This window comes from Helianthus annuus, chromosome 5, assembly GCF_002127325.2.
Source record: "Helianthus annuus cultivar XRQ/B chromosome 5, HanXRQr2.0-SUNRISE, whole genome shotgun sequence".
NCBI lineage: Eukaryota > Viridiplantae > Streptophyta > Magnoliopsida > Asterales > Asteraceae > Helianthus > Helianthus annuus.
The window spans coordinates 135,911,550-135,972,904 of record NC_035437.2 but is presented as its reverse complement, the minus strand read 5'-3'; the positions used below and the strand labels follow the sequence as shown (position 1 = coordinate 135,972,904).

The 61,355-nt window shown below is 37.4% G+C and overlaps 3 protein-coding genes, 4 long non-coding RNA genes and 1 other non-coding gene across 8 annotated transcripts; 4 read left to right on the top strand and 4 right to left on the bottom strand.

Annotated features, from left to right (window-relative positions):
- Positions 1–8,582: 8,582 nt before the first annotated feature.
- LOC110939211 lies at positions 8,583–10,725 on the bottom strand. The gene is made up of 3 exons (XR_002592072.2): positions 10,599–10,725; positions 10,038–10,104; positions 8,583–8,610 (listed from the first exon to the last, which is right to left on the bottom strand). It is a non-coding gene; the product is annotated as an uncharacterized LOC110939211 (long non-coding RNA).
- Positions 10,726–14,113: 3,388 nt separating this feature from the next.
- Positions 14,114–16,403, bottom strand: LOC110939212. The gene is made up of 3 exons (XR_002592073.1): positions 16,277–16,403; positions 15,716–15,782; positions 14,114–14,288 (listed from the first exon to the last, which is right to left on the bottom strand). It is a non-coding gene; the product is annotated as an uncharacterized LOC110939212 (long non-coding RNA).
- An 18,323-nt stretch (positions 16,404–34,726) lies between these two features.
- On the bottom strand, positions 34,727–34,833 carry LOC118492611. The gene has a single exon (XR_004894617.1). It is a non-coding gene; the product is annotated as a small nucleolar RNA R71 (small nucleolar RNA).
- Positions 34,834–35,475: 642 nt separating this feature from the next.
- Positions 35,476–36,928, top strand: LOC110939213. Its single transcript, XR_002592074.2, has 3 exons — positions 35,476–35,694; positions 36,162–36,215; positions 36,708–36,928. It is a non-coding gene; the product is annotated as an uncharacterized LOC110939213 (long non-coding RNA).
- Positions 36,929–37,776: 848 nt separating this feature from the next.
- On the top strand, positions 37,777–39,462 carry LOC110943672. Its single transcript, XM_022185405.1, has one exon. It carries the CDS (start codon positions 37,777–37,779, stop codon positions 39,460–39,462), a length of 1,686 nt encoding a protein of 561 aa, XP_022041097.1.
- A 2,129-nt stretch (positions 39,463–41,591) lies between these two features.
- Positions 41,592–42,380, top strand: LOC110943673. The gene is made up of 2 exons (XM_022185406.1): positions 41,592–42,207; positions 42,364–42,380. Exons 1-2 carry the CDS (start codon positions 41,592–41,594, stop codon positions 42,378–42,380), a joined length of 633 nt encoding a protein of 210 aa, XP_022041098.1.
- A 105-nt stretch (positions 42,381–42,485) lies between these two features.
- LOC110939214 lies at positions 42,486–43,820 on the top strand. Its single transcript, XR_002592075.2, has 3 exons — positions 42,486–42,582; positions 43,050–43,103; positions 43,596–43,820. It is a non-coding gene; the product is annotated as an uncharacterized LOC110939214 (long non-coding RNA).
- A 6,012-nt stretch (positions 43,821–49,832) lies between these two features.
- Positions 49,833–50,421, bottom strand: LOC110943674 (partner of Y14 and mago-like). Its single transcript, XM_035990705.1, has 2 exons — positions 50,144–50,421; positions 49,833–50,066 (listed from the first exon to the last, which is right to left on the bottom strand). Exons 1-2 carry the CDS (start codon positions 50,337–50,339, stop codon positions 49,930–49,932), a joined length of 333 nt encoding a protein of 110 aa, XP_035846598.1. The 5' UTR covers positions 50,340–50,421; the 3' UTR covers positions 49,833–49,929.
- Between the last annotated feature and the right edge of the window lie 10,934 nt (positions 50,422–61,355).

Here is a 61,355-nt window from a genome sequence, read left to right as displayed (position 1 = left end):
CTCATACGATCATAATTTCTCTCTCTCTTTTCTTCTTCCATGTTCAATCAATTGGAAGATCAAAAACGACAGCGGCAGCGGCGGTGGTGCTGGTGCGAGCGGCAGCGGCGGTGGTGCTGGTGCAAGCGGCAGCGGCGGTGGTGGTGGTTCGAGCGGCAGCGGCGGTGGTGGTGCTAGATCGGCAGTGGTGGTGCGGCGGTGGTGGTGCCGGAAGTGGCTGTGGTGGTGGTCGTGCGATCTCTCTCTCTACATCGAACGGTGTCGGAAGTGGAGAAGATGATACAGAGGTGTTATATTTCTTTCATTAATGGTGTATATCCATCATTATTTGTAGTTCTCTAAAGGAGGATGTAAAGAACCTTTTTCTTGTTGTTTAACACATAACCAAGTGCGGAATCCTTGTTTATGTGCAAATCTTAGCAAAGAACACAAGCAAACACAAGCAAGATATAACTGTTAAAGCTCAAAGGTTTGATTTCAGCAGAGTAACATTACAAATGTTCACAACCTCTCTGAAAGTGCTCTCTCTTGTCTGAAACGGAGTGTGTCTGCTGCTATTTATACCACAAAGCATCAGACTTACAACGAAATACAAGTTCATATCGAAATATAAACGAAACAGATGAATGGACATCGAAATAGACATGAGCACATCGAAATAGACATGAGCACATCGAAATACATGTTATTAAAAGGTGCTCCTATTTGGAAACGCCTTGTAAGATCGAAATAGACCATCTCTATTTCGATATTCATCTTCAGTAACATATTAAAGCCTATTTCGATGACAATGTTTAAGCTCTATTTCGATGAGAACTAATTACTTCTATTTTGATTGCTTTGTTGTTTCAGTATATTATCTTCACTCACATATTTAACAGGAGGATTGTTGGGGAATTGGTTTGGAGGCCCGATCAAGGGAGGGCGGCCGACCCTAGCTTTGAGTCGGCCCACACGTCTTTATTTGGCTATTAAATTAGAGTTTTAATTTAGCCGGCTCTAGTTATCTCTATGTGGGCTTGGGCCTAACTTGGGGATCAAGTTTCCTAACCCTAGATTAGTCTCTATATATTGATATCATTGTACTTGTAATTCCCTTAGCACCTCAATAATAAAGAAACCCTAGTTGGAGCACAATGGACGTAGGTCAGCTGACCGAACCACTTTAAATCTTCGTGTCGTTTACTGCTTTCATGTGTGTGTGTGTGTGTTCAGTTCGTGTGTGTGTTCAATCCTAACAACTGGTATCAAAGCTTTGGCTCTTGATTGGGATTACACGAGAACCGCCACCTTCAGTTCTTTCGCCGTCAGCCACCCAGTCAACCGCTGTCGCCATCCTAGCACCGCTAGGGTTCCGCCGCCGCTATTGGGATTTCTGCCATCGTCGCAGAAGGAGTTTTGGGTTCTGTTTTTTTTTCGAAAGCTTTAACAACCAGTCCCGTATCAGCCGAAACTAGAGATCTATTTTGCAAAAGAATAGTTTTGTTGAATGAAAGAAACTGACTACAGAAACCTAGAACCAGGGTCAACCACGTTTGTCAGGTTTTATTGTTTCAGTTAAAGTTTCAGTTTTGATTATCAAATTCGTTATTCCGTTGCGTATTAAATAGATTGATTTGTTACGTTTTGTCTCTGTTTATCCATAACCAGCGTTCGTTTAGTCATTGCCATGGCTGTAGACGACAAGGTTATAATAGAGAAGTTTGATGAATAAGTTTGGTTGATGGAAGATGCAGATTGAGGCACTACTTTGTAAGAAAGACTTAGATGTAGTGCTTGAGGGTGAGAAGCCAAAAGTTATGTCACACGCAGATTGGTTAAAGTTGGATAAGAAAGCCAGAGCAGTGATAACGCGTTCTCTGTCAGAGAATGTTGCCTATAACATCCAGAGTGAGACCTCAGCTAAAGGTATGATGGAAGCATTATCTAATATGTATGAGAAGCCTTCTATAGCAAATAAGGTTTATCTTATTCGAGAGCTTGTGAATACCATGATGAAGGAGGGTGACTCGGGAACAAATTTTTTTTTATCTTGTCTTACTTAGTGTCTATCGATATTAAGTTTGATGATGAGGTTCAAGCTCTACTATTATTATCCTCATTGCCTAATAGTTGGTCCAGAACCGTAACTGCTGTTACTAGCACTTCGGAATCGAGTATATTCACGTTTGCGAAGACGTAGGATCTTATTTTAGGAGAGGATGCTCGACGTCGTGGTTTAGGTGAGTCTTCGAGTTCTTTGTTGAGTACAAAGGCCAGAGGAAGAAAAAATCAACGAGAAAGTCATCTGAGCAAGAGGAGGAGTGTGTCTATGGCTCAGAAGGATGTGGTATGTTAGAATTGCAATGAAGTAGGACACTTTAGGAATCAGTTTTCGAAACAGAAGAAAGAAATAAACTTTGCAGGAGACCACAGTGATGATGATGCGTTAGTCTGTAGTGTGGAGAGCAGTGTGGATTCCTGGGTCATGGATTCTGGTGCTTCATTTCACGCTACCCACAACAGTGAAGCACTGTAGAATCTGAAAGAATGTGACTTTGGAAAGGTAAAACTGGCGAAGGATGAGGTACTTGATATTATGGGCAGGGTGACATTGTTTTGAAGACTTCAGTCGGTTTGTGCACTTTAAGAGATGTCAGGGTTATTCCAGGTCTGAAGAGGTTGTTGATTTCAATTGGCCAGTTGGATGATCAGGGACATGAAGTTAAGTTTGGGAATGGACAATGGAAGGTCGTCAAATGGAATATGGTCATGGCTCGTGGAAAGAAAAGAGGCTCATTATACATGGTCAGTATACCATCAGAAGGAAGTGACGTTCTAGTTCTGAAGAAAAACAAAGTCGAGTTCACAGAATCTCAGGGACAGAAGAGGGTTTCCTTTTCAAGAGAGTTCATGCTTGTTTCCTTGCCTCCTCTTGACCCCTTAGCCCCCCCCCCCCCCGACATGATTCATATCCTTTCATGTCATCACGTTGACATCATTATTAGCATACATGATCATTCATATTATCAATCATATCTAACCCCAATGTCACATACAAAAGAAAAAGGTTCACTACCATATTGTTCTTAATTCAAGCAATTCAACTTATTATCATGTATGACATATAAACAATCTAATATGTATCACATAGTCTGCCTAATCTCACCATGTTATTGCTACATCCGTTGACTTTCTAGAAAGTCAACTATCAAGTATACAAACTTTTAGTTTAGAAACATATGTCCATATTGATATACTAGACCATATCAATTAGATCATATGCATCACATTCGATGTCATATGACACACATAAATATATGGTCACTTAGGTACATGCTTTTTTATCTAACAATGTATTCAACTAAGCTAACCCACATGGTTATCACTTATCACATATCTTTAGCACGTCGGTCTATAATCAATTTCATAACATAACCAACTTGCTTCATGAAGTGATTAACATTCCGTTCATATTAGTCAAGTTCTTGAATACGAATTCCCACATGGTCATCATTTAGACATTTCATCAAACACTTGGTGTGCATACCACATATAAGGCACAATGTACAAGTAAGTTACGTAGTTCTTCCCTTAATTCAACGATCTTGATCAAACTTATGATTTGGTGGATCTAAGTTACCATAAAAACTTTCATAACCACTACTGAATAACAATCAACATTAATGAATCTGTTAAACATGGATCATTATCCTAGCTATATGAAATTTTTATCATCTTCAAGCACCAACATAACCCCATGAAAACTTTAAAATGAACTTGAGGTCTAGACATGATCTAACTACATATAACTACTCAATCACATAGACTACAATATTACAACAATTCCTTAACTAATTAGGTCTACTTTCAAAATCAAACAAGAAAACCAATTTCAATCATAAAGGTAACATGTAAAACATCTATAGTTCATGATATCATCATCAATATCAGATTTTCTGAATCATGATTGATCACCAATAAATCTCCTAATGAAGTGATATCATCATCTAGGGTTAAAACTCATGCTTCATGATGAAATACACTTAATTATTATCACTAAAATTCCTTTAGGCAAGGTTTCAATTGAGAAATCAAGCATCAATTGACTCATCCCTCCCTTGCTTCTTTATTATGTCGCCACCTCCCCACACCCAACCTTTTTCTGATTTTGACTTTCCATTTACTTTATTTCATCTAGTATTCAATTTCCTTGACTAAAGCAATTTGGTCCCAAAAACGTAAGTGCATGATTGCATATATCATTTATATCATATATAATCAGGAAGATACTAATTATAGTCTTACAATCGCATACATTTCTATCGTAAGTAAAATTAACTGGGTTAATCAAAGCTAGTTAAATAAATTTATGCAATAAAATAAGTGAACATATGTGTTTCATTATGTGTGTAGAATTCAGGTTTTGGGGTGTTACACATTTATCACCACCGACTTTACCAATGTATTGATATGCGGTCGACGATGGACAATGGACATTACGGTGATTGATGGCCAACGATGCCAAAGACTAAAGTGGCTAAGCTTGTGTCTGGCCTCAAAATTAAGATTACGGTTTCTTTTTTTTTTTGTTTGGGGGAGAGAAAGACAGAAGGATCGTATTTATTTTTCACCCTAAAATGCACCTATGTGTTTTCCAACACTAATTTACTTATAAAATATAGGTTAAATCCTAGCCCTTTATATTTTTTTCTAAACATCCTTAAAGGGGTTCCTCGATTCCTCACTTTTTTGACATTCCCCAAATTAATCTCCCACCATTTTACATCCTATTTCTAAAATAACAAAGATGTGCCAGTGTGGGGTTAGCCCACTTGGTAGAGCCATGTGCTTCTTAGAGGAGAAGTCCAAAGTTCAAACCTAGACAATGGTGATTAATATAGAATTATCGATGTAATAGAGTTGGAATAAGCATTTTCATTAAATAATCGTAACACCTTGGAAATTCTAATCAAATAATATGGAAACACGTGTCCCATCAACTATAAAATATGCCAAATTATTTGGACGAGAAGGACTATATACGTAAAAATGTGAAAGTTTGGATGTGGAGGGGTCATTTGTGATAAAATGCCAAATTTTGGCTTCTGAAGGTTCCTTACGGACCGCAAGGCATATGCCTTACGGACCGTAAGGCAATTGTTATTAATTTGTTTCTAATAGTTCATTACGGACCGTAAGGCTTATGCCTTACGGACTCTAAGGTATTTGAATACTGTTGGCGCGCTGAGGTCCTTACGGACCGTAAGCCACCACCCCTTACGGTCCGTAAGGGGTGCGCCGGCAGTTGCAGCTGCATTCTCTGCCACTTTGGTCACGAATTTGGCCACTTCTCTTCTCCATGGGACACCTAGGGTGCCACTAATCCTTCCCTAAACACCTTAGGGATCACTTGGCAAGATTTGAGGGCTTGGGTTCAAGTATAAGTAGCCATGCCTTTGGTTCACTTGAACTTGCACCTTCACAAATCTTTCTCTCTATCTCCTGGAGTGTTTCTGATCTATTGAAGCTTCCTAGTTGAAGCTTAGTCTTCCTTGAACACTTGTAAGTGTTCTCCTTCAGTCTTATTTCATTTATAGGCTAGATGTTAGCCGAAAGTCAAGCAAATTAACTTTTACTTTGACTTTCGATTATGACCATTTCGGTCATGACCATTTCGGTCAAGCAAATGTTCGAACCGAACATGGCTACGTGATCGTAATAATGTAGGAGTTAATCCCCTATGAGCGCACCTTCTGAAGATCACGTTTTGGTCAAATGACAGGTCAACGTTTTATTAAATAAAAGTCAAAACACAGATTTTCGTAAATTATGTTAAATCAACTTCTAAGTACCGAAACATCAATTTTTAACATAAGTAGTTTTATACACAATGCCGCGTTGCGGCACACTCAACCAAATCATTCTTGATGTGATAGTTAAGACCATTGGAGCATCTCCAGTGCACACAACTAAAACCTCCATAGTTATCTCACACATAGCAATGATTACAAACTTTCCCATGAACTTTTTCTAATTGATCATTTCATCCCACAAAAATCCTTACATTTCATATAAAGAAAAAGAAAAAAAGTACTGTTACAGGAAAAACAATAAAAAAAACACTCAACCAACAGATAAGAAGTAAACCTTGATCTTCATGGATTTCTTGTTGATTGCAAATTGACTGCTTGCAATTACCACGGACAGTTGATCACAAAGATCAAACACTTGGTCTAAGCTTCAACTATTATAGCCTTACCAATTTTATTAATCATTAGTTTTTATGTTCATCAAAGTTTAATATTTAGTATATGATAACGCCCGACACCCGAACCCATACCGACCCAAAACCTGTGTTGACCTGAACCAAAGCAACCCATTTTTTAGTCGACCCGTTATGACACAAACACATAATGACTTGAACACGTTCATATGCGTGTAACCAAATCCAATTAAAACTCGTTTCGACCTGAGCCGCATTGATACCAAATCTGTACAGACCCAAAAGAAAGTGTACATGCTTTCAGTTCAAAACAGGGCACTTTGACAAAAGTGATGATTTTGACCCGTTCACTAAGAACTGTTTTTGACCCATTTACTAAAAATATTAACTCTCATAATTTTGCTGCAGTATTATAAAAATGCATAACTACTGATCCGTTGACTATGTATTGTGTTCTGCCCCAAAAGAGGTAATTCTAACTTGTTAGCTAAAATTTATCTTTACGGGTTCGAGTTAGGACACCTTGTATTAGAAAATTTTCATTTTGTTAACGGTCATAATAGGCTTGGGCATAATAGATATGGGTCGAGATGTACTCAGAATGAAACTTGGAACATACTTCATTGTCAGCATCTTGGTAGCGGTATATCTTAGAATACCTGCTGGAAACTAAGCTGCATTGAGAAACACATATGATAACATCGAAGTGAACTTAAAGTACTATATGTAAAAGCAAAAACTAAATAAGAGATAGGGATCTCACGCTTAAATTCAGACTTGACGTCTTTTCAGAAGCCTCCTACAAAAAAAAAAACATGTTGCTAAAACAAAGGGAATAGTGATTAAACTTCCATTTGCAGAAAATGTGAATTGCTTAAAGGTTATGTCAACTTTTGAAAACTCATAAGAGGAGCATAACATGAATCCAATTTTTTTAGTCAAAAAGTATATGTGCCTGATGTAAACAATTTGATCAAATATTCCTTAAATTGTATAGCATCATTTATTACTTGCGAATGCAAATTGTATATCCATGTCATCTAACATTAACAGGAATTAGGATAACATTTAGCCAATACAACTGAATAATTGTTACTCTAGAGTTCTAGTTGATTCTACTATGTTCAAACATGCCCATAATGTCTCATGATATGGTCTTAAAATTCAACAATAATCAATGATTATATCCGTCTCGGCTAATAATCTTTATGAGGCAATATAGATAACATTTAACCACAGCATCGCGCATTGCGCGAGTGCAAAGTTGGTTACTATCTAGTAAATATAACATTTAATCAAAGTGTCGTGCGTTATGCGTTTCATAGGTCGTTCAAGTTTGTCATTGCTAAGGGTTTATACTAAGCCCGTAAGATATGGATTTTTTAGCACTTTCAAAAGTTACAACCTTTATCATGATGATCATATTCTCCATGAGTCCACCATTCTTTCTAGCTCAAAAGCCTATTGCTAAGATCAAAGTAGATCAATAAAAACATCTAAACATGTGATCCATACATGACAAATAATCACCAACTACTGAGCTTTATCAAAGGCTGAAGATTAAACATGTACAACCCACCACCAAGTTACCCAATCAACACGCGACAGGCAGGTGATAGAACTGTTCATTAAATATGTATATAAGCACTTAAAAAGAGTTAATTACATAGTTAGTCCCTGTGGTTTGCACAAAGTAACATACTTAGGTACTAATAGTTTAGAATCACATTCTAGGGTATTAACTTTTCATTTTGTAACGTTTGAAGGTATTAACGTTATTTTTAGGCTTAAAATCACATTCTATTAGTACCTAAATATGTTATTTTTTGCAAACCACAGGGACTAACTCTGTTAATACCCGAGAAGTTAATACCTCCAAACGTTACAAAATGAAAAGTTAATACCCTAGAAGGTGATTTTAAACTATTAGTACCTAAGTATGTTATTTTGTGCAAACCACAGGGACTAACTATGTAATTAACTCCACTTAAAAATATACAGATCTAAGCCGGTATTTCCGAACATCACCCCAACTATCATTACACAAACAACAGAACTAACCTTTGACCAAAAGTTATCTCCATCGTTATAATCGAATATACGTATAACCCGTGACTCGGTATAAACTTGTGTCTAGCCAGCTTTAACTCGACTCGTTTTGTAACACCCTTGTTATTATCCAACGTTTATCGTAAAATTTAATCTCATAACTATGTAATTATAGTCACAATTATACTGAAAATACGGGCTTGCTAAAAACTTTTACAATTTAAAGTGATACAACATAATGTGATTTTAATTCGCCGTTATAGAATAACGACGAAACAACATTGCGGAAGCTTCGTTTAACGTGTGTTCGGTTCTTGCTCGATGCTTGATCTTCATCCGGGACTATCGACATTCGCCTGTGATCAAAACCAACTTAAAGGTCAGTTTTGATAATTAAATAACCAATATAATAAGGAAATTAGGAAAAATCCAACATTGATATATTGATCCACAAACAATCAATTGAATTCTGGCCTCCACCGTAACTTACGTTGGTCACCGTAAGTTACGGTGGCCCCTGAATGTCAAATTCCCCCACCGTAAACCAGTGGTATTCTACCGTAAAGATTTTAGCTCCACCGTAACTTACGGTGGCACCGTAAGTTACGGTGGCACCTGCATCCAACCTTTCCATTTTTGCCGTTATTTGACACGAAAACTTTCGTATCTTTCAATCCGCTTGTCCGTTTTACGCGATTCTTTCTCCTACGCACTCGTAATTTAATTCTCCATCACATGGAGTTAAAATCCGACATTCAAACTAATAAAATTCTAGATTTCAAAGTATTCGGTTTATTGTTCAAAATTAACATTTTGACCCGTTTGTGTTTAAAACCACTAACTTGATTCTTAGACATTTAAAATACATACGCTAATGTATTTAACACACAAACTTTAGCCTAGCTTCATACTTTCTAATGAATTATGTATACACATAAAACCATTTTGACCCATTTAGAGAGTGTTAAGCACTTTAGTCTAAACCTTGCTCTTTTTCCTTTCACACCTCATAATTCTATATTCAAGGCATCTACTTATATCTCCTAATCGTAACGCAAGTTTCCAAACAACCCATATGGGTCGTTTGCCTAATATGCCCGTCAAGGACTCTTTGGTCAATTTTAGTCCCTCGATTTTCGACGAAGTACTTCTACTAATAATTGACCACAACACCACCTTTAATTTTAATTATAACTGTATGTACCTGGCTCGGGTCATAGCATTGACCCGTTTACCTACCTCTTGCTTTAAATTCTCTAATTAGAGCAACGCAACATATGTTATTTCCTGTAATCACAAAACTCAACAAGTAGTCGTCAGTTAATATTGTCAAATGGTATTAACATACCAATTGACCCATTTAGTCGATATGACCATTTATCAACGTATGATAGTATATTGATACCATCATGTCTTTTTGAACCTATTCCTGTTCGTATCGTGAGTTCTTACTACTAAAAAGGCATTTTCTTAAATTGTTCGACCCGTTATAATTCTTTTAATAAATGGTGTCTTTATTTTGATCATTTATTATTTTTAATTATCAATTTGACCCATTCGGTTGTCGAGTGAATTCCATCACCTCAACGACGTACCAACACAACCATTTTCTCTATTTCAATATCACACACATTTTACTATCTATTTTGACCCGTTTGGGTTGCCGAGTGAATTCCATCACTTCCTAGATTCATCAAGCGCAACTATTTTTACCATAGAAACATTAAACATATTTAAGACTAAGCTTGTCTACATAAATGTAACGAGACGATAAGTCGCGTACCTCAAAGTTTTTCCCTTCAAACTAGCGTCCGCACCGGCTTGACTTCCCGACGCCTCGCTTATGTTGCCTAAAATATACAAGCCACTTATCATTAGAACCTTCCGGCTCATAACTAAAGCTTGTTACTTTGTCAAACACCACAATTAGTGTCTATCAACGTCTTTTAGGCATTTTGTCGAGCACCTTATGTGCATGCTAGTTAATTAACCATTTTTATTCGATTAAACCTTGGTAAATCCAAGAATTTCATTCTTATTCAAGCTTCATTGCTCATCACAACCCATACCATCATACTAGTTCAACCATCCTAGATTATTACTCACATAGTTCATACCATATGTCGGGGTTTCTCATTCTAGATAGAAACCCACTTCATGATATGGCACATAGACACATTAACTCACAATTTATTACTCTTTTCACATGATTTCAGTTAGGTTTATGATCCTACACTCTAATCACGCGTCCTTTAATCAAAACATTACTTAATCATTCAAGAATTTCTACTAATCAAACTTTACCCAAAAATCAAACATCACCAAATCTGAAATTGCAACTTACCTAGTGTTAGACAAGTGTAGGTGATCAAGATTTTTGATTCATGCAGTGATTATATGCCCAACTCACCCTTCAATTGATCAATTTAGATGAAATAAGGGTTTGGGGGTTCTTCCCCTCTCCTGGTCGCTCCCACGCACGCAAACACTGATGTGTGTGTGTTTGATTTGTTTTATTTTTATAAAAATCAAGTTTGGCCATTTATACAAAATCAGCCCCTCAACTTTAGTTTGGTTTATAACTTGATATTTTGTTCCTTTTATTTAATTACAAGACTTGTACTAGGTTATTTATTTCCTAGTTACTTTATCTTGTTCACAACCCGTTTTACTTTAAGTCCCGTTAAATCTCGGGCCTTTTTACATACTTTGGTTTCTCAAAGTATTTCTCATCCTTTTATTAAATATTAGATTTATTTTTTTAAATTCTAAAATTTACCGGGTTAATTTTTACCACTAACGGTATTTTACCCGTCTTTTAGTATTAACGGGGTTTGATTACCAAACCCGTTTTCGGGGTGTTACAAGTCTACCCCCCTTAAAGAGGTTTCGTCCTCGAAACCTTTTCTTACATAATTCATTGAGTTTTCACTAAGTGTATTTGAGCTGAGAAATCTTTTAAACATTACTTATACTTTTAACCAATTGTTAGTGTTACCAGAAAAGTATGGTACATCTTTTTTGTTGCTAATTGTCTACGTATCTCATACGACGTAGTGCAACTTGAAATAACGTAATCTCGTTATTTCCACTAGTTCAGTTAACCTAGCGATATCCATCGTTTTCACATACTATCGAATTCTTTATGAATCCGTTATTTTGACCCGTTTAAAGATCTTTAGTGAAATCTTTCACTTTTAGCAACAATTTCTTTTGTTTTCAAATTTATTCATTCGGTTCGGTTATACATAATCCACCGCTTAAGAGCAAACCGAATTTCTTGATTTGAATTACTGACCTTAACCAGTCTCACTAACTAGACTTATTAGTTCAGTTACTTTTTACCGCTCGCTTTGATTATAATGTGATTCCGCTTCACATTACATTTCTTGACCATGACCTTGTCACATCATGTTAAATTTTATATCAACCTTTCATTTTCGAAAATATCACTTTTCGAATACATCGTCTTGCACCTATTGGTGTCAAGACTTGTATTTTTTACGCTTACTATTTAAATTCCTATCAGAATTCATATTTATAAAAACGTTATTTCTTACTAAAACCGAAGTTTTAGTTTAGCATCTTCTCTTTGACTTTTGTCAATTATCCCTACTAGGATATTGATAGTTCATAATTTATTCTTTTACAGTATTTGTTTTATGCGGGGATTCTCAGCTGATTCCCTCGCTTTGTCTAATTAACCCGTAGGTTTAATCACTTAGCCTCATGGGCTATTTCATTAGACTTTCACCTCATTAAGGCGAGGTCCTTATAATCTATTTCTTTCTAGTTATGACCCGTGGGTCATTTTAGTCCCGTAGACCCTTTTCACTCTCCATAACCCGAAGGTGATGATGATCTTGCAGATCATTCATTTTATTTTGGACATCATTTGTTTTCACATTTGAAATCCGTTTACCTTGACTGTAGTCCGTATCTACAATCGTTTTCTTCCAAGATAATTCTTCCGACTCTATGACTTCTCACGTCATTTCTGCTTCGGTTTGTCTTACGCTCACCGTTGCCCGGTTTATATATATATATATATGTATATATATATATATACATATACATATATATATATATATATACATATACATATATATATATATATACATATACATATACATATATATATATATATACATATATATATATATATACATATACATATATATATATATATATATATATATATATATATATATATATATATATATGTATATGTATATATATATATATATGTATATATATATATATATATATATATATATATATACTTATTTGACTATGTCCCATTACCAGGCTCCTTATTCTTTTACGTTTAACGCTACCCTTGCTTGGCTAGCGCTTATTTATGCCTTCCGGCATTATATTATATTTTACCCGTTTGACTCATTCATGTGAAATTTTATCATTTATGGATGTCAAACTTCATTCTTTGTTCTACCCGTTCAACCTTAAAGGAGTTGAACATAATTTATCAAAAATTTTTACTTACGTCATCTTGTCGTCTTTTAGCCATGACTCAAAATCCGAGTCTTTTGACTTTCCACCCGAGTTCCCGTTTCTCGGTCTACTCATGTGTTTAACTCCTTACCCACCAACCGGGTGTTTTACTGAAGTGGTTATTATTGCAACCCTTCCGGTATGCATTAAGACTTCGTTTCACTTTTATATTCCGACTTAGTCCTCAAGTTTGGCGTTTTACAAAAACGGCCCGTTAAGAGTCATATTTGCATTCTCCGGGTTCGAGTGTAAGTACACCCCCTCCCAATGCATATCTTAGTCATTTTATATGTTTGCATTCCCTGGGTTCGAGTGTAAGTACACCCCTCCCAATGCATATCTTAATTGTTTTACCTTAATCTTTGTCCCTTCACTCGGGCTCATTATCCTAATGTAATACGCTTCCGTCACCCGGCTGTGCGTTTACGTTTACCATCAAACATTTTATTTATTTGATTCCTTTGGGTACCATTTTAGTTAGTCTCATTCACCCCGCCCTTACTATATCGGACGTAAATGTGTCCGCTATAAGAAGTTCATGGTATCATATGCCACTACTTACTTGGCCAGAGTAAGCGATTAACACATGACACACATGACCTTTTTATAGTTTTCACATCACGCCCTATGTAAGTAACGTCTCTTATTTAGTTTTCTTGGGAATAATATCCTGGATAGGTATTCTATTCAGGTTTTCCAAGTTTCTAATTTACATATGCGACAATCATTCTTTAGATGCTTGTTGCATATTGCTAATTGCGCGATTATATTTAAAAGCACGCACCTGATAATGCTTGCCCCGACGGGCGTTTCTTGCCATTAGCCTTCTTCGCGGTCTTTACGCGATTTAGTCCTTAGTGAGCATGTTCTTCTTGTCATTCCTCGGACTGTTCCTCTATCACATCCTTAATTTGTTTAACCTTTGTCATCTTTAAACACAAGTGTCCTTCAATCAAGACATTCACAAAAGTTAGTAATGTCAACTTTACTAAATGCCCGTATCATAACACAAGACTTTTGTACTATATGTGTCAACGCACGAAATGTTGTTAACTATATCTATCATTTAATTGGGGTAACGTGTATTACACGATAACCCTATGTGTTGTTTACAACACTTTAATATACTAAACCATTAACATACATGCACTTACCGGAATTGCGATCAAGCCTCGAACCGAACACCAATATTTGTCAAGAGCATAAGGTTTAAGTCCAAGCATGGTTTTTTTCCCACCATACTTGAATCTCTTAAACCAAGGCTCTGATACCAACTTGTAACACCCTTGTTATTATCCAACGTTTATCGTAAAATTTAATCTCATAACTATGTAATTATAGTCACAATTATACTGAAAATACGGGCTTGCTAAAAACTTTTACAATTTAAAGTGATACAACATAATGTGATTTTAATTCGCCGTTATAGAATAACGACGAAACAACATTGCGGAAGCTTCGTTTAACGTGTGTTCGGTTCTTGCTCGATGCTTGATCTTCATCTGGGACTATCGACATTCGCCTGTGATCAAAACCAACTTAAAGGTCAGTTTTGATAATTAAATAACCAATATAATAAGGAAATTAGGAAAAATCCAACATTGATATATTGATCCACAAACAATCAATTGAATTCTAGCCTCCACCGTAACTTACGGTGGTCACCTTAAGTTACGGTGGCCCCTGAATGTCAAATTCCCCCACCGTAAACCAGGGGTATTCTACCGTAAAGATTTTAGCTCCACCGTAACTTACGGTGCCACCGTAAGTTACGGCGGCACCTGCATCCAACCTTTCCATTTTTGCCGTTATTTGACACGAAAACTTTCGTATCTTTCAATCCGCTTGTCCGTTTTACGCGATTCTTTCTCCTACGCACTCGTAATTTAAATCTCCATCGCATGGAGTTAAAATCCGACATTCAAACTAATAAAATTCTAGATTTCAAAGTATTCAGTTTATTGTTCAAAATTAACATTTTGACCCGTTTGTGTTTAAAACCACTAACTTGATTCTTAGACATTTAAAATACATACGCTAATGTATTTAACACACAAACCTTAGCCTAGCTTCATACTTTCTAATAAATTATGTATACACATAAAACCATTTTGACCCATTTAGAGAGTGTTAAGCACTTTAGTCTAAACCTTGCTCTTTTTCCTTTCACACCTCATAATTCTATATTCAAGGCATCTACTTATATCTCCTAATCGTAACGCAAGTTTCCAAACAACCCATATGGGTCGTTTGCCTAATATGCCCGTCAAGGACTCTTTGGTCAATTTTAGTCCCTCGATTTTCGATGAAGTACGTCTACTAATAATTGACCACAACACCACCTTTAATTTTAATTATAACTGTATGTACCTGGCTCGGGTCATAGCATTGACCCGTTTACATACCTCTTGCTTTAAATTCTCTAATTAGAGTAACGCAACATATGTTATTTCCTGTAATCACAAAACTCAACAAGTAGTCGTCAGTTAATATTGTCAAATGGTATTAACATACCAATTGACCCATTTAGTCGATATGACCATTTATCAACGTATGATAGTATATTGATACCATCATGTCTTTTTGAACCTATTCCTGTTCGTATCGTGAGTTCTTACTACTGAAAAGGCATTTTCTTAAATTGTTCGACCCGTTATAATTTTTTTACTAAATGGTGTCTTTATTTTGATCACTTATTATTTTTAATTATCAATTTGACCCATTCGGTTGTCGAGTGAATTCCATCACCTCAACGACGTACCAACACAACCATTTTCTCTATTTCAATATCACACACATTTTACTATCTATTTTGACCCGTTTGGGTTGCCGATTGAATTCCATCACTTCCTAGATTCATCAAGCGCAACTATTTTTACCATAGCAACATTAAACATATTTAAGACTAAGCTTGTCTACATAAATGTAACGAGACGATAAGTCGCGTACCTCAAAGTTTTTCCCTTCAAACTAGCGTCCGCACCGGCTTGACTTCCCGACGCCTCGCTTATGTTGCCTAAAATATACAAGCCACTTATCATTAGAACCTTCCGGCTCATAACTAAAGCTTGTTACTTTGTCAAACACCACAATTAGTGTCTATCAACGTCTTTTAGGCATTTTGTCGAGCACCTTATGTGCATGCTAGTTAATTAACCATTTTTATTCGATTAAACCTTGGTAAATCCAAGAATTTCATTCTTATTCAAGCTTCATTGCTCATCATAACCCATACCATCATACTAGTTCAACCATCCTAGATTATTACTCACATAGTTCATACCATATGTCGGGGTTTCTCATTCTAGATAGAAACCCACTTCATGATATGGCACATAGACACATTAACTCACAATTTATTACTCTTTTCACATGATTTCAGTTAGGTTTATGATCCTACACTCTAATCACGCGTCCTTGAATCAAAACATTACTTAATCATTCAAGAATTTCTACTAATCAAACTTTACCCAAAAATCAAACATCACCAAATCTGAAATTGCAACTTACCTAGTGTTAGACAAGTGTAGGTGATCAAGATTTTTGATTCATGCAGTGATTATATGCCCAACTCACCCTTCAATTGATCAATTTAGATGAAATAAGGGTTTGGGGGTTCTTCCCCTCTCCTGGTCGCTCCCACACACGCACACACTGATGTGTGTGTGTTTGATTTGTTTTATTTTTATAAAAATCAAGTTTGGCCATTTATACAAAATCAGCCCCTCAACTTTAGTTTGGTTTATAACTTGATATTTTGTTCCTTTTATTTAATTACAAGACTTGTACTAGGTTATTTATTTCCTAGTTACTTTATCTTGTTCACAACCCGTTTTACTTTAAGTCCCGTTAAATCTCGGGCCTTTTTACATACTTTGCTTTCTCAAAGTATTTCTCATCCTTTTATTAAATATTAGATTTATTTATTTAAATTCTAAAATTTACCGGGTTAATTTTTACCACTAACGGTATTTTACCCGTCTTTTAGTATTAACGGGGTTTGATTACCAAACCCGTTTTCGGGGTGTTACACGTTTGTTGACTGAGTTGAGTAAGTTTGACTATGTTGACTTGGTTGAGTCGCATATATGATCATCATCGATCAGTTCTGAAAGTGAATCTCACAACACTGTTCCCACTAATCCATCACCATTGCAACCATCACCGTGAACCGTCGTTGACCGACTTCGGTTCCAACCATCTGTTGGACTACTATGCCGCCGGTGACTACTCCAGTTACCAAGACACCGCCAACTTCTATTTAAACAAAAGTTTTTAAAATCAGACATGGGATTGGAATCAATGATCTAAAACAAAACTAAACGAACCAACTGTATCTATATACTGAAAACTAACTTTGGAATCCATTGGTTTGGTAAAAGAAAGAACATGTAGAAGTAAATCTGCTCACTGGTGCTTCGTTGGAGATCAAAGATCGTTAAATCTGGGTCACCGCCGGCGCCGGTTAGTCTTAGAACACACCAAGTCACCACCAACTTCCATTTTAACAAAAAAAATTTAACACCGGACACGGGATTGGATTCAAATGATCTAAAACAAAACTGAACGAACCGAGTGTATCTATATACTGAAAACATCAATAGTATGTATCAGTCAAATTCGTTTTCAAAGCCCCAAGTGTCAAACCATCACAATCTAATATTCATCCTATTATGAAAATCAATGGAATAGTTTGGTTACGACTGTCACTACCTACCTAGGCTTTCGTAACCATTACCGAAACCGACTTCAACAACTTCAAATCTTCACCAAGTTAAATCATCATGCTTTAAAGTATAAGCCGTCTAAGAATATCATTTGACTAATTGTTATTCTAGAAACAAAATACAAGAAAATTAAATCTTTTCTTAAAATCAAATATTCACACAACCACTTCAATCTAACTGATAAAAAGCCCTAACAATTAGGGGCATAGATTCAAACTGACCTTATGAAAACTGAAGTTTTGTGACATTAAAGTCATTCGCTTTCTCTAGGTGATCATCCGTGATTCCGGTGAACTTCACCAAACGGGTGTAACTGGAACTTCACAAGCTTGCCGATTTGACATATCCAACCCCAATTGCAACGTTGCCCTACTTCTCGTCATTGTCATTGTTTCTACACATTTAAACCTGACTACTTAATCGGAATTCACATATGTAGCCGGAAATAGTTCGTGGCTTACCTTATATGTAAAGTTGGCCTGGAGAGTTATGTATTCACTTGAAGAACTCCCGTACAGGCTTCAATCTGCTCACTGAATCTTCACCTTATTCTCCTTGCCGGTTTGCTCCCTATAACCCTAGTCGTACCTGCACCGGAACATTTGTGTTCACGGAATCAGCATATATGATTCTTTCAAGACTCGTTTTGAATGATCGTACAAAGAATGAAACATGCAGATGGTTTTGAATCTTATCGGAATCTGGTCTGACTTGGTTAGAATGCTAACCGTCGTGATGATCGCCCTCTATATAGCATTTGTCTTTTAAACTCTCAGTCTTTGTTCTTCATTTGGGGTCACAGACGCGTGGAAATCAGATGGCGACGCCGTCCTCCGCCGTGGCTCCGACACCAGGGGCGGCGGTCATTCGCCACTCCCAGACGAATCTCTCCCTCAGACTCTCTTTTCTCTTTGTAACATGTTCTTTGTATATCCAAGTGACAAGTGTGAATGGGTGAGATGAGGTGTCAAATAACCAACATGATGAAATGAATAGGTGCCACAGAGGTGTGTGCCACTATTCATTTCACTAGTGTTATTAATAGATAGTAATATCAGTTTGTATAACATATTAGGACATGTAAGATCATGTCCAACCCGTTATTTCCTGCTTAGAGCTCGGTTTGCAACCGAAAGTCAAACAGTTTGACTTCTGCTTTGACTTTCGATTCTGACCGTTTAAGTTAAGTTAGCTACTGATTTGAAGTTGTATTAAGATATTATTATTGTATGGAATAACCATCTGAGGTTATACCATTTGGTCATATCGTTTGTCGGGTTTTATACAAGTCCACACACTATGCCTAAATAATGACTAAATGCCCTTTTTGCGCATAGAACAATTTTGAAACATAATGGACATGTAAACTGAGTTTGAAACTGATGTAACATGATATTAAACATATTTTGACATATTGGAATTGACATAGACCCATCCGATCACCCGATGTCGCCTATGCGCGTACGATTGACTTGTAGAACCTAGTTTATATAAGTTAGCCGAATCGGGTCAAAACCTTTCCAAATCAGTTCTTATCAGAATGTATGATTGTTTGACCCGTGTTATACGAGTCATAATACTCGTGTGGGTGCAAAACACATTCTATCCAGTCTCCGCTTAATCTAGCGAACCATACCGATTTTACTATAAGTTAACCGGTCCAAGTCATATGACTTGAATAAGACCCGTTAACATTCTAACGGATCATAGTTCCGTCCATTCCAAACTAGGAGCCTCTAGTAAATTGCACATGTGTTAGTTATTGTGATTTAACGGGTGTGCTTTATATATCTTTGGATTGTAAAGATAAAGCTCAGGTAAATACTCTTAATCTATTTTCCCTATACGGCTTAGGATACTGTAAAATTATTTGCCGCTTGGTCGGGTATGGGATCAATGATCAATGTGTCCAAAATCCAAGTAACTCGTTTTAATTCGTTATGCTTGATAACTTAAACATTGGGGGTTAATTGTATTTACTAGTGAAAACTGACGTATTTTTAAATGACAAAGCGCATGTTAGCAAGTACGGAATAGGCTGGAGCCGCTCGGTAATTGCATATTGAAATTTGCGTCTTCATGTAAAAAACCTAGTAGTCTTTATGTAATCATTTTGTAAATTTCGATCCGCCTGTGGATCTTTAGTACACGTTCAGTCTATATATTATTTTTGAACTTTTGAACATTTGTATTTTGTAATAATTATTTTTAACTCCAAGACTTTCGCTGTGCTAAATGTGAATATCTTTATCAATCGACACGCATAAATCCCAAGTCCGGGACCACCGGAAATAGGGTGTTACAATAATAATAGCAATAACAACATATTCTGTTATTGAAAAGAAAACGAGAGGAAACGAAAAGAATCTAAGAAAAGATTGGCGCTTCCAACTTTAAAGATGGAAAAAGAAATTGGCATCAAAGAGAAATTACTTGTTATTTAAAATTTTAATAAGGATACTGTAATTGTTTGAACATCAGTAAAACACAAATCAATTTGCTCTCGGTTAATTCCACCGCTGGAAATCAAAACAGGTTATGAGTGTTCAAATTAAATTAAAGATAAAGAAGAATCATGTCATATTATAATACCAATAAAAAAACATATTATGGTGATTGAATTTGTTCAAATTAAACAAAACGGGATATATGATCTATTCCAATATAAAACAATTGCATACAATTCTTATTTCTTCATTAGTTTAAACTATTTTTTCCTTTGCCAACGTAACTGAGAATTGGTTGCAGATGATTTCTTTCATCATTAGCAAATCAAATCTGAATGATAAGCAACAAATAATCAAACTAAAAAACGAACATATAAAACCTGAATAAATCAAGGTGTAGAAAGTCTTTCACATTGAATGATCGTCCACTCCGAAATCATCCAATCATCGCCAGCAGCGAAAGCGAATGAAGCAAAATCGAACGATACAAAGTTTGAAATCGTCGGGTTTTGTAGGTCTTGGTTGACAACGGTTTCGATTTCAAAGATCAATTGTGCTCTTCTTGATTTAAGTTAGAAACAGTCAACTAATGATGGATTTCTTGCATCTGCATAGATGATAAGGAAACTCTACATTTTTTAACATCTTTAATTTCTTCACCCCTTGCATTGTCCAACGTATCTATATACTAATTTATTCATATGCGTACAACTCCTCACATGGTTCGCGTCGGTTTGTTACCTGAAAAACGGTGCGTCCAAATCGTGAGGTCTACCATCCCCACATACACAACAACCGACACAATTGTATTCTGAAATATAATGTAACCATTGCGTCTCTTCGTCTGAAACACACAGTTGAATTCAAATGAAGTGATATATCGGTTCGTGTAGATTATAGTGTAATGATCTATGAAGCGTTGATAATCGGTTCGTGCGAAATGAAAATTCTCAAATACCACCGCAGCCATTTTGAGTTTTGTGAGGATTATTTTATTATATACAAAACGTGATGTTGTTGCTAACTGTAAATTTGGTGGGTGCGTCGGTTTGTATATTTCTTTTGAATGCAACAACCGTTTTGAGCCTTGCCATTAAGTGCGTCGAATGAATATGAATGGCGCCGATACGGGATGAAAAATTTTGTTTTTTATTGCTAGGATGAATGTATTATAAACACTTGTTAATATTTTTTGGTTTATATATAAGTTGTTTGAATATTGGTCGTATAATACGTTTAAGTTTGTTTATATAATAGGTGTGTATAGTTCATTTAGTTTATTATTGCTTTTCGTTTTTAAACGACATGGCTTTCATTCACATCCTTTATATTATATGAATTATGATACTCACAATTAAAAAAAAACATGCTTTATGACAGGATGCGATGTTTGCATGGGGGATGCGATGGTTTGCATGCGGGTTATGTGTGTTACATTTAATTATTATATATAAATCATGGTAATATAGCATGATAATTGTTTGTTGTGAATATTTGTAAGGGTGTGATATATTTAAATGTTGTGACTTTTTGTAAGGGGTGTGATATATTTTAAAGTGGTTTGAAGGGTTGTGCCTTTTTGAAAGGGTGTGATATATTTAAAAGTTATGACTTTTTTGTAAGGGGTGTGATACATTTAAAAGTGGTTTGAAGGGTTGTGTCTTTTTGAAGGGGTGTGATTCAAACCATAGTGTTCTAAGTTGCTAATTGTATAAGGGTATAATTGGTAAAACAAAATACTCATAGGAGTCGTATGTTACGTGCTACCCTGAAATCGTCACATGCATATCCACGTTCAACATGTTTTGGTTTCTTTTTAGTTTTATGCGTCAAAGTAATTATTGGAAGTAGTGGTTTATTTAGGGTTATGCATTTCTTTTATTTCCTTTGTTTTGAAAGCTATTTATGCCATATGTATTGTTAGTTTTTGAGCATGAATGAAAAATTAGAGAGTATCTCAAATTTCGTATTTTTCTATTTTCTTTTGAGTTTGATCCACTCAATAGATTATCTATCAACCGATTGGTACATACTTTCTATTTTTGTTGTTATGAACCCACACACGCCTTGTTGTGAATTATTCCTTTATCTAGATGACATATTGACATTCATGTGGTTGTTTAGTTTATGTAGCATATATGTTATTGATGTGTCAATAAAAAAACAAAAGTTTTAGAGTAAATTGCGCCGATGACAATTGGTAAAGTCAAATTTTGTATTGATTTTAAATTAAACATTCGATTCTTTCAAGTGTTTACTCTTGATTTTGTTTCCTTCACTATGTGACGTTAAAATAATTACTAAGGGGATGTTTGTGTAGTTTTTAATAAGACTTTTAATGTTTTAGACATTTTACTGGTTCAACACTTAAAGGTTTAATTTTTTATTTATTTATTTATTTTTTTTTTTGCGAGCAGATGTCTGAATGATTCAGACATTTGGCTCTGAATGCTTAAGTATTATACTGAATCTAAATGGTTAAGATCTCTTATATGAATTGTTCAGACATTTGCCTCTGAATGGTTAAGCATTATACTGGCTCTTAATGGTTTAGACATCTTACTGGTTTAGCACTTAATGGTTCAGACCTTTTACTGGTTCAACACTTACCATTCAGAAGTTCCCAAACAGCTTCTTACTTGTAATTTTTTGAATTAATTACATTGTTAGTACCCGTGGTTACCTATTTTGTCATTTCTTATATCTATTTTTTTTTTTTTTTGAAAATTACACAATTGGTACCAATTTTTACAAATTTTTTTAATATTTAATAAAACGACTATTATACCTTTACTATGTTTTTTTGAACGGTGAGAATCTTTAACTTGTAGTGGGAGAGATCTCACACACTCCTAAACAGAGGGCCCTAACCCTACTTTGGTCAGACTATGTTGTCTTAACCGGGTCCATGCTAGCGTCAGAGTTTGGCTAACGGTGTTCCCTGGGAAACTATATCACCCACTGCAAGTGGCTAGGGGGTGAGCATAAATAGGTCCGACCCGAATAGAACCGAGAACCGAACCGAAAAGTACCCGGAACCGACCCTAATATAGCATGTAGGGTAGTTGTTCGGTTCTTGTAAATCTAGTATATTGGGTATCAGGTCGGGTCGGGTAAGGAACAACAAAGAACCGAAGCCAGATATGTTGGAACCGAGACAAATATAGTGATTCTGTACAAACAACTAATCTGGGCCAAAGCCCATCGTCATTACTTAACCTAATCGAATTATAACAAACAGAAAGTAACATATATCAGAACTAAATGCAATTCTTCAATAAATCTTCAATAATTTTCATCAATTTTGGAAGTGTTGCTGCTTCACGAGGTTGAGGTACGTGGTTCCCTGAAACTCTGCATTAATGATTCAGCAATTAGTTTATAAATCAATACAATGATTAATTTCGAATATAACAAACAAATAACATGCTGTCATCAGAATTATATTAGTTTTTATTGCTACTTAAACTTAGATGGCTAGAAGGAGAACAAGTGCGTTAAATTATAGAGTTTGGGATGATTTTGTGAAGTTTTCGGATGATCATGGCAATCAAAAGGCAAGATGCAAGCAATGTGCAATGATCGTTGCTGCAGATCGGGTAAAAAACGGAATAACCGCATTGATAAGGCATCTTAATAGATGTCGCCAACGTCCTGATAGTTACATTACATGATCGAACCAATTTACTTGTTTACTTTACGTTATCCGTTTATGCTATATAATGAAAATCAATTATACTGTGACAAAAGAAAATGTTCGAGCTAAACTAATTACTACTACTACTTTATATTGCCATAATCAGTTTTAACTTTTAAATGTCCAGAGTAAAATTAATTCTAATGTAAATTTTCTTATAATTAGAGACCAAAAAACCAGATTCAGAGCTGAATAGTTCGAACACAGATCATACACATTCTTCTATAAACTTCTACTAGATTTCCTTTCGCAAACTTCATGTGATCACTTGCAGTATTTCACTTCGACATTTTATCGAACACGTGGTGTGCATAAAGTTCAACCTTAGATACAAGACTATTTCAATGAAGCATAACCAAACAATCAATTTCATATTCGATCAAACGTTAAACATCAATATCATAACAATCAAAATAATACATCAATTTCATAACAATCAAAACAATTTCATACGAAAATCGAAATCAAGAGGATTACCTTGGAATCGAGAATCATGTAATCAGCTGGAAGTTCATCATAAACATCCAAGAGGATTTTGTATAACAGGTTCATGTAATCAGCTAGAATTTGATCAGATATGGAAACTTTATCAGCAGTGAGTATCGGGTTCGGGTAGTACCAAGGAATCGAGAAGACCGATCAATGTAAGAACCGATACCCGGTTATCATATAGGGTACAAGATTCGGTTCCAATTTTAGGATGACATCGGTTATCGGGTCGGGTCGGTTAAATCTCGAGTCGGTCTGGTTCCTGTCAAACGCTCAGCCCTACAAGTGGCAGGGGCTTGCGCCGTCACTAGAGAGAATCTCTTTGATGTAACGCACGGTGGACTAAAACCCGGGGTGGCTCGGGCTCGAACTCTTGACCTAAGGTTTGGGAGAACTAGCCTTCATTGCCTTTATCCACCAAATATGGCAATAGTGGGGATTGAACTTAGGTCTCCAAGGAGAACCCAAGTCTTTCCAAACACTAGACTCCAAGCACCATTCTCATTTCCCTTTCTTCTCCGTCACAATTGCTTCCGCTCCGCGATATCTACCGTGAATTCTCTAGTTTCCCTCTTTGTGGCTATATTGGCAACCCGATTCGCTGAGTCTTTCTCTTCTCAACGACCTTCAATGATCCAACCACCATTGTTGCCCTGCTTGTTTTCTTTTTATTCGTTGATGTTATTTCTCGTACCTTCACTTCCAACGAATAATTTGCTCGGCCTAAGGGTGTACGGGGTGGAAGCGACAAAGGGTGCGACAAGTCCCTTTGCCGCTCGAGGAACACCGCCGCCACTTAATTATGTCACGCGGGGAGGGTTGGATCGAGGAAAGGTTGCCGCATGCGGGGAGAAGGTTGGTGGGCTTGATTTGACCATTGGAACTTGATTTCAAACGGCTATATAGCCGTTAAAATTAAAAAAAAGGTTTTTTTTATAATTAAACTATATAAACCTGTACCCATTTTAAACAAATTCACACCAACCACTTCCTCATTTCTCCAAAACTATAACTCCTATTTTATTTAAAAATTGTGGAAGAAATACCAGTGTTTTTCCCATCCGATAGCAGTGATTCATCCGATAGTTTTTTTTTCTTCCAAAAACTCATCGACGAAGCCGAGCTACAAGACACGGGCACATCAAGTAAGAAACGTTTTCTTCGTCGTGGTCGTGAGAGTGGCCATGAAATTCTTATGGTGGATTATTTTGTCGAGGAACCGAAATATAACGAAGAAATTTTTCGTCACCAGTTCCGTATGTCAAAAAGTTTGTTTCTAAAAATTGTGACCGACGTGGAAACGAATAACCTGTGGTTTGAAGAGGGCGTAGATGTGAGAATAAAGAAGTGTTTTACACCTTTGCAAAAAGTTACATCGGCTATTAAACACTTGCAACCGGTAACACTCCAGTCGAGAACGACGAGTATTTACATATGGCCGAAAGGACTTCCCGCGAGTATTTAGAATATTTTTGCGAAACGGTATGTAAAATATACGCTCCTGAGTTCTCACGTAAGCCAACAAGCCACGACATGGCGCATTTGTACCAAGCTCATGATAATAAACATCACCTTCCTGATATGGTAGGTAGCCTTGATTGCACCCATTTCGTATGGTGAATGTGTCCCACAGAGTTTCGAGGCCAATATATGAGAGGAGATCATTGTTTCTCTACGGTTATGCTCGAACCGGTGACCTCTCAAGATTTGTGAGTTTGGCATGCTTTTTGCGGTCTACCAGGTGCACAAACGACATTAATGTGCTTCAACAATCTCCATTATTTCAAACTGAACGAAATGGAACGGCCCCAAAATGTCCATTTTACGTTAACAACCACTTATACAAATGTGGTTACTATCTCGTGGATGGAATCTCATACATGGTCCGTGTTTGTCAAATCATTTTCATATCCTCACCAACTTGACGAAAAAAAGTTCAAAAAGCAACACGAGGAGGCAAGAAAAGACGTGTAACGAGGTTTTGGTGTTTTAAAGTCAAAATGGGTATAATGAATTGGCCAATGCGTGCTAAGAATGTGAAAAAAATTAGGTACGTGGTGTTTACGTGTATTATTTTACATAACATGATTTTAAAAGACGACGGAAACGCGATAACACCGGTACACATTCGGGATCCTCCAGTCGAGCTCGCGCTCGATGACAGTGTGTTAAACGAGCTTATGGATGAAGATACGCATTGGAGACGAAAACATGATATCATTGAGCCTCTCGGAAGAATGGATTTACCCCACCTATTGGTGGAATCCGACGAAGAGTAATAAATTTAGTTAGTTTAATCTAGTTTATTTTAAGTATTTTTAATTAATGTAATTTTTTTATTTTATTTTTAATTTAATATATTGTCCTTTTATTTTTAATGTAATGGTTTTATTTAATTTATTGTACTTTTATTAATTAAGTATTTTAAAAAAAATTAGTTTACCTCCATGGTATGAGGGGAAACCACCCCTTATGTTTTTTTGGGCAAGATGGGAGAATAAGAGAGAAAATGACATGACACAATATGATTGGATGAGTGGAAACTTTGCCTCATCTCATGAGGGGTGCACCTCTTATACCCTAAGAAATCCATCCACACAATATGATTCATTTCCAAAATTGACTTATCAACTTATATAAGTCATAAGTGAGAAGTTTGAAATTCTGTCTTCTCAAAAATGACTTCTCAACACACAAAATCCTCCAAAAATAAGCTAACCCAAACACTCAAAAAAACAACTTATTAACTTTTATAAGTCAATAACTCATAAGTTGCTCCAAAATAAGCTAACCCAAACACCACTTTAATATTCTTTTTTCTGTCTTTAATGGCTTATGTAGCTTCAATTACTTTTAGATTTCCAAAAAAAAAAAAAAAATGTTCCATGATATAAAAATATCAGGCAATGGAGCTTTTATCTCCGGTGATGATGGAATCTTAGTGACCCAGACCGTTATCGTCTTGATTCGAACAGGTTAGCAGGTCGAGCAACCTACATTGGACTGCTTTATGCTTTTATTTGTTAAGTCTAAATATGGTTTAGCGTTTTAACATACGGGAAAGAGTTACAACTTTGATTAATTGTTAATCTAACACGCACAGTCGCATACTAGAAATGTTTTCCATGAGTGTCAGAAATTTTTAGTGATCGGATATCTATCACTCGATTTCAGTATTTTTGGGTCTGTCAGGTTGGGTCACATAATAAAATAATGCGTGAATTGTCATAAAAAATATATTTTCAGTAAAATTCAATTTATATTTCTTTTGTAAACATTATACTATATTGATATAGTGGAGAGTTCAAATGAGAATAATTTTTTTGTAAGAACAAAAAAGAACAAATTTCAACCAATAAGAATGTTTTCTTTTACTTCATTTAATATAAGTATTTAATATTACTACAAGGGTAGATTGGTAAATCTACATAGGTCATTAATTTGTAGTCTTCCTCTTTAATAGCTAATACATTAATTTTTTTGTAACTTATCTTCAAAATATATATTTTTTTCAAAAAAATAAAATAAAATAATTTAAAGTGTAAGATAAATTACGAGTTGTGTAGGACAAATTACGAGTTGTATAGGATAAATTTCAACGTGTAGGATGAATTTCGAAATATGTAGGATAACTTTTAATGAGTGTAAGCAAAAAAAAGTTAGTGTGGAGGATAATAGTATTTATGACTAATTAATTAGTAAAAAATGATAATAAATGAGATAAGTGAAAAAACTATTTAATGTTTTACAAAATTACTCTTTATTCTTTTTCTTCTCAAATGAACCTTCCCCTATTGATATATTTGTTATTTTCTAACATTTGTTTATTATTTATTATTCCACTAGTTTAGAACCCCGTGTATTACACGGGTTGAATAAATTTTATTTTATATACTAAGTAATAAAATAGTTACATCTTTTAAAAACTCGTGTATTGCACGATTTGAATAAACACATGTCTTACACAAATAACGTAATCCATTAACACATTTAGTCATTAAGTGTGTTTTCTAACAAAATGAACTTTGAGATACTATTTACTGATTGTAACATCTCACTTTATTTTTTATTAGGTTAGAGAGTTGTGTATTACATGGTTTATAACATTTTACTTTATTTTTTTTAATTTATTATTAGGTAAAAAACTTACGTATTATTACCTGATGTTGGATAATCAACAGAAAAAAAAAGAAAAGAAATATTTTAGTAAAAAATATTAAATATATAACAGATAAGCTGGATATTATGATTTAATATTATTATTTTAGTGGAGTGTAAAACGGGATAATGAGATCCTTTATTAGAAGTAGGATTCTAAATATACCACATGTATAAAAAATATATAGAGTAAATTACAAGTTTTGTCCTTTATGTTTACGCCAAATTGCAGGCGCTGTCCTTTAGCGCAAAAGTTGACAAGTTCTGTACTTAATGTTTCAAAATCTTGCACGTTATGTCCTTTAGGCCAAACCCAGTTAGATATTTTAGTTAAATCTGGTCATGTGCCTTGCATATGAGGGCATTGTTGTCATTTCATCTCTTCAGGGACTATTGTGTAAAAAAAGTTATATTTAAGGACTAGTTTGTAATAACTTGAAACATCAAAGAAATATAACATCCTTCTCTCACAACTGAAAGTCCCCTCTCTCTCTCTCCTCTCTCTTCTCTAACATAATCTGAAGCTCATCTCCTCTCTCTTCTCTAACATAATCTGAAGCGACGATGGCAGTGAAGGGTGGTTGTTGTGGTGGGTTAGGGGCGGCGGTGGGTGATTTGGTGGTTTGGATTCCACGGTGCTGGTAGTGGGTGAAGGTGAAGAGGTGGATGTGGTGGTGGGTTAGGTGCGACAGCGTTTGGTGGTGGGTGGAACCGGAGGTAATTCTTCGATGTCGTCCTTCTTGCAAATCTCCGGCGAGTATGGCACCATCGCACCACAAGAGGAACCGGAGGAATAGACTGATTCTCCGACGTCGTGCCACAAGAGGAATCTCACCTGTATGGCATCTTCTCTTTCTGACGAATCATTCATCAGAGCTCTATCTTTAGAAGAATCCTCCCGCTTCGCCTCCCTGCGTCATTCCGATCTCCGTTCCACACTCCTCCAAATCTTAAATAGTCATCGATCGATATGTTTGAGTTCCATCAGAGTTGATTTCTAGGAATGTAATTGTGCTTAGGTTGATTTAATCTGTTCTTGTTGTCTTAGGTTGATTCTTCTTGAAAGATATGTTTGAGTTCCATCAGAGTTGATTTCTAGGTAATACTACTGTAATGAAAGAGTTGAGAGAGAGTGAAGAGAGAGAAAGAAGAGAGAGAGAAAGACTAAAGAAAGAGAGAGAGACATGGGGTATAATGTTTTATTTTTTTAATTAAATGAATAAAATTACAAAAGTACCCTCATTTGCCTTTTAAAATTACAAAAATACATTGACTTAACAGAAAAAATAACTGGGTTTGGCCTAAAGGACATAACATGCAAGATTTTGTAACATTAAGTACAGAACTTGTCAACTTTTGCGCTAAAGGACAGCGCCTGCAATTTAGCGTAAACGTAAAGGACAAAACTTGTAATTTACTCAAATATATATGTTCTACATGTATTGAATAAATCCTTTTAATGAAGCAGTTGATTAAAATAAATATTTTTATTTTAATATGTGATTATCGGTTATCATTGTCCTTATCATCAAAATATAAAAACAATTAAAACTATATCAATTAAATAAAATCTTTATCTTTATAAATATTTAAAACGCTAATATATTTTTTTAGATTTTAATAATTAATATATGATCATAATAATTAATATATTATTATCAGTTATCTTTGTCTTTATCATTATAATCTCTTATACAAATTTTAAATTTTAAATTTAATATTATCAATAATTGACTTTCCATAATAAATATTTAGAAAAATGAGAAAGCATAATGTACTTCAAGGCTTAACCTACATTAACATACATGACAAAAAATATAGCGTGCGTTATTATCATAGAACGTGCGTGATTATACTCCCATGCGTGATTATGTGGTCCCATGCGTGATTATGTGGTCCCATGCGTGATTATACCCCTAATCCAACGGTTACCATTGTCTCCTACGTGATGTATGATAAGGCTTTTTGTATGTTAACCTTACTCTAGAAAAATAATTAAGACCGCCTCATAGAACGCCTTGTGTCCTAAACATGGTTTCTTTTATTATATAGTATAGATTACTTGGTTTATTCGATAATTGCTGAAGTCATTTATTCTAATATGAAATTATACTACGTTTCTTATTTGAAATAGAAATTAACGCATTTCTGAGACCATTAGAGTTACAATTTATACTTCCTTTCAAACTAGTTTAGATATAGGGTTATTGGATTTTAATAATAAAAACTTTGACTAATTTGCTGACAAGAATCTCAACTTAAAAATCTCTATTGTAGTCCTAACTTGCAAACTATTTTCCTCCACCAATCTTTTTCTAATTGGGTTCCCAGATAGTTTATGTTGATGTGGACAATGATGTGAAAAAAAAACTATAATTTTTAGAAAAAGACCTTTGTATATTCTTGAACCATGGATTTCAAAAATCATGGATAGAGAGAGAGAGAAATTTGAGATACAGAGAGAGTGGGGATGATGGTGGTTGAGACTCACCGAATCTGATATTTCCGGTGATGGAATTTAGAAAATGTAGCGGTGGCTAGCGTGTTGAGGGAGATGTTCACAGCTGCTATGCAGGATAGGGTTCAGACCTGAAACGGTGGACAGAGATGTGGGATTTTGAGTCAAGAGGTGGCTAGGGTTCCATCTGAACTATAAACACCGATTCAACACACCAATAACAGCTCCCGTGATGACAGTGAGTAATCATACCACAAATCAAGTGTTACATGCTCTGGTGATTATTGTAGGGACGTCCCTAGCGAAGGTGATGCAGTGGTGGTTTGATAATCGTGTAGGTGCTCATGGTGGTTTAGGAATTGTAGTGGTGGCGTTATGGTTATTGGGTGGTTGTGATGGTAACGAGTTTTGATAAGGGAATCGTGAAGGCGGTGGTCGGTGGAGGTGATGGATGGTGGTTGGTGGTGGTGGAGGAGGTAGAGAGAGAAAGGGGAGAGAGAGATCCACATCATTATCCACGCCATCGCATATCCACATCATCGTCCACCTCAGCATAAACTAACGGGGTTAGAACCCAGCTAGAAAAGGATCGGTAGAGGAAAACAGTTTGCAATTTGGGACTGGTATGAGAAATTTTTTAAGTTGGGATTATTGCTGGCCAATTGGTCAAAGTTTGGATTATTAAAATTCAATAACGCTTAGTTATTATATGATAGAGTAAACTTCCGTTTTTCTCCCTGTGGTTTGGCCGTTTTAACGGTTTTGCCCCAATCCTTTAAAAATAGCCATTTTACTCCATGATCTTTCTAACTTATCATCATTTTGCTCCCCGCCTTTAACCCCGTCTAAAATGTATGTTACAAGTAAGGGTATGTTGGTAATTTACAGATAAGTATTTTAATAATTTATTATTAATTTCTAAAATCCATTTTTAAGTTTTTTATTGATATTAAAATAAAGATTGATTTATATATATAAAATAAAAAAACTCGTCTCTCTCTAACTCACCACATCCCCCTCTCTTCCTATACATTCTCTGCAACCAGTCACCACCACCACCACTGCCAGCTGCCGCCACCATTAGCTAGTCGTCACCACTTGCCGACCACCACTAGCAAGTGGGTGTGCAAAATTTGGAAAATTCAACAATTTGTTCAAAAATTCTCATATTTTTTTCCAAATCAAACAAACTGTACAAAATATCACAATTAAGACCATAAATAAACAGGAAATTTGATCATACAATGGAATTAATCTAATTTAGTATTCTAATTCGGGGAAAATTGAATTCACAGGGTGAAAGTGTTGATTGTTTTGGATGAATTTACCTTTGCGAGATTGACGTAAAAGAAAAGAGGCTTTTTGGTGTTGCAAACTTGAATTCGGTTTTTCCGGTTGATGTGTGTAAAATGCAACATATAAATTACATCAAATAAGGCATAAAACTAACCCTTTTTAAGTACTAATGTTGGAAAAAGAGTGTTTTTGTCTTCCTTTTGTATTTTCGGGATGAAATGAGCTCAAATTCACAAAAGAAGCAAAAAGACAGCTAATTCTAACATAAATACAAGAAAAGGAATAAAAGTAGACTGCCCGAACCCTCAACGGCATCCTCCCAAGCAAAGAAGAGAAAACAGAAGCCTGAACACGCCCCGTGCTCAGCCAGCACGGGGCCGTGCCCAAGAAGCAGCAGAAAAGACAAACCTGTAGAAGCTTCTATTGCCCACCACGGGGCCGTGTCCAATGAGCACGGGGGCGTGGCGAAAGTACAGCGGGCGCATTAATTGTAATTGCGAATTACAATTAATGAAGAGAGAGAGTGTCAGAGGGGCACGGGGGCGTGTCCAGCGGACACGGGGCCGTGCCCAGCCTTCTGTTCAGCCTATAAATAGGAGTGCTTGGTTTCATTCCAACTCATCCCTTGGCACACCACCTCTCTCACACTTCATCCACCACCCACCACCACCATAACACCATCATCCACCACCATCATCCATTGTCCATCGTAGAGTGTGTGAGTCGTCTCGGGATCCAAGATTGATAGTAAGAGTTCTTGACAATCAAGGCCATGTTTGCATAAGTCTCTTACATCACTTGGTGAAGACAAGTGTTTAGTATAATACTTTTTATTTTTAATCTTTTGCACTTTTTATTTGGTTTTGTATTAATGACTTTAATAACTAGTTGCTTATGTTGAAGGTGATCTTTCCTTATCGTTTGTCCGCGGTGTCTTGGCATTATTTTACTGTCTATATAAAATAAAAGATTTTCACCATTCATATCTCCACGGTCTATATGGAGGTATGTTGGCTACCTGGTCGGGGGTTAAGGGAACGGTTTGGTAAGGGTCTTGCCCTTGTTCAGCGTTTAGAGGTCCTGCAAGGGACCTGGGTCAAATTTAGTAGGATCTCCTTCAATGCCCATAGGTATTGGATGGCGGGGATCCAAACTCTTTGACCCCCTCATAAGTTAACTACTATTAATACTATAATCCGGCTATTTAGGACTGTATCCCTGCTGACTCAGACTACTTAGCCGAGGGTAACGTCACCGCCAAAAGCGGGGCCTACCATAATTTGCATTAATAACTTAATTCATTATCTTCCAATAATCCAACCCTTTAGGATTGTATCCTTGCTGACTCAAACTACTGGGTTGAGGGTAACGTCGCCTTCAAAAGAGGGGCCTACTACAATAACTAAGATAATCTCTTAAACAAGTGCAAAAGTGCGAAAATAATCAAAGGTTATACTAATACACGAGTCGGATCCAAGTGATTCATCTTGTCTATCTGTTTTATTTTATTTTTATTTTTTTTCAGCATTTAGTTAGTTTTTATTTTATTAGTTTAAAAACATTTTTCTAACTTTTTGATTTGATTAGACGTTGAGGATAAACCGGTACTAAAAGCTCTTGTGTCCTTGGACGACCTCGGTATCTTACCAACACTATACTACGTCCACGATGGGTGCACTTGCCCATATGTGTGTTTAGTGTTAGTGAATATCGTGTTTTATAAATTTAAAACTTGGCTAAAGGTGTAAAAAGGGCTTAATTATATATCTAAATTATATACACACCGACACACATCAAGTTTTTGGCGCCGCTGCCGGGGACACAAGGATTTTAAGAAAGTTAGGAATCAACGGCATAATCATACTTTTATTTTTCTTTTTAATATTTTAGGATTTTCTTAGTTTTTCGGCTTCTGCAGAGCTCAGCACGGGCCGTGCCTGGTCGGACACGGGCCGTGCCCAGCATCGTTACTGGCAGTTTTTAGTTTTCCAAGTTACAGAAGGCTGACCACGGGGCCGTGTCGGTGCAACACGGGGCCGTGTCCAACTTCCAGTAACTGGGATCTGGAAAACAATCACTGTAACTCCGACCACGGGCCGTGTTCACTGAACACGGGGCCGTGGTGAACCTTCTGACCAGCATTCTTTTCTGTTTTTATTGCAGGACTTGGAACCAGACGCCAATCTTACATAGTGTATGAGCTCCAGTTCTAATAAGGACATAAAAGAACCTCTAGAAGAACCCGAACGCTTTCTCAGAAAAAGATTAAAAGCTAAAAACCAAGAGAAAGTTTCGGGTGATCCACCTCCAATGGCGGACCAACGTACCCTCATGGATTATCTACGACCCACCGTAGGTAACCTAGGCGCCGCTATCAATGCTCCGAATGTTGAAGCTAATAACTTCGAACTTCGGCCGCATCTGATACAAATGCTCCAAAACTCCGCAACCTTCCATGGGCTTGCGGACGAGGATCCCCATCTACATATCACTAATTTCTTAGAAATATGTGATACCTTTCGGATCAACGGAGCATCAAATGATGCCATCCGCCTCCGAATGTTTCCTTTCTCACTAAAAGACCGAGCGAAAGCTTGGCTCAACGCCCTCCCAGCTGGATCGGTAAACACCTGGGATGAACTAGCCCAAAAATTTCTATATAAGTATTTCCCTCCCGCTAAAACGGCTAAATTAATGACTGAAATTAATACATATTCACAAGAGGACGGGGAATCCTTATATGAAACTTGGGAAAGGTTCAAGGAGTTATTACGCAAGTGTCCACATCATGGTCTTGCGATATGGCAACAAGTATCCACTTTCTATAATGGACTGTTGCCACACACAAGGCAGACACTTGATTCTAGCTCTGGGGGACTTTTAGGTAATCGACGCCCGCATGAAATATATAACCAAATTGAGGAAATTGCTCAAACCAATTTTCAATGGCACACCCCCCGAGGCAATAAAACTATTGCCCCGGGCGCCCATAAGGTCGATGAAAGCACTTCTTTACAAGCCCAAATCGAGGCCCTTTCTTCAAAAATAAAAAAATTAGAAATGACAAAAACAGTCTCGGTTATGGCTTGTGAAAGGTGTGGTGGGCCACATGAAAATTGGAGTTGTATGAAAGAAACGGACGATCAACAGGAATCGGTAAGCTACCTTGATAATAGACCTAGGCCGTCAGGTCCTCCAACGGGCACTTACAACCAAGGATGGCGAAATCACCCAAACCTTGGTTGGAGAGACCCCGGCAATGGTAGTAACCAACAAACCCAACGAACAAACTTTCAACAACCAAGAAATGAGTCACAAAATTTCACTCAACAACCAAGTAGACGAGAAAGTGTAACACCCCAAAAATATTTATTATGCATAAGCTAAAATGTAGCAATAAAAGGGTGGTGCTAAAATTAAAGTTGTGATGGAAATAGAGGGACTAAAGCTGTAAATACCTAAAAATAAGATTAATAAAAATGATTAATAATAAAAACCCACACACAGTACGTGTGTGGGGTTCTGTACGATCGAACAAGGGCCAAGGGGGGAAAGAAACCCTAGCTTCATCTAATTCACAAGGAAAACTATAAAGATTCAAGGAAATTGAAAGCATAATCAGGAAATTGCAAGCTCTTAACTTGTCCATTGAAAGGGTAAGTTCAATTTTGTGATTTAACAAATTGTAGAAAGTGGGTTTTGATCTAATCTTGAATGCATGATATGAAATTTATGAAATTTAGTTAAGGTTATGATGTAGGATCAGGATTATGTCTGAATTTTAAAAAAATTTGTGGTTAATAGCCGAAACCCAAGTTGATGAGAAGTTGCTAGGGTTAAATTGATCAAGTTTTGATATGTGTGTGTGTGTTGTTGAGGAATAACCTTGTTTATGATGAATAATCACTAGATAATCTGATTTAGAGTAAAGCTTAATTGAATGTTATTGAATGATTAAAGAAATTAGCTTAGTAATATATGTTAGTTAAATGAGTAAATGTCCCAAAAATGCGAAACCCGCCATGTGTTTGATGAAATGCTTGAATGAACAACTATGTGAAATATTGAATTTAATGGAATGAAATTCCGGGTACTAAACAAATGAACGGATGTGTTAATATAGGCGTAAAGGAAGAGGGCTCAGGTTCTAAGAAGTCGGAAAGCTCACAAGACAAAGGTATGTTTCGTGACGTACAAAACTTTACTTAAATTTTTGTTAGTAACTGTGTCGAGCAATTTGTGTTATAATGATTATTTCTTGCTATAATGGATACGGTGATTAGTAAATAAATAGCAAATCCCTTGCGGATTTGGCTAAGCTAATGAAGGTTAGGCTATGATAAGCAAATCGACCGGTTCGAGTAACTAGGTCGAGTAATGATATGATACCATCCGTCTTGAACGGGTGGTTTTGAATGCTATAACGAATGCTAGAAGCTTAATCCGTTATACGGATGGAAAGAAGAATTTATGTTGAAAGCAAATAACCCAATCAAACGGGTCGAACGTGTATGCTTAACTCTCATTGAGAGTGTTTATGCTATACCCAAGTTTTTGGGTAGTCGAATGCGTAAAATGGTTAAAAGTTCATATACGGATGGAACTAAAATGAAAGAATTATGATTTAGCGAGCGTGATAACTAACCTTTAAAATTTCTTGTTAATGTAGGTAAATCCTCATCTTAGACTATTTGGCGAGTTGAAGCGAGCACGTGATCACCACTTAACATATCAAGCGCTTCCGCTAGTTGCTTTAATGTTTTGGGTCAAATAATTGTGAAGATTTGTCTAAACTTGCTAGTAGATGTATTGGTCAAAATTTATGTTTTCTTTGGATTTTCATTGCGTCTAGTCGTAAGGGTCATGGAATATTTTGTATGAAAGTTGTATGAAACAGGGGTATGCTCATTGTACGAATGGGTCATGTCCGATTTTTGTCAAAAATATGAATTTAACTTTTTATTTCAAGTCTTAAAATTATCCTCGTAAATGGTTTTATAAGAACTAAATATGCGGGTCTTACAAGTTGGTATCAGAGCCAAGGTTTGAGGGATTCGAGCTTTTAACGCGATGCTTGAACTCAAACCAATGGCTCGTTCGAAAGTGTGCTCGCTCCAGGATCGCCAATGAGGTAATAATGTACGTTTTCGATAAATGCTAATGTATGTTATGAGTTTAAAATGTAAGGATGAGTTAAATATGTGAAGTAACAATTATGGGTAGCAAAGCAAGAAATTCCGGAACCCGAGCAGCTGGTAATGGACCTGGAAATGGGTTAAAATATAAAAAAAAATAAAGTTACAGCGAAATGATCAGGGAAAGGCCGTCGCCGACGCCCTACACGTCCGTCGCCGACGCCTTAGTTTGGCCGACGGCCTAAGTTCCTGTCTACGGAGAATTTCACCCGACGCACATTTTTAAGAACCGTCGCCGACGGCTAACGTAGGTTCAGTTTGGTGATTTGTTTGTTTTTCACATTCTAAGTTTCCGTATTATTTGAAAGCCTACTAAATTGTTATGTGAAGTCCATATAAGGCTTCATAGATGTGGGGAACCACAAATAGTAATTATAAAGGGATGGACTCGGAGGAGTCGAAGGTGATGAGTCGAATGATAAAAATTTTAAAAGCGAGTAAAGTTTAAAATGTGGGAATGCGGATGAAGTAAACATGGATCAAAGAACTATGATGTAATGAAAGCTTGTTATTTGTATTAAATATAATTATGACAATGTGTAGATGGCTGACGCAAGAAACGTCAATGAGGATGATGACCCGGCCCGTCAAGAAGCCTTTAACAACAGGGTCACTGAGGTGGCGGAAGGGGTTATGCAAGCCCATCTTCCGCGATTAGCTCAAGAGGTAGAAAGCCGGGTTTTGGGAGTCGTAGACACTATGATGACTAGCAAGATCGAGGAATTGAAAGAACTGATTGAGGGGTCTAGAAGAAAAGGCAAGGAACGACGATGCACGTATAAAGACTTCATGGCGTGCAATCCTGCAACGTATGATGGTAAAATTGATCCGATCGCATGCCAAAGATGGATTTCAAACATGGAGGCGGTGTTTATACGAAGCCGGTGTGATAGAGAAGATCAAGTGATGTTTGCCACGGGTCAACTCACCCTTCAGGCGAAAGATTGGTGGGATGCGCATAGCAAGGAAATAGGCGAAGAAAGGCTCCAAACGATGACCTGGCAAGAGTTTAAGGATCCTTTTATGAAATATCACTGCCCTCAGTCAGCCATTGATAAGATTCAAGAGGATTTCTTACGCCTCCGACAGAAAAACGAAACGATAAATGAGATATCGAACATTTTCTTGGATAAGATGAAGTTTTGTGGAGAGTTTGTGCAAACTGAAAGGATGAAGATTAATCGCTTTTATGGGGTATTAAAGGCAGAATTTAGGGAGTTCATCACTCCCTCGAAGTGTGAGACTCTTGATGAGCTAATCAATCTAGCGCGGGATAGAGAAATCGAAATCAAGAGGCAAGAAGAACGTGGAGAAAAGAGACCAAATGAAAAAGGTGGAAGTTCGACCCCGACCAAAAAGGGGAAGTATCAAGAGCAAGGAAGAAAAGATAAGTCGAAGAGTGGTATTATGCCGTGCAAGACTTGTGGAAAACTTCATACGGGGGAATGCTTGTTAGGCAAGAAAGGGTGTTATAAATGTGGTAAGGAAGGGCATTCGTCTTATCAGTGTCCCAACAACCCGAAGACTTGCTTTCATTGTTTTGAAAAAGGGCATGTTAAATCGGAATGCCCAAAACTTCAGCAAGAGTCAAAGAAAGAAGATAAGAAGCAAGAGGGTTCTAGAGCGAAAGGGAGGGTGTTCCAAATTACATCCGAAGAAGCCAAGTCTCACCCGAATGTGATTTCAGGTATCTTTTTACTAAACTCCATACCGGTTTATGTTCTATTCGATACTGGAGCTACCATGTCATTTATTTCGAATGAAATTATACAACATCCGTCCTTTAAGATCGAACGAATGCCAATGCCTCTAGAAGTAGAAATAGCCGATAGTAAGATCTATATGTTACACGAGGTGTGTAGAAACTGCAAATTCATTATAGAAGATGAGGAATTTGACATCGACCTCATACCTATGGTTTTGGGGGAATTTAAAATGATTGTGGGGATGGATTGGCTGGCGCGGCACCATGCGGAGATTGATTGTGAAAATAAGGTAATGCTCATCCAAGCTCCAAGTGGAAGAAAATTGAGTATTCAAGGAGAGAGAAATGTAGAAACCAAGTTGTGCACCTTGGTCCAAGCTTTCAAATACGTACTTAACGGGAGTAGAGCATACCTAGCTTATGTAGTAGATGCCAGACAAACCCTCCCGAAGCTTGAAGACGTTGAGATTGTGAATGAATTTCCGGAAGAATTCCCGGGACTCCCACCAGAGAGAGAGAGATAGAGTTTCGCATCGAAGTAAATCCGGGTGCGAAACCCGATGCAAAGGCCCCCTATAGACTTGCTCCCACTGAGATGCGCGAATTAATGACACAACTACAAGATTTTCTAGACAAGGGTTTCATACGCCCGAGTGTGTCGCCTTGGGGAGCACCTGTCTTATTTGTTAAGAAGAAAGACGGGTCGATGCGCATGTGTATCGACTATAGAGAGCTAAATAAGCTGACCATAAAGAACCGCTACCCTTTACCTAGAATTGACGACCTTTTTGATCAATTACAAGGGGCGAGTTGGTTCTCTAAGATAGACCTGCGTTCGGGGTACCATCAAGTTAGAGTACGGGAAGAAGATATTCCAAAGACTGCATTTAGAACCCGTTATGGGCACTATGAATTTCTAGTCATGTCGTTTGGATTGACTAACGCGCCAGCTGCGTTTATGGATCTTATGAACCGGGTATGCCGACCCATGTTAGACAAATCGGTAATAGTGTTCATAGATGATATCTTAGTCTATTCGTGAAGCAAAGCTGAGCATGCAAAGCATTTGCGTGAAGTACTTGAAATTCTCCGTAAGGAGAAACTCTACGCAAAATTCTCAAAATGCGCCTTTTGGCTCAGAGAGGTGCAATTTCTGGGGCATGTGATCAACTCGGAGGGTGTTTTAGTTGATCCTTCAAAGATTGATGCTGTAATGAAGTGGGTTTCTCCGAAGAACCCAACAGAGATAAGAAGTTTTCTGGGCCTTGCCGGGTACTATAGAAGGTTCATACAGGATTTTTCGAAGATAGCCTTACCCTTAACAAAACTGACAAGAAAGAAAGAGAAGTTTGTGTGGGGTAAAGATCAGGAGGAGGCTTTTCAAATGTTAAAGGAGAAACTATCCCGTCCTCCGGTCCTAACATTACCGGATGGAACTGAAGACCTGGTGGTCTATTCAGACGCTTCACACCAGGGATTAGGCTGCGTCTTGATGCAAAGGGGAAGAGTCATCGCTTATGCTTCAAGACAATTGAAGCCGCATGAAGTAAACTACCCGACTCACGATCTAGAATTGGCAGCGGTAGTGTTCGCCTTAAAGATTTGGAGACATTATTTGTATGGCACGAGATGCACTATTTACTCAGATCATAAAAGCCTCAAGTATCTTTTCGAGCAGAAAGATTTAAATATGAGGCAACGGAGATGACTGGAACTTATCAAAGATTATCATTGTGATATCCTTTATCACCCGGGAAAAGCAAACGTGGTAGCCGATGCGTTAAGCCGAAGAGAGTATCCGTCTCCTCTTCGTGTAAAGTCCATGAAGATGATTGTTACGCCACGATTACTTGAAATGATACGTGAATCTCAAATAAAGTCGCTTGGAGCGGAAGACTTAAAGAAGGAAAGACTAAAAGGTGTAATCGATAAATTAGAAGAAAATTCGACCGGACTCAAGACGCGATTCGGTCGAATTTGGATACCCCGATTCTGTGAAGTCAAGGCTGCTCTACTCGACGAGGCACATAAGTCACGATATTCGGTCCACCCTGGGGCTACAAAGATGTATCGGGACTTGAAGGCCAATTATTGGTGGCCGGGCATGAAACGCGACATAGTCAAATATGTCGCGAAATGCTTAACATGTTCCCAAGTGAAAACCGAGCATCAAAAGCCATACGGGGAATTACAACCCTTGGAGATACCGCAATGGAAGTGGGAGGAATTAACGATGGATTTGGTAACCAAGCTTCCTAGAACGAAAAAGGGGCATGATGCGATATGGGTAATCGTGGACCGACTTACGAAAAGCGCTCATTTTCTACCCATTAAAGAAGCCTACTCTTCCGAGAAAATGGCGGAAATTTACATGAACGAGATTATATCTCGACACGGCGTGCCCGTGTCAATTGTCTCGGATCGGGACACTAGATTTACTTCTCGTTACTGGCAAAAGTTTCACGAGAGTGTGGGTACGAAATTACACATAAGTACCGCCTACCACCCTCAAACTGACGGCCAGTCAGAAAGAACCATTCAAACACTTGTTGATATGCTGAGGGCGTGTGCCCTAGATTTTGGGGGAAGTTGGGATGACCATTTACCACTAGTGGAATTTTCCTATAATAATAGTTACCATAGTGGTATCCAAATGGCTCCGTATGAATTACTGTACGGGAGGAAATGTAGAACTCCCGTATGCTGGGGAGAAGTAGGGCAAAGAGAGCTTGCGCCAAGTGATTTAATAGCATTAACGAATGAAAAGATTAAGTTGGTTAGAGCTCGACTGAAAGCAGCCCAGGATCGACAAAAGGCTTATTCAGATAAAAGAAGACGTCCCATTGAATTTCAAGTCGGAGACTTGGTTCTGCTGAAAGTGTCCCCATGGAAGGGTATAATCCGCTTTCGCAAACGTGGTAAGTTGGGTCCTCGTTATATTGGGCCGTTTAAAATCTTGGCTCGTGTTGGAAGGGTTGCATATCGATTAGAATTACCGCTTGCTCTAGACGGAATTCACAATACCTTCCACGTGTCGCAATTGAGAAAGTGTCTTGCGGATGAAACCGCGTTAGTACCACTTGATGACATTGAGTTAGACGAGGGGTTGAATTATGTCGAAAGACCAATGGCCATTAAAGATGTCAAGGTGAAGAAGCTGCGCAACAAGGTTGTCCGACAAGTGTTGGTGCAATGGCAGCACCGAAAGGGGTCGGAACTTACATGGGAAGCGGAAGACGAGATGAAGAAGCACTACCCGTTCCTTTTTGGTACGTACACACTTAAAAATATGTTTGTGCCAGGTTTCGGGGACGAAACCTCTTTAAGGGGGGTAGACTTGTAACACCCCAAAAATATTTATTATGCATAAGCTAAAATGTAGCAATAAAAGGGTGGTGCTAAAATTAAAGTTGTGATGGAAATAGAGGGACTAAAGCTGTAAATACCTAAAAATAAGATTAATAAAAATGATTAATAATAAAAACCCACACACAGTATGTGTGTGGGGTTCTGTACGATCGAACAAGGGCCAAGGGGGGAAAGAAACCCTAGCTTCATCTAATTCACAAGGAAAACTATAAAGATTCAAGGAAATTGAATGCATAATCAGGAAATTGCAAGCTCTTAACTTGTCCATTGAAAGGGTAAGTTCAATTTTGTGATTTAACAAATTGTAGAAAGTGGGTTTTGATCTAATCTTGAATGCATGATATGAAATTTATGAAATTTAGTTAAGGTTATGATGTAGGATCAGGATTATGTCTGAATTTTAAAAAAATTTGTGGTGAATAGCCGAAACCCAAGTTGATGAGAAGTTGCTAGGGTTAAATTGATCAAGTTTTGATATGTGTGTGTGTGTTGTTGAGGAATAACCTTGTTTATGATGAATAATCACTAGATAATCTGATTTAGAGTAAAGCTTAATTGAATGTTATTGAATGATTAAAGAAATTAGCTTAGTAATATATGTTAGTTAAATGAGTAAATGTCCCAAAAATGCGAAACCCGCCATGTGTTTGATGAAATGCTTGAATGAACAACTATGTGAAATATTGAATGTAATGGAATGAAATTCCGGGTACTAAACAAATGAACGGATGTGTTAATATAGGCGTAAAGGAAGAGGGCTCAGGTTCTAAGAAGTCGGAAAGCTCACAAGACAAAGGTATGTTTCGTGATGTACAAAACTTTACTTAAATTTTTGTTAGTATCTGTGTCGAGCAATTTGTGTTATAATGATTATTTCTTGCTATAATGGATACGGTGATTAGTAAATAAATAGCAAATCCCTTGCGGATTTGGCTAAGCTAATGAAGGTTAAGCTATGATAAGCAAATCGACCGGTTCGAGTAACTAGGTCGAGTAATGATATGATACCATCCGTCTTGAACGGGTGGTTTTGAATGCTATAACGAATGCTAGAAGCTTAATCCGTTATACGGATGGAAAGAAGAATTTATGTTGAAAGCAAATAACCCAATCAAACGGGTCGAACGTGTATGCTTAACTCTCATTGAGAGTGTTTATGCTATACCCAAGTTTTTGGGTAGTCGAATGCGTAAAATGGTTAAAAGTTCATATACGGATGGAACTAAAATGAAAGAATTATGATTTAGCGAGCGTGATAACTAACCTTTAAAATTTCTTGTTAATGTAGGTAAATCCTCATCTTAGACTATTTGGCGAGTTGAAGCGAGCACGTGATCACCACTTAACATATCAAGCGCTTCCGCTAGTTGCTTTAATGTTTTGGGTCAAATAATTGTGAAGATTTGTCTAAACTTGCTAGTAGATGTATTGGTCAAAATTTATGTTTTCTTTGGATTTTCATTGCGTCTAGTCGTAAGGGTCATGGAATATTTTGTATGAAAGTTGTATGAAACAGGGGTATGCTCATTGTACGAATGGGTCATGTCCGATTTTTGTCAAAAATATGAATTTAACTTGTTATTTCAAGTCTTAAAATTATCCTCGTAAATGGTTTTATAAGAACTAAATATGCGGGTCTTACAGAAAGGCTTGAAGATACTATATCTCGCCTAGTCTCCGACACTGAAAAGAAAAACTCGGAAAGATTTCTACAATTAGAATCAAATTTTAGAAATCAACAAGCTAGTATTCAAAACATAGAAAAACAATTGAATCAAATAGCTCAAAATTTTGCCGAGAGACCACAAGGTGCATTACCTAGCAATACCGAAACAAACCCAAAAGCGCAAGTTCACCTCATCACGCTACGAAACCGCACCGTAGGGCCTGCAGAAGCGCCGCCACCAACAGAAGAAACGGTACCCACACCTCTGCAGGAAAAGAACTCCCCTCCGTCACCAGAGCCTACCAAAGCTCCTCGAGTTCCGTACCCGGTAGGTTAATTCGTCAAAAGACCAATGAGCAATTCGCGAAGTTCGAAAGTCTATTAAAGCAATTGCATGTCAATATTCCTTTTATTGAGGTCCTAACCCAAATGCCCAAATACTCTAAGTTCATGAGGGACTTCCTCACTCATAAAAAGAAAATTGAAAATTTGCAATTAGTCAATTTAGGCGAAGAATGCTCTGCCCTCGTACTCAATAAACTTCCCCAAAAGAAAATCGATCCCGGAAGCTTCACGATTCCCTGCTCAACAGGGGAGTCCCCCGTTCGTAATGCCCTAGCCGACCTTGGGGCTAGCATTAACCTCATGCCCTCATCAATGTTTAAAAGACTCGGCCTGGGAACCACGAGTCCTACAAAAATGAGCATACAACTCGCTGATCGACCCGTCAAATTCCCACAATGTGTCATTGAAAATGTCTTGGTAAAGGTAAGCAGATTCGTCTATCCAGCCGACTTTGTCATACTCGATATGGAGAAAGACACCGAGGTCAACCTCATACTAGGGAGACCATTTCTTGCCACCGCACAAGCGGTGGTAGATATGAATGACGGAACACTCACCTTGAGGTATGGGGATGATGAAGTAAAATTCGGAGTTGGGAAGAGAATAGAGGACGACGACCCGGTCAACTACATGAAGGTTATTGATTCGAGCTTGGATGATGCTCTCCGACGGTGTAACATGGGACGCCAAGCATCCCACTCATATATAACCTCACATTGGGTCTAGCCAAGGACCCTTATAAACGTGGCGCACCACGGAGGCATTCCGCGGAACTATCCTTAGTTTAGTTTAATCTTTTAGTTTTAATTTGCAGGAATAAAACACACTCGTGGTGATAATGGATGAAACAGGGAACGAGAAAAATGGCCCCATGCACAAAGAACGAAGCAACCCGACACAAATCTCCATTACAGAAGGCTCAACACGGGTCGTGCTTAACCAACACGGCCCCGTGCTGAACCACCTGCAGAAAAAAAAACGCCCAGTTCAGGTAACTGGACACGGGCCGTGTTCACCAGACACGCCCCCGTGTCCAGGCTTCTGTCTCATTTCTTTAATTTCTGTTACTGGCACCTGAACACGGGGCCATGTCCGGTCCCCACGGGGCCGTGTCCATACTGCCAGTAACATAAATCTTTGCTTTTTAACACCACATTACACATCCAATCAACCTAAAAATTTATTTTTGGGACACATTGAGGACAATGTGTAATTTAAGTGTGGGGGGGAAGCTAACACTTTGAAATTTTGCAAGTCCTAACAACAAGCCTTACACAAAACTCTATTGGAACCGCTAAACACCCCAAATTTTTTCAAAAAATTTTTTCATTGTTTTTACTTGTCTGAAGTTTAAGTTAGGAATCCCAAGATTAATAAGGTTATATTTTTATAAAATTTACAACCGAGAGTGTCGTGATAACAAGAACCAACATAAGAAAATTATGAAACGGCATAACAAGTCTAGTTAAAATTTGATTATATATACTTGATCACATTAAAAACCCATTCCCACAAAAGTGAGTTTTGAGCCTTTATAGAGCATACAAATTTACATCTTTAGACTAAATGCTCATTTTTCGTTTCTTGTGTGAATAGCCGCTTGGTTCTTACAACTCTAGAACTTGCCACGACGATTCATTCCCGGTCCTTACCAACTTAAACCCAAGTAAGTAAATGATGGAGGCATTAGGACTAACCATTTTTCTTTCTACACCATTATTTTTCAATTTTTTTTACCACCTACCTAAAATCCCCCTAGTTAACCCCTTTGAGCCTAAACCTTTCGTTTCTTTACCCTAAACCCTTTTTACCCACCAAAAAACCCTTTTTATTTTTCACCCTTTATTTTAGTAACAAGCTCGGTTTTTCGCAAGCTCGTTCTTTTATGTGACTAAAAAAAATGATGATGAAGTTAAAAACAAACAAAGCTATGCAAACAAAAGCTTGTTTGGAGAAATACTTCAAAATAAAAAGTCACTAAAAACAAAATGTGTTACGAAAACCGACGCTTTTTACGCTTTTCGCCCTTTTACTAACCACTAACCCAACCACCCACCTTTAGCCCAAGCCTAACCCTTCACCCAAAAAGTCCTCTTGATATTTACAAAGGTATAAAGTTAAAAAGGAGGAGGTTTGATTGCTTGGCAAGCCTATGGAAGGCGTAAGTTCCATGCCGCTCTCGAGTGATTCACAAAAAAATACACCTTCGGCCGAGTGTTGAGTGATTTATCCCGTGAGGTATGTGAACTTGTATATAAATGAAATTTTAAAAAGGCATGTTATGCCCAAATAAGTAATTTATCCTATGAAACGTTCTAAATAAATCATAACGAATAGGATTGTAAATAAATAAAAATAAAACCCAAAAAGATCTTGGATTCCCGACACTCTATGACAAGCCAAAAACCTTCTCTTCTACCCATTCCATTTGGGAGTGTAAGCCACATTTAAAGAGTTTTGCTTGAGGACAAGCAAAAGTTCAAGTGTGGGGGTATTTGATGTGTGTAAAATGCAACATATAAATTACATCAAATAAGGCATAAAACTAACCCTTTTTAAGTACTAATGTTGGAAAAAGAGTGTTTTTGTCTTCCTTTTGTATTTTCAGGATGAAATGAGCTCAAATTCAGAAAAGAAGCAAAAAGACAGCTAATTCTAACATAAATACAAGAAAAGGAATAAAAGTAGACTGCCCGAACCCTCAACGGCATCCTCCCAAGCAAAGAAGAGAAAACAAAAGCCTGAACACGCCCCGTGCTCAGCCAGCACGGGGCCGTGCCCAAGAAGCAGCAGAAAAGACAAACCTGTAGAAGCTTCTATTGCCCACCACGGGGCCGTGTCCAGTGAGCACGGGGGCGTGGCGAAAGTACAGCAGGCGCATTAATTGTAATTGCGAATTACAATTAATGAAGAGAGAGAGTGTCAGAGGGGCACGGGGGCGTGTCCAGCGGACACGGGGCCGTGCCCAGCCTTCTGTTCAGCCTATAAATATGAGTGCTTGGTTTCATTCCAACTCATCCCTTGGCACACCACCTCTCTCACACTTCATCCACCACCCACCACCACCATAACACCATCATCCACCACCATCATCCATTGTCCATCGTAGAGTGTGTGAGTCGTCTCGGGATCCAAGATTGATAGTAAGAGTTCTTGACAATCAAGGCCATGTTTGCATAAGTCTCTTACATCACTTGGTGAAGACAAGTGTTTAGTATAATACTTTTTATTTTTAATCTTTTGCACTTTTTATTTGGTTTTGTATTAATGACTTTAATAACTAGTTGCTTATGTTGAAGGTGATCTTTCCTTATCGTTTGTCTGTGGTGTCTTGACATTATTTTACTGTCTATATAAAATAAAAGATTTTCACCATTCATATATCCACGGTCTATATGGAGGTATGTTGGCTACCTGGTCGGGGGTTAAGGGAACGGTTTGGTAAGGGTCTTGCCCTTGTTCAGCGTTTAGAGGTCCTGCAAGGGACCTGGGTCAAATTTAGTAGGATCTCCTTCAATGCCCATAGGTATTGGATGGCGGGGATCCAAACTCTTTGACCCCCTCATAAGTTAACTACTATTAATACTATAATCCGGCTATTTAGGACTGTATCCCTGCTGACTCAGACTACTTAGCCGAGGGTAACGTCACCGCCAAAAGCGGGGCCTACCATAATTTGCATTAATAACTTAATTCATTATCTTCCAATAATCCAACCCTTTAGGATTGTATCCTTGCTGACTCAAACTACTGGGTTGAGGGTAACGTCGCCTTCAAAAGAGGGGCCTACTACAATAACTAAGATAATCTCTTAAACAAGTGCAAAAGTGCGAAAATAATCAAAGGTTATACTAATACACGAGTCGGATCCAAGTGATTCATCTTGTCTATCTGTTTTATTTTATTTTTATTTTTTTTTTCAGCATTTAGTTAGTTTTTATTTTATTAGTTTAAAAACATTTTTCTAACTTTTTGATTTGATTAGACGTTGAGGATAAACCGGTACTAAAAGCTCTTGTGTCCTTGGACGACCTCGGTATCTTACCAACACTATACTACGTCCACGATGGGTGCACTTGCCCATATGTGTGTTTAGTGTTAGTGAATATCGTGTTTTATAAATTTAAAACTTGGCTAAAGGTGTAAAAAGGGCTTAATTATATATCTAAATTATATACACACCGACACACATCACCGGTAAGAATCGTTGGAGATATTTATGTTGTTTAATCCCTCTGTAACCTCTTCCATCTTCTTCGATTGGTTCGAGCTCTGGAAACCCTAGCTCCCGATGTTGTGTGTGCGGATGGGTCAAGTGTGAGAATGAAGAAGCCTATAGCGGCGATGCAAGATAACCGACCCGGATCCAAACCCATCTCGATTAAACCCAATCAAAGATAGGTGATGACGGTTTTTTCAGTGTCGGTGCGGCTGGCGGAGGAAGAGTCTTGAACCGGTTTTGCCGGTTTTTTCAGTGTTGGTGCGGCCGATAGAGGAGGTAGGTGATGATGGCTGGATTGGAGTTGCGGTGGTGACGGTTGGATTTGGGGTTGCGGTTGCGAAGGGGTTCGTTTTTCAGGTGAGGTGGTGGTGTTTGATAATGCTGGTGAGATGGTGGTAGTGGTGTTTGATGGTGTTGGTGATGACTTGTGGTTGTTACAAAAAGAGAGAATGAGAGAGATACAGAGTGAGAGGAGGGTGATGAAGTTAGGAATGTTTTTTTAATGATTATATAATTATAAACAATTAAATTCTTTTTGTAAAGTTACTAAAACGCCCTTCTCATTATATGTAAAATTACCAATTTGCTTTATTTTTGGCAAACATTTTTGATGACGTTAGAGGCGGGGAGTGAAATAGAGATAAGCTTCATAGATCAGAGAGTAAAATGACTATAAACCACAGGGAGCAAAACAGAAGTTTACTCTATATGATATTTTACTTTGTTGGACCCATATATTGTAGTAGAACTGGTTAAATAATTTTTCTTTAATTTATTTCTTAAAAGTGAATTGAATATTAGGGTGAGGTTCGGTTACAAAGTCCAAATTTCCTAAAAAATGTAAAAAGTTATAAAATACTATAGTTTCAGCCATAAAACACACCTAAAACCCACAAATAATAGAGTGAAGATTACTAAAACACCATATATAAACCCTAATAGTCTATAAAAACTTCAAACACACCATCGTAGAACTATGAATATATAACACAACATGCTAATCAACATAAAACACAGTATTGTTTATCATTCTATAATCAGAGCCTTATTATCCAAAACACAACACAAAACCTACATATATAATATTTTAGTAAGGGTAAATTACACTTTTCATCCTTTATGTTTGTAAAAGATTGCAACGGATAGCTTTTAACTTCAATAATTACAGTAACAATCCTTTATTTGTAAAACCCGTTACACTGTACGTCCTTTAGCACTAACCTGGTTAAATTTTTTTGTTAAATTTATTCACTTAAGGTATTATCGTAAATCCATACCTTTATTTAAATGTTTAATAATAAAATAAATAAAATACATAAAGACATCATCTTCCCCAATTTCCTAACCCTAAAACCCTAACCACTACATCTTGCCACTACCACCACCTCATCACACAACAATTCTAACATATACAAAGGTTAGATGACAGACCAGCAAATGCTTCTCCTTCTTCCTCTCATTCCGCTTAGCGGATTTGGTTTTGGGTTTACTAACATCCACTTCAGGATCATAACTAGGGGCATAGTCTCCAGTACTCCTTCAACAGTCCATCATCACCACCAATCACACCAATTTCAAATTACAATAATTAATAAAAGGTTACATACGAGAGCTCCTTTGGATTTGTAAATGGCGACTTCATCCTGAAGCGTGTAACCAGCCTTGATCGGAATGGGTTTGCGCAGGGTTTCGTCGGGTCTACGGGTCGGGCTAACGAGTCGTTCTCCTTCTTTTAGGGTTTTGGTGAGCTCAACAACCATTTCTTTGGCTTCATCTTCTCCTCCACCACTGCGCACCATCCAAAGATTATGAATTCAACAACAGAGCAGAAGGTATAGAGGTTGGATAGGGGGAGTAGCAGGTTGGGGGCAGGATGAGGTGGTGGTGGTGGCGGGATGAGGTGGTGGTGGTGGTGGCTAGATCTGGTGGTTAAGGTTTTAGGGTTAGAAAATTTGGGAAGATAATGGTATGTATTTTTTTTCTTGTTTTATTTATTAACCATTTAAGTAAAAGTATGAATTTACCATAATACCCTTAAGTGAATAAACTTAACAAAAACATTTAAGCAGGTTAGTGCTAAAGGACGTACAGTGTAACGGGTTTTGCAAATAAAGGATTGTGACTGTAATTATTGAAGTTAAAGACTATCCGTTGCAATTTGTTACAAACATAAAGGACGAAAAGTGTATTTTACCCTTTTAGTAAAATTCATTATGTTATTTGTGGTTTTTTTTTTTTTGTGTTTTATGGTTGACATTATGGTGTTTTATGACTTTTTACACTTTTTAGGAAATTTAGATTTTGTAGCCAACTCCTAACCTTGAATATTATTCTTTTACTTTTTTACTTGAGTAAACTATATTAGATATACTATTCTGTTTGATTCAGTTAAGAATAGAAATTAGTGCTTTTATGAGATAATTGATTACAATTTTTACCTCGTTTGTAAGTCATATAGTTATAACATGAAATTCTACTTTAAAGCTGAATTGGTTAAATAACTTCACGCATTATTAATTACAATTTATACCTAGTTTGTAAGTCGTTTAGTTATAGGGTTATTGGATTTTATCACCATCAACTATCGGCCTTTGGCCGTTGCCACCCCAACTAACACTTTGACACCCGGCATCCCCAACTTGACTTTTAGTTGGTGCTGACACCACTCAGTTAAATCTTTACTAACTGAGTTTGTTTCTGATCCTATGTGGCACAACTTAGCTTACGTGGACAGATGATATGGAGATTACATGGCAATCTCTCTCTCTTTGCTCTGCACCTCATTAAACAAAGCATCCCAATTCATCCAACAAACACACATCCCAATCCTATACTAACGTACAAACCCTAAATTACAACAACACCTCTTAACAACCTAATTAACTCACAAATTCACGTTATTCACCAAGTTAACTTCATCTGAACTCCTGAATCGACCTCAGCATCAACTGCAAATTAAACCTTCCAATCGACACTAAACCATCACCAAACGCCACCGTTCGGAGGAAGAGACCTAAACTCCTGAATCGTAACCATAGACGTCCGGCGAGTGCTCCGGCGATGGCATCGTTTCCAATAATCCCATTAGCCGTAGTCGCCGTCGTTTTTTTACGGTGGTTTGTGGGGTGATGCTATTTGTGTTGGGGTTGATATCTTTTTTTACTTATCATGGTGCTTCTGATCTTGAGTGGTGTTCACAAAGTTTGTTAAACGAAGATTCTTGAAGAAAAAAGTGGTAAACTCTCTCTTGCTCTTTCTTGCTCTCAGTTTGGTTTCTCAGTTTCTCTCTTGTTTTTCTTTCTCATCAGTTGAGTTTGGTATCTTTGACACGTAGGCACATAATCCTGTCCCATCTCATTAAGTGTGTGCCACATAGGATCAGAAACAAACCCAGTTAGTAAAGATTTAACTGAGTGGTGCCAGCACAAACTAAAAGTCAAGTTGGGGGTGCCAGGTGTCAAAGTGTTAGTTGGGGGTGGCAACGACCAAAGGCCGATAGTTGAGGGTGATAAAATCCAATAACCCTTAGTTATAATATGAAATTCTACTTTGTTGGAACCATATATTATGATTGTATTGGTTAATAAACTTTTCCCTACTTGAGTAAATGTACTATTCGATTTGTTTCAGTAAAGATTGTTGGAAATTTCAAATTAAAAGAGTTCCCTTTGCGTGCAAGGCAAGGAACCATGGAATGGATAATTATTAGAATATTTAAACGTGTTTGGGTTTAATTATTTAGTGATAATTATCATGTCCAAAATAATAGGTTTATTAGCAATCCTAGTTATAATCTAATAGGAGTGTTTAGATTATAAATACCATGCTTTGGGTATTAGTGATTGTAATTCAAGTTTTGAGTCAGATTCTTGAATAATAATAAATGTTTGGTTGTTAGCCAAATACTTTGTAATTTCCGATTTCAATTTCCGTTCATACCGATTCGTCTTGAATTGGTATCAGAGCGACCTGGGAGATATCACGTACCTGCGATTGAGTCTGGGATCAAGGGTAACTCGCCGGAAGTTTGAGTTCAAGATCGGCAGGTTGGAAACTGTTCGAGCAACCGTTGATTGTCCTGACGTCCGATCGAAAGCAGGTTGGAAGCAGTTCTCTGAACTGCTAATTGTCCTGCGCGAATCGATCTGGAACCAAGCTATTGGCCGGCCAGAATTTGTGATAAATCGGAGAGAGCGCGATCTGCAGCGTGAAGTTGGCTGTTGTTGGCTTGATCCGAACAGGGGTTTAACGGGATCTGGTTTGTGTGGCAAAGAAGAAGGTGGAACGGAGGAACGGTGCTTTACCAGATTTGTTATTGTTTCTCTAGTGTGAATTCCCATAAACGATTGATTAACAATTAATTGTTTTCTTCTTGCTGCTAGTGTATTCCCAGAAGCACAACACTTTAAAGTGTGAATTTTGACTTTGAAGTGTAAAGGTGCATATGACGTATACTTTGGAATTATTTTCAAAGTTTCAACGTAAATAGTTTTTTTACGTAAATTGGGTTTAAACGTGATTAAGGTTTAAACGCGTTTTAGTCAGACTAGTTTTATTCGTGTAGACTGGAAGAAACTGAACCAGTTACACCGGGCTCGTTTAATCTTACGTATAGTCGACGAAAGAAAAATATGTCTGGAAGCGATGGCAGTAGCGGCTCGAATACCGAGAAATCAGTTCCAAATTCAACATCACTTCAATGCCCGATGTTGAATAAAGTTAATTATACAGTTTGGGCGTTGCGTATTCGCGTGATTTTAACGTTCATGGCGTGTAGGAGGCCATTGAACCCGGAACTGAAACCGATGTAAAGAAAAACAATATGGCGATTGCTTTGTTGTTTCAATCCATACCGGAAGAACAGATCTTGCAAGTTGGTAATCTGAAGACGGCAAAAGAGATGTGGGATGCACTAAAAGCGCGCCATCTGGGAGCCGATCGGGTACGTGAAGCAAGACTACAGACACTCATGTCAGAATTTGAGGCGTTGAAGATGAAGGATTCTAGTACAATGGATGAGTTTTCTAGCCAGTTAACAAGAATGTCTTCAAAAGCGGCGTCTCTCGGTTCTATAATAGAGGAACAAAGGATCGTGAAAAAGTTTCTCAGTGGTTTACCAAGGCGGTTCATCCATATGGTAGCCTCAGTTGAGCAACTCGGGGATCTAAAAACAGTTGCATTCGACGATGTTGTTGGTCGAATAAAGGCGTATGAAGAACGCATAAAAGATGAAAAATTGTTGTCGGATAATCAAGGTACTCAAACAAAACTAATGTTTAATAATTATAATGCCTCTTCAAGTTCTAGACAAACTTCACGCGATTCGAGTAAGGGACGCGGGAAAGGCTCGAACCGTGGACGTGGTGGTGGTGGACGCGGTCGAAACCAATCTGGTCAAAACCGCGGGTCACAAGGCGGGTCCAACGAAGAGGATAAACAACAAGGAAAGAAGGATTATTCGAAGGTTCAATGCTTTCGATGCGACAAGTTCGGTCACTTTCTTTCGAGATGTCCAGAGCGAAAGAAAGAGAAACAAGCAAACTTGATCGATGCGGAAGAAATTGACCCGTCTTTGTTTATGGTGCAAGATGTTCAAGAAATTGTTTACTTGAATGAAGAAAAGGTCATTCCAAAAAATTACGAGAACGGTTCGGAAGAAAATGACTTGTGGTATTTGGATAATGGCACGAGCAACCATATAACGGGTAATATATCTTTTTTCTCTGAATTAAATAAGCGTGTTGGTGGCAACGTTAAATTTGGGGATGGTTCTCAAGTCGAAATATGCGGGAAAGGGTCTATATTACTATTGGGTAAAACGGGGGAGCAAAGGTTAATGACCAATATTTATTATATCCCTAGTTTACGTAGTAATATAATTAGTCTCGGTCAAGCAACGGAGTGTAGATGTGATATTCGTATGAAAGACGATTATTTATTAATGCGTGACACTCAAGGCAAGGTATTAATGAATGTTACTCGATCTAAAAATCGTCTTTATACGATTAAATTAAAAGTTGGAAAACCTGTTGTTTGAAAGCTCGGATTGATAATGAAAATTGGTTATGGCACGCGAGACTTGGTCACCTAAATTTCGCGTCCATGAAACAAATGGTGAATAAAGATATAATCGTGGGGATGCCAAAAATCAATCATGAAAATCAAATATGTGATTCGTGCTTAGTCGGGAAGCATACGAGACAATCTTTTCCGAAGACGGCGATGTTTCGGGCAACGCATGCCTTGGAACTTATTCATGGAGACTTATGCGGTCCAATTTCTCCAAGCACAATAGCGGGAAATAGGTATGTATTTGTCTTATTGATGATTTTTCACGTTTCATGTGGACTTTTCTTTTGAAGGAAAAAAGTGATGTGTTTGAAACCTTCAAAAAGTGTAAAGTCATGGTGAAAGTGGAAGTTAGTAGAAAAATCAAGATGTTTCGAACCGATCGAGGGGGAGAATTTACGTCTCATGAGTTCAATCGGTTCTGTGAAAACGAAGGGATTATTCGACACTTAACCACTCCATATTCACCTCAACAAAACGAGGTTGTGGAGAGGCGAAACCGTACCTTAATGGAGATGACTCGAAGTATATTAAAAGCGCAACAAGTTCCTAATTTTATGTGGGGGGAGGCGGTGAGGCACTCAACCAATTTAATAAATAAAACTCCAACAAGAGCGTTACACGAAGACAAAACACCGTACGAGATGTTAAAAGGAAAGAAACCGGATCTTCAATTTCTTAAGGTTTTCGGATGTGCCGCCTATTTGAAAATTGTTGGCGGGCATCTTCCAAAATTAGACGATCGTTCGACTCGCCTAGTTTATCTTGGAAGCGAAAAAGGTTCTGGGGCGTATCGTTTATACAATCCAACGACTCGAAGAATTGTTGTGGGTCGAGACGGGGATACGGAGTTTGAAGAAACGCGTGTTTGGAATTGGGGAAAAATATTGTTTTTAATGACGAAGAGTCTCGCGAACCGGGTATGTTTTGGGTAGACTTTGGTGGCGTAATTGACACCAGAGATGGAACCGTAAATACTGAACTTGGTGGGTCCACTTCTGGAACTGATGTAAGCTCGGAAAATTTTAATGATGAGATTGGGACTGAGTCAACTGGTCCGTTGACTAGCAGCTCAGAAGAACTCATTAGCAGTAGTTCAGCACATATACATAGTCACAGCCCATTAACTATGACATCTAGCTCATTAGGCCCAACTAACAATAGAGTGAATATTGGGTCACGTGATTTGTTGCTGCAAACTCCAACAACTACTAATATTTTCATTCAATTCATTCAATTCATTCATTCATTCATTCAATACATACAAAAGTAAGTGGCCGGCGGGAACAGTACAAGCACGTGGCGGCCATTTTGGTTGTTTTTTTTTTTTTCATATAATAGCTATTTATAGGTTCTGTCAAATTACAGTTTTATCCTAAGTTTAAAATTATGATTTTGCCTCCCGTCCAAAATAAAATTTTGGTTTTGTCCCTTACTTAAATTTATGATTTTGCCCTCAGTTAAAAAAATGTGATTTTGCCCCAAGTTCAAATAAAATTATGGTTTTGCCCCCAGCTAGAGTCCTGCCAAATTACGATTTGGTTTCCAGTTCAAAATTACGATTTGGCCCCCAGTTCAAAATAAAACTTTGCTTTTGCCCAAAGCTAAAAATTATGATTCCCCTCCCCCAATTCAAAATAAAATATTTTTTTCCCTCAGTTAAAAATATTATTTTACCTCCATTAAAAATTTACGATCTTACCTCAGCTAAAAATTGCACTCTTGCCATCGTTTTTTTTTTTTTGGGCAAAACCATGGTAGTGTTTTATTTTACTTGGTTGACTCAATTTTGTTTTTATTCGTGCCAAACAGCTGCCTAGCACTCGCTAATTGGTCCTGACAAATTATTCTTTTGCCCCAACTCTAAATTACACGTTTGTCACCGTTTTGGTTATTTTTTTTATCATAACTATGGTATTGTTTTTCTTTAATTGGTTGATGTATATTTTTTGATATCGTGCTATAAATAGCATGTATAACTAACCGACATAAAGGCGCACATGTTATTAAACTAAGAAATATTTGGTCTAGCGCCCCGCAACGCGGGCGGCGCATAACCAAGTTATTTCACAAAAGTCAAATAGGAATAATGGATCACATGGCTCAAATCATGAATGCAGTACAGTTGGGCGTGAATGTCAAGGATATATTAACTCTAGTTTTGTGAACAGTAATGCACAACAAAATAATTTTATGACGCCCAAGCCAATTGTTCGTAGATCGAATCGCGCTACGGTTACCCCGGTACGTTTTAACGACTATGTTTTAAATTCGAGTTCTATTGATGAAGAACATTTATTGCTTGCGGATGACGAACCGGCTTATTTTAATGATGTGAAAAATAAACCGGAGTGGATGAAAGCAATGCGCGCAGAAATCGAATCAATAAATAAAAACAATACGTGGTCGTTAACCGAGTTACCACGTGGTGCAAAAGCGATTGGTTTGAAGTGGGTTTTCAAGGTTAAAAGAAACGCGGATGACTCACTAAATAAACACAAGGCTAGACTCGTGGCGAAGGGTTATGTTCAACAACCCGGAGTAGATTTTGACGAAGTGTTCGCGCCAGTTGCTCGACTTGAAACAATTCGGTTACTTTTATCTCTCGCAGCGAATGAAGGTTGGGAATTACATCATCTAGATGTTAAATCCGCGTTCCTACATGGCGAATTAAAAGAAGAAGTTTATGTCGTTCAACCGGAAGGATTCGTTAAAGAAGGCGAAGAGCATAAAGTCTATAAATTATCGAAGGCGTTATACGGGTTAAGGCAAGCTCCACGTGCGTGGAATACGAAATTAAATAATATTTTATTAGATATGAAATTTCACCGGTGCTCGCAAGAACAAGCCGTATTCCGAAGAACCGTTGGAACGGACGTCTTATTAATCGGCGTGTACGTGGACGATTTAATTGTGACAGGTTCAAATTTGAAACTTATTATGGAGTTTAAGCGCGGGATGGCTAAAAACTTTGAAATGTCGGATTTGGGAAAGCTTACTTATTATCTTGGAATTGAAGTGTCGCAGAGCAAGGACGGGACAAAAATTAAGCAAGAGGCGTATGCAAAGAAAATACTGACGAAAGCCGGTATGATTAACCGCAATCCTACTAGTGTTCCCATAGACCCGAACGTGGAAGTTTCTAAATTTGAAGACGAAGAAGATTTTGATGCAACGAGATATCGAAAGATTGTCAGGTGTCTCTGGTACCTTTTACAGACTCGACCAGATTTGCCTTTTTCGGTCGGAGTAGCCAGTCGGTACATGCAATGCCTGAAGCAATCTCATGCAGCTCTCTTCAAGCAAATTCTTCGCTATTTAAAAGGTACTTTTAGTTATGGCATTACCTATACTCGAGGAGAAAATATGTTGGTCGGTTACAGTGATAGTAGTCACAACATAAATCCGGACGATGGAAGAAGTACTACGGGACACGTGTTTTATTTTGGGTCTTCCCCAATTAGTTGGTGGTCTCAAAAGCAAAGTACCGTTGCTTTATCATCGTGTGAGGCGGAGTATATGGTGGCTAGTGCAGCCGCGTGTCAGGCGGTTTGGCTAAAAGAATTAATTGGTGAATTACTCGACAAGAAAATTCAAGCGGCGTTGTTACGTGTTGATAATACATCGGCGATAGCTCTCGCGAGGAACCCGGTTTTCCACGGAAGAAGCAAACACATAAAATCCCGGTTTCACTACATTCGGGAATGTGTTGATCGTGAAGATATCGTGGTCGAGCAAGTTAGTGGCATTGATCAAAAGGCGGATATTTTGACGAAGGCTCTTTGGAAGATCAAGTTCAAGGAGATGACTGAAAAGCTTGGAGTTGAAGACTTGTCAGATACGAGTTCGAAATTCCGGGGGTGATTGTTGGAAATTTCGAATTAAAAGAGTTTCCTTTGCGTGCAAGGCAAGAAACCATGGAGTGGATAATTATTAGAAATGTGTTTGGGTTTAATTATTTAGTGATAATTATCATGTCCAAAATAATAGGTTTATTAGCAATCCTAGTTATAATCTATTAGGAGTGTTTAAATTATAAATACCATGCTTTGGGTATTAGTGATTGTAATTCAAGTTTTGAGTCAGTTTCTTGAATAATAATAAACGTTTGGGTGTTAGCCAAATACTTTGTAATTTCCGATTTCAATTTCCGTTCATACCAATTCGTCTTGAAAGATAACTACTAATAGTTTAAAACGACAGTGGCAAAGTTAGCCCCTTAATTTAGGGGTATCTCAAAAAAAAAAAAAAAAAAAAAAAAAAAAAATTGTCACCCATATTGAAAAAAAATTATGTTCGATAGTTCAGGTTCCACATTTTGTTTCCAGTTTCCGATTGTTGCCTATAATGAAAAATGTTTATTTTAATGTTTTGGGTCTTGGGCTAATCTTTGACATTTACTAATTGGGCTCATTTTAGTTATATTACTATTAATTTGGGCTTACTTTACAATTTCTTACTTTACAATTTCAGCTTAATTTATTCTACGACTTTTGGGTGGTAAATGGTTCGGCCCTATAAAAAAATTGAGATTTTAATAACATCAACTATCCTATATTTTTTTATTATTTATTTAGGGGTATCTCTTATATAAAACTGAAAAAATATACACTACAAATATGAGGTTGAGTTGTAGCTCGTGCTAACCCTGGTACTACATTGGCTCCGCCCCTGCCTAAAATCGGGGCTTTTTCAGGACTGGCCGGGACTTCAGACAAACTGTTCGAGAGCAGCAGACGTCGGCCAGAAGGTGGGAAGTGAGTGACTATTTGGGGTTTAAATTGATGGCTAGATGGTAGTGATTAGTGAATGGGGATTGTTTTGAGAATGACCGATGATTTGGAATGGGTGGTGGGCTAGTAGGGTTATTTGGTTTGGGTAATGGGCTTAAGATGAGTAGGCTTGATTCTTAAAGGATGGTTATTTATGGTGGGTAATGACTAATGATTTTGTAATGGGTTGATATTTGTTTACCCAATGCTTTATTTTTGTGAAAAAAAAAATTCAATAAATAAAAGTTTTTATACTTGAAAATTTTTAAAATGTTTTCCTTTTTCGTCAAAAAATAATCTTATGGGAGTCGTTAACAAAATACAAGCTTGGAATAAATTATTATACACAAAAAAAAATGACACTTATACACCCTTCTCTAAGCCGGTTAGTGATATTCTAACCGTATACCGTTAAAAAAAAAATAATAACAAGAACAATCTTAGTGTTTCCTTCTCGAATTTTAAAGATAATTTACCTTTATTGACATCTAGACTTGATTACACCATTGGTAAATGAACGAACACAAACAAACGTAAGTGAATCAATATCAACAAAGAAAATGAATGTGTTCTTGTTTGTACGTAAAACGTGGTTCAACCATTTGATTGGCCAAACAGGTTAATAAGTAATGGACCAATTAATTATAATATTAATAATAGCTAATAAACAAATTTAAATGGGTATGTAAACGAGCATAAACGAACAAAACTAAAGGAATGTTTACACATGTAAACGAGCGAAGAAAACATATGTTCATGTTTGATCATTCAACTAACTAAATAAACAAAATTTGTTTTTGTTCTTCAGTTCTTGTATGTACATTTATTAAATAAACGAATTTTTCCCAAATGGAACGATTGATGAAGAGTTTACTGAACGCCTGTTTGTTTGGATGCCATTAACAAAAGTGGAATTAGATGCTACTATAGAAACCATCCAGATAATTTACTGAAAAAGTTGTAAACAATATGCAATTTTTTTCTATTATAAACCCTTATATGATACATAATATGTTATTTTATAAAAAAATCTTTAAAAAACACAGTTTATAAGCAAGTACTATATCTAACATCTAACACAGTTTATAAGCAGTTGTCACTCGATCGAGTGGCTCCGACGAGTCGAGTGCGATGTTTCGTTTCGTGCGTTGAGTTTTACGATGCGATAGAGTTTCCTATTAATCCCAACTACTATATCTAACATACAATCATCCTAAATGACTTGCGTTTAGCGTTTGCGATTCGATTGCGATTGCGTTTCGATTAATCACCACAACATAAACATAAATAAGCACGCACAAGTAACACATAATTTAGCACACACACATAAAACAATATCCAGAACGCGTAATTCGGGTTGCGAATGCGATTGTGATGCGATAAGCGATAAAACATGCGACAAGTATTGATTAAACCTCGATTATTAACAAGTACTCCACATAATACAACTAACGTGACAAGGTAAATAGACTATCTACAAGTCAAAGAAGTCAAAACAGGAGTTGAGCAAGGAGTGATTGATCGCAGTTAGCAATCTTTTCTTCCTTTGACTTCAATCTTGACTTTAACTTTGACTTTCGAAACACGGGGTGTTACAGCCTCCCCTTCTTAAGGGAATTTCGTCCCGAAATTAGGCCAAAGCCATAACAAACAACTGCGGGTACTTCGCCTTCATGTCGCTTTCGAGTTCCCAAGTGAACTATGCGCCTCGTTTGCCTTCCCATCGGACCTTCACAATAGGAATGTGCGAGCGTCTGAGCTGCTTGGTTTGACGGTCCATGATCTCGACAGGCTTCTCCACGAAGTGTAATGTTTCGTTCAGTTGAAGATCCTCTAGGGGAACGTGTAAATCATGCTCAGTCAGACACTTTCTGAGGCTCGAAACGTGGAAAGTCGGGTGAACGTTGCTAAGTTCCTTCGCTAGTTCGAGTCTGTAGGCCATTTTTCCGATCCTTTCCAGAATCTTAAAGGGTC

Excerpts from the sequence above, each read along its gene's own strand:
- LOC110943672 (XM_022185405.1), top strand. The coding sequence starts at position 37,777 with ATGGCTGACGCAAGAAACGTCAATGAGGATGATGACCCGGCCCGTCAA.
- LOC110943673 (XM_022185406.1), top strand. The coding sequence starts at position 41,592 with ATGGCTCCGTATGAATTACTGTACGGGAGGAAATGTAGAACTCCCGTA.
- LOC110943674 (XM_035990705.1), bottom strand. The coding sequence starts at position 50,339 with ATGGTGCGCAGTGGTGGAGGAGAAGATGAAGCCAAAGAAATGGTTGTT. Across the intron at positions 50,067-50,143 it reads ATCCAAAGGAGCTCTCGTAT|ACTATGCCCCTAGTTATGAT; the intron begins GTAACCTTTTAT and ends GGAGTACTGGAG.